A 72,089-nucleotide genomic window follows, 5' to 3' on the forward strand; every position below is an offset into this window, starting at 1 on the left:
TCCCAAAAGTGGTTGCATTGTTACCTTTAAAAAAATGTTCATTTGCAGCCCATACCCCTTTTAAGTCATGGCTTTCTAGACCTTTGATTTTCAAGTATTTCCAATTGGAGGCTACATAAATACTCTTGCTCCATTGGAGGTAAACTTGAGGTGTCCATCTTCATAAGTTCCTTATCTTCTCTCTGTTGATCCAAACCAAGCCTTTCTTTTGTAAGGCGGATAATCTCTTTCCTATCTTCTCCCTTCTCAGCATTTGCTCTCTTCTTCTCCTCTCTCATTTCAGTCACCAAATTAGCAAGATTAGAAGAAGTACTATCTTGCCTCTTTCACTTCTTTTCATCCTTCTTTCCAGTAGGTCACTCCAGATTCACATCTATAGATAGAGATATGGTGTCTTTCATCTAGGAATGTAAACTCTGGCACATGAGCATCGAGGGTTACTGATCTTCTCATAGTTTTCACATTGCTGCCCTCAGCCACAATTTATTTCATTTTGGATGGTGTCTTAGAATAGTCCAACAATGAAGGAAGTTGAATATTGTTGCGGACTAGTTACTTCGATAAAGCTCATTTGCTTGCTCAATCTGAAAAATCAGTAAATGAGATGTGAAATATATCTAATACAATATCCTATAAACGATGAAATAAAATGATATTATTTGTGCACCTTAGAGTTATAAATGAGCCAGTCTGTTCGATAGACCGCTCGATTAAACTCGAATCGAACTCGACTCGTGAAAAAAAAAGGCTCATTCGTGAAAGCAGATACCCGCTCGATTTGTAAATGACACATACCTAACTCAATTAGAATGGGTTAAGACTCGTTAAGACCCGCTCGTTTATGATTGAGTCGGCTTGTTAGCTTGACTCAATTAAAACTCATTCATATATTAATAAATATATACATACACCTATGTATATATACATATATATATATGTATTAACTAATAATATAAGCATATCACTTTTGTAATTAAATATATAATATGTAATCTAATTACGTATGTCTATATAGTGAATATATTTCATAAGTATATTTTATAATTTGTATAATAATTAGTCGATAAAATTTAATAATTTCATATACTAGTACGTGAGAATCATATATGAAATATATATATATATATATGCTGTCATATTAAGTGTATGTATTAATAATATATGTAGGCATATAATATATTGTTATTTTGGATAAATATCAACTAGTTAGATATTAATTATTTATAAATTTTCTAAAATTTTATAATTCAATAAAGGTTCTACTTGTTAGTTGTATAAACTCAATATTAAATATTTTATTTTTATTTATTTATTTATTTTATTAATTATTAAATCTTATTCAAAAAATAAAAAAAAATAAACAATTCGAGCTCGAGCTCGGCTCAACTCGAACTCGTTTGTGGGATAAACTCAAGCTTGAACTCGAGTTGAAAGTTTAGTTTATCAAGTCGAGCTCGAACAAAGAATAAAGAAAAATCTCGAACTCGGGTTCGAGCTCGAGTATTTTGAGTCGAGTTGAGCTCAGCAAGCCGAAGACCGGCTCGGCTCGGCTTGATTACAACCCTAGTGCACCTTATCTTGCTCAGTAACCCCACTTGGAGACCTTCCTTCAATTTGAGCTAAAGCCCACAAAACTTATTTGTAGCATATTGTTTGGTAGACCATCTATTTGTGAGAGAGCTGGAGCTACGTTTACAAGATGTGGATTTTTCTCATAATATTCATGAACTCTAGGCCAAAATGAATATTTAGATTGGTCAACCCCATTGATTGGGTCCAAACTAGTATTAAGCCAAGCTGACACTAGTAAATTGTCCTCTTCTGAACTAAAGTTTCTTTGTCTAGATTTAGTTTTTCTAGCAATCCATTGTTTTGGGTTGGGTGGAGTAACTTGGAATTCTAAGTCATTAAAAAATGTAAGGAGGTAGTCATTGTAGCTTTCTTTCCCCTCCTGTAAAAGGGTAGTGAATGAATAAACTCCATGGAGTTGTGAATCCATCCTTCATAGTCCAAAAAAATAAAAAATAAAAAAAATGGGATCATGGAACTCAATCAAACTCAATAAGTTTGTGAAAGATACAAAACAGCAACACATGCTTTGATATACCAGAGAATAATTGAGGACCAATACCAATTAATTTTAACAATGTAGTATACTCTGATCATCAATGACCAGAAGACATTTTCTATCGATAAAATAGCACAAAAGATAGGAGAGGAAGAGTTGAAGTATTTATCTACATATATATATATATATATATATATATATATACACACACACACACTCACACACATACACATATATATATATATACATACTGCATGAACTTGTTTCACATTTAACCTCCTTAAGGGTTTAGGAGGATGCAAGGAATTCAATATATGATGACTTTGGACAAAAAGGAACAACATGATGAAAAGGAAAAATTTCTGGAAATATGAATCTAATGGCATAATTAGTAATTAGTGCAAACAAGAAAGAAATATCAAATGAAGCAACATAGATATGTGTGCTTCTGAAATTCTTGAAATATCTTCCAGGTATTCCTCTTTTTTCCCCTAAAAGGATTGAATTTTATTTGGAGAAGTTGTTGTATTTCTTGCAAGATGTTCTACTGATTATATATTTTGTAGCTTGGTCTTTAAGATATTTTAATTACTGTTGTTATAGAGCTTTGGGTGCCTGCCTTGGCACTTGGCAATGGGAGGTGTTAACAGAGTGCTTGCATCTGATCCTCTTGAGCTAAACAAAATTAATTTGCTTGCGTCAACTCTAACTCAATGCAATACCAAGATACTAGCATACAACATGTGTATTCATTATTTCCATGCTTTTGTTTAATTTTAATTATTTTTTTGATGATGTGAAACTTCACCAAGACAAGACTCTTCCTGAATAAATTACTACACCCATCATAATAGTGTATTGGTAATACAAAAAACTCCTAGTGTGAAATCAAACTCAAGATTTGAGTCTACAGTTGATCGAGACCTGTCGTTTGACCAATATGATTGGTCATGCCTATGGCTATAACAAAAAACTTCTATGAAATCACTTTCAATATAAAATAAATTGAAAATAAGTAAAATATATCATGAGATATTTTTTAGTCCTATGATGTAGTATGATATAAATTTTCATCAATTTTTCTGATATGGTATGAGTCAGTAATTGTAGTCATAATTTGTTCATTTTGAATGGAAACCAACTCCATCGTCATAGACTCTTAGTCTTTACCACTAAGACCGAATAGAGAAAGAGTATAGAAGAAATACAAATGAGCCTTCAAGTTGAGCAGAGGGATTCTGAAGGGTCAGGAAACAGGAGCCATGATCCCTAAAGAGCACTTTTGGTTCCTTTTTTTTGATGATTTTGAAAGCATTCATATTTCTCACAATGCAAATGGTTTGCATTATATACAATTGTGCTTTTCTCCATGTAAAACAACATTTTCAAAACCACATCAACTGACATATTTACTTTTGATTTAATATTTTGCATCTTTTTAGATCATTTGATTTTGTCTATTCCAATCGTGTAAGTCAGTAGCTGTTTAGAACATTAGGGAGATGAAATCTTTTTTTATACATAACTTTTATGATTTTTCTTGCAAGGGAGTCAGAGCTAGTTGTTCTTTTTCATTTCTTGAGGTGGTAGTGGTTGTGAGATTGCAAAAAATAATCAATTGTTGAGGATACAATCAATGATATTAATAGCAAGGGAAAGAAACAATTTTTTTGCATCTGAAGAATTTTTTTTTTGTGGTGCTCGTTTTACATTTCAACATTTTTTGAACAATTTTGAAGCAACGCATAAAGAGGGAGAGATTGTTTGTGTAAGTGGAATGGTGAGTTTCTTACAGATTCTCTGTTGTTGAGTTACTGGTCTTGTTCTTCGATGTGGTTTGATGGGTCTTGAAGTCAATTCCATTTCAAAAATTCTATGGCCAATCGGCCTGCATCCCCGTTGCGGCATCATACTGCCACGTCGGCCAATATTATTAAAAAAAATTGAAATAGATAAAGGAGGGAAATTGAAATGGGTCTGTCTTTTCACTATGACCATCGTTGCTTGAATAAAAACCAGAGAGTTCCTTTGAAGCTGAAACATTCTGTCCTTGGTCGTCATCGTGGGTGAAGGATTCTGGTTTTTGCAGTTGCCATCGTCACATTGCTGAGTCGCGGTCGCGGTCTTCACATAGTTGAGTCGCGGTCGTCGTTGTGGGTCAATCTATTTATGCTAATTTCATCCCCAGCACTCGAGATGCAAATAGTTTGTCCTAGGAATTCTAGCAAGAATCTGAATAGATATCTCATCAGGGAGATTGGAAATCAGTCTAGAATTCTCCTCACAAAAGCTTGACGACAACCTTTGCCACTTACAAATTTCACTTTGTGAAATCTCATATGGCTTTCCCCAAGAGTTGTTTAGGCTCAATACAGTCCCCATCGAAGTCTTCAGAATTTAATCAAAAACTAAACTCAACCAGCTTCTTAAACGAATCAGTTTGGTAATGTTAACAATTCTAACTTCTAAGCATATATGAGCTCAACACGATAAAAGAAAGAATGAAATAATGGTATCAGAATCAATGTCAAAGGTCAATTATAAAATATACACTGGTAGTTCCTACATATATTGGTTAGACTGTATCATGTTCCTACATATATCTTCATATTTCTACAGAAAGTAGTTTGTAAAACTCAATTAAAAGGCAAACTAATCACAACGTGAACCTCCATTCTGTTATACCTTTTGTGCTTTCAGATTTGATAAATACTTCAATGAAAGGAAAAAAAATGTAGATTACTATCCCACCAAAATCATCGGTTAACATAACTCTTTCATTTCTAGTGAGGAAGACGAATGAAGGTGAAAGACGGAGCTTTCGGCTTTGAAGGGACTGCATCGATTTCGATGGTGAGAGATGGAATGAGTGAATCGAATTAGGTCTGGAAATGGGAGAAAAGGGGGAAATGAAGGGGGAATGGGGGGGAAAGAATCGAAGGAGGAAATGGAAATGGGAAAGGGGGAAAGGGGAAACGAAGGGGAATGGAAATTGAAGGAAACGGCGTCGTTTGCATTTTACCACGTGGGACGCAGTGCCGCGACGGGGACACAGGCCGGTTCTCTATAGAATTTTTGATTCCCTTTTATGGAGTTATATGGCAAGAGTCATACCTTGAGAAAAGGCAATGAAACCAAATCATTGAGAGAACAGAATGATCATAAAAAAGTCATCAATGTACAGAAACTCAATAAAACCAACAAATCATTAAGAGAACAGACTTGTATATAGAAACTCTCCATATACTATAAAATCCCACAATCATGTACCCACGCAAACTCATAGACCCATTTTGATAAGAAAAAATTTATGCTTTCCTGCATTTTGGAGAGAGAGAGAGAGAGAGAGAGAGAGAGAGAGATTCCAATAAAGCAAACATATTTCACCTATATGTTTTGTGAATCGGTATACGCATGTACGCACGCAAACTCCTACACCCATATTTTGAGAAGAAAAAATTTAACATTTCATGCATTTTGGAGAGAGTGAGAGAGAGAGAGAGAGAGAGAGAGAGAATCCAATGTTTACCTCAACAATGAGAGTAGAGCTTATAGCTGGATGATCAGTGATGGAAGCAGCGAGCGTAGTCAAGGAAGTAGGCTTTGCTTCTATCTTTGGCGCCTAGCAACGGAGAAAGATAGGAACGAGAGAAAGAGGGTTTGAAATGAGAATAAAAAAATTATGAAAAAATGAGGAAATGAGGATGAGGAGGAAAGAGAAATTAATTAAAAAAGTTTTACAACCATGAACAGGATCCTCTACATGTAGCGGAATCACTATATCAAAATGTAAAATATTTGTAAAATACAAGATCTGATGGAGTACTCTTTTAAGAGCATTTTTTTATATTTTGAAGAAAAATCTATTTTACAAGAGTCATTGGGAGTGCTCTTAAAGATGATTCTTATTTTGGTTTGAGCCTAATTTTTGACATAATACTTATTTATTAAGTATATTATTTTTACGCAATAATTGAGATTTTGCATTTTCGGATAAAATTATCAAAATCTCGAGTTTTCTTAGCTATTTAAGCTCGTCTTATGGGCTTCATAACCAAATTTTCACTTTTATGAATAAACTCTAATCTCATAGTTTTCTCTATATTTTGCATCATTTCTCAATTTCAATTTCTAGTTTTTGTTGAATAACTAGCGGTCAGAATAATTCTTATTCTACCCAATGTCACCCATTTAGTTTAATACTTATGACTTAACACAATACAAATACGAAGTTGTGAACATGAGTTGCCAACCCTAAATTGGAATGACCATTAAATTGACATGGCACTCGCATCAGGTCCGTCCCAAAATATGATATAGGATTTATTATAAATATTTTTTACAAGTTAAAACATAAAAAAATAAAACTTATAATGTCGGAATTAGCAGTTTTGTTTAGGAAAATTATCAACATATAACTCTTTTATTATTATTATTATTATTTTACAACTTTATATCAAGTGACTGATAGTTTTATAAAATTAAACTCTATTCTTAATGAAGTGAACTAGATTAATTGGTTGCTACCTAACTCGTAAAATAATTGGTTGATAGTTTCAATTTTTTTTAATATTGTGATGTCATCATATATGTTGTGCCTATATATTTTTAAATTATATATAAAAAAAAGTAATTGGGAAATAAAATTTTAAAAAGTCTAATTCTTCAATCCCATGTTAGCCGTCATTAGCAAATTTAGAAAATTTAATTTGAGAAGTAAAATTATATAAAAGAACATGAAAAGGAGAAGTTAGACTCACCCTCTACATACAATAAATTGTTACGTATCCCCATTGGTCGTAACCATCATTTGGATGTGGGTTTTTGGTCAGACGATCCATCCCCTAGCCGTTGGCATAGTTAGAGGTCGTAAATAAATATTTAAATTGTCTCAAAAGCTATTTATTGATAAAATTAGATTACTTATGTACTAAAATACTTTTTAATCCCACAAAAATTAAAACATAAATTTCAAAAAAATATTACTTTGATGATTTTTTTTAAATATATTTTTTCAAATAATACAGAATGTAATTCTAATTTTAAATAAGAATGATAATGAGCGAGAATTTTCAAGCGGAGTGTTGTCTTGATGCTTTAGTATCTAATAATACTTCAATTTGTTATTTAAAAACAAAAGTTGATCCGGTAGTTACCTGTTATATATTAAAAGAGGAGAGGACTGCCGGTTGTTGTAGTCAATGTTGATGAAAATACAACAATGGAGGAGATGTCTGATTGGAAGTTGGGACAGTGCGAGCTCTTGAGGTTGGTGTTGTATTGATGTCTTATTTAATTTTTTAGATTGAAATATATGAAATGAGTTGAATATTTTATAAATAATTAAAAAAAATTAATAAATTTGATTGATTTAAGATAAGTTGAATTTAATTTAATAAAAAAAAATAGTCGTAGGCAAAAAGATAGATGTGTTCGTTTGTTTCATGCCATATGATGCCAACCTCGCAGCTGTCCTTGTCATTGCCATTTGACATACTCCAATTAACGATGATTTTTTTAAGGAGTCTTATAATGTGATATTAAATGATCAGAAATTATTTATTATATTTTATTTATAAACTTCTCATTTAATGTCATACTATAAGATAATAAAAAATAATGAATAGATTAATTTTTTTTTTTTTTTACGAAGCATTTTTCGATGATTAAAAGGATGACTTTCATTTTTCTTATTGCTACAATCCACTAATAAATCCTAAAATTGTATCTGTGTAGTTATCATGTCTAGGGGTGTAATGGGTCCGGTTTGGTCCATTTTAGATAAAATTTGGGACCAAATTGATATACACCGACTTTGCATTTTCAAGAATTAATTCCACACCAGTTACCTCCTAAATCGAAACTTCAAGTTTTATCCGTTCCGGTCAAGTTTTCTGATTTTATTATACTATATACTATAATGATAATATATTGTAGTATATTATAATATATATATATAATGATATAGCATTATTATAACTATTAATATACACTATATAATATTAGTATCACTATTAATACAATAAACTATAGTGATATAATATTTTAAAATTTAATATTATATTAATTAGTAATTTATTATATCATACAAAACTATTTTATATATAATTATATATTATATATAAAAATTATATACAATATAAAAAATTATAATATATATATATATAAATCGATCCGATCCGGTTTAAAAAAAAAAAGAAAAATCAAAATCAGACCAATTTTAACCGATTTAAAAAAAAATAAAACCAACATCAGACTAAGTCTGGCTCGATTTATCGATTTTTTTTTTACACCCTTAATCATGCCAACTTGATACAGAGAGATCCACTTTTGCATGTCCTGTATTAATTGATATTTTTTATGTTAATTGTTTTCAATATAAAAATCCATTTAATATTATAGTTTAATATTTAAGCAAAAGGAAATATAAGAAAATCACTTAAGAATGGTGTCCAATGAGAGTGTACGAAAGTATATTGTAAATATTAGATCTCGTTTATTTTTATAGATGATATAAGATGAGTTAAGATAAAAGTTAAAAATTAAATAAAATATTGTTAGAATATATTCTTTTAATATTATTTTTGTTTTATGATTTAAAAAATTGAATTGTTTATTTTATTTTGTGTGAGAATTTAAAAAAATTATAATGATGAGATAAGATGAGATGTAAAAGTGAACGAGGCCTTAATTATTAAACTAGAATGCTAAAATGTAAATAAAAATCATAGGAATTAATTTGTATTCTTGAATTTAATTTTTATTTTTTTTTTGGAATACTCTTAAATATATTTTTATGTTTAATTTTAAAATTCATAAAAGAGGTGGTCACAATACAGTCAAATGAGAGCAAAGCCCATTAAAAAAAAAGATACAAATCCATTGACAATATCTAGATTTTAATGGCTGAGATTTAAATTGGCGGACTTTCAAAGATTATGGATATTGGGTGGAGCAAGAGGGTGGATGGAGGATTAGATAGAAAGTTTTTAAAAAGTAAAAAAGAAGGACAATGCTACATATAGAAAAAAAAATTTTTATTTATTAAATATTTTTTAATATTTAATAATATTATAATATTTATTTATTTTTTAAATATTTAAAATTATTAAAAAAGTTTAAGAAAAAAATTTTAAAAAAATATAAAAATACACTTAGTAGACGTCAACGAGAGCTCCCAACGGGCATCACAGCGGAAGATGTAGCATTTTCCAAAAAAGAATAACCCTCACTTTTGGAATGACGTGATTAAACAATCGGTTGGTAGGTTGGTGGATGAATTAGGACCCTTCAATTTCAAACTGTACCTTGCTTTTTTAACCAATGGATTGGACTCTTCAAAAGACTCTCAACATGGGAAGAGACTCTTGAACGGGTAGCACTATTTTTCAAATATAATAATTTTTTTGTAGGGCATAGATGGACGGCATAGTGAAGGGAAAAATATCATTTTACGGTTTTAGTTCTCTGAGAATTAAATCTTGAGTAAAATCTAGAGTAGAAATTAATTAATGAAAATATTTTAACTTTATTTCAATTTATAGATTAAGTTTTATTGTTTAAAATTTTAGGATTGAATTCTTTATTTATTTTGAATTTTTATAAGTTTGACACAATTATATTAAATCTTGCTATAGTTTGATTTCGTTAAGCTACAAGATTATGAATATATGATTGCGACTTAAAACAACTTTTTTCATGTCATTGATATGATCTTTTTCTACGCTATTGTTTGTAAATATAATATCGCCTTTAGATCTGACATTCATTTTTATATTTAAAAATTATGGTTTGTAAAAGGAGAATATATTGTAGAATTAAATTTGAGAAGGTAAATGAATATAATATCATATCTTCCAATTAAAAATTTGGTGCTATAATTCTTAATTGTGTATATAGTTTGGATTGAAAAGATCAGAGTATTAGATCTAGTTGATGGAAGCCCGAAGATTTACTTATCTTTTTGTTCGTGCCCTAATCTCATTTTAATTACGTGTTTTAAGTAGAATTCAAAATACTTTTCAGATTCTTGTCATCATGTCATTTAATCTTTTCCTTTAAACTTGCGTCTTGTAGTGTTTCTTTCGTCTCCTTGTGGATGGACACCCTAAACTATACTATAACACTACGTAATAGTTTGGGCGTAATCATGCAACAACTATGCACAATTTTTATATATAATATTAGAGTATTGATATACACACAACACATTTTCATAATATATTTTACAATAATGTTGTAAGATAAGGTGGTATTTTTCTAAAATAATGTTACTTTTATAAAGTGTTTTACAAAATTATCTCTCATTTAATACATTGTTGTAAAATATATTGTAGGAAATATTGTATATAAATCATTTTCAATAATATTATACTACGTTTTGAGTATTCATTCTGTTTTATTAATATTTTTTTAATTTAAATTTAAATTTTAAATTTTAAAAATGTTACTATTTTTCAACAACTAAATACATAAGCCTATATGATTAGATAAAGAAAATTATAGGTATAGATATCATTTTCGAATAAATAAAAGCACTGTTACAACTTACACAATCAGCCTGCCTGACTTATAACTGCCAATCCATACATGCCTGTGGCAATCGAATCTCACGGATTTTAAGTCAATTTTCCAACCTAAGACGACGTCGTTCCAACATTCAAACAAAATGAATCCATAATATAGAATCATAGACGACCGTTTAGGTGGCCCTCCTATCGGGTATCTCCGTTCCCTCCGTTCTCATCATAAGCTCCCTGCAATTCCTGCAGTTACTTGTTATTACCCAATCCTAACTCAGAAGGATCAATCGGTGGGGACTCACACGAAGAGCTCTCCATCTCGATCTCGATCACTTCTGGGATCCATCTTCGTTCTGGTTTGTTTCGCTCGATCTCGGTGTGGTTTTATATAGCTTGTATGTTTCTACGTATTGTACGTGGACGGATTTGAATTTTGGGTCGGGCGGGTTTTCGTAGGTCGGAGAGATCTGGGAGGAGGAGAAAAGGGGATATGGCGCATAGGGTGGACCACGAGTACGACTACCTCTTCAAGATCGTGTTGATCGGTGACTCTGGGGTCGGCAAGTCCAATATTCTTTCCAGGTTCACGCGCAACGAGTTCTGCTTGGAGTCTAAGTCCACCATCGGCGTCGAGTTCGCCACCAGAACTCTTCAGGCATGCTTCTTTCATCGCCTATGTTCGTTTCTCACTGAAAATTGTCGCACTTTTCGGCTCCATCCGTGCTTATTACCGCCCATTCAGTTGCTAACGCAGCTGTGCAATTATTTGATTCTCACTGCTATTATGAATAAGTTATTGTTTTAGCTGTAATTTTTCGTGAAGCTTCAAAAAAGCTTGATTTTCTTGAAAGATTAGTATTTGAGCAATTCCAGGTGTGTGTATGTGTTTGTTTAATTTTATTATCGCTTATTCAGTTGCTACAGCAGTATGCAATTCTTTGATTCTCATTGCGATGATGAATAAATGGTTAGTCGTACTGTAATCTAAGAACGTGTAATAGGTGTGATTGTTTTTTACAAGATTGAGAATTCGATTAGCAATTACAGGTGTGTATTTGTCCGAAGCCCCGAAAAATATGTGAGGGGATAGGATGCCTATTAACCTCGTTTATTGCGTCAGTTTTGGTGGCTGTTTTTGCGGATGAGATCTCGTAACTGAATGATGGCTTGTATAATTCAAGAAATAGAAGTTTCGTATATGGCTACGTTTGTATATTGAATTGAATTGTGATGATAAAAATATTATTAGAATATTATTTTTTAATATTATTATTATTTTAAAATTTAGAAAAGTTGAATTGTTTATTATATTTTGTGTTAGAATTTGAAAAATTGTAATGATGAATTGAAATGAGTTTGGGATCCAAACTCCTCTCTTTGACAGAGAAAAAGACCATTTTTAATGGTGTTGGAAGTGTGTTTTTTGAAATTCATGAAATCATGATGCTGATAAGAACTAAGCTGTATCATTAGATAAAGCTGCTTCTGTATAGAATCGCATTTTTTTTTCTACCCTTGCTTCTGAAGTTGTTGTAGAACCCCAAAATGAATCTTGTATACTTGTGTTGGAGAAATTCCATGGGCAATGGCATGGAGAAGTTTTATGTTGGTTTTTGACTTGACATTTAAATGATCTATATTATGAGATATAGGTGGAGGGAAAAACAGTAAAGGCGCAGATCTGGGATACGGCAGGTCAGGAGAGATACCGTGCTATCACCAGTGCATACTATAGAGGAGCTGTTGGGACGCTGCTTGTGTATGACATAACCAAGAGGCAAACTTTTGACAATGTCCAAAGGTGGCTCCGGGAATTAAGGGACCATGCAGATTCAAACATTGTCATCATGATGGTAGGAAATAAGTCTGACTTGAGCCATCTTAGAGCTACTACAGAGGAAGATGGTCAAGCCTTGGCTGAAAGGGAAGGCCTCTCATTTCTTGAGACATCAGCTCTAGAAGCGACTAATATTGAGAAGGCATTCCAGACCATTTTGATAGAGATCTACCAAATCATAAGCAAAAAAGCATTGGCAGCTCAGGAAGCTGCCGCCAGTACGGTTGTTCCTGGTCAAGGAACCACGATCAATGTTTCTGATGCATCAGGGAATGTGAACAAGAAAAGTTGCTGCTCTACTTAAGGTGGCATTTGAGGGAGGAAAAAGATTTGGAAGCAGACAAACCATTTTTTTCCTTGTTATAAATTTCCCCTTTTATTTTTTCCTTTCTTTTCTTTCCCTTCCTTCTTTTTGTATCTTTGGATGAGAGAGAGAGACATGTAGAGAGTAAATTTTTACTTAATCTAGTTGTGATAAAAGAGATTGTGAAAATTATAAACAGCACCATCGTTAGTACTTTTGGAGGGCCTTACTGAATCTGGTCTCTCCTTTAGGAGTTTGCTTGTTTAGTTTCTTCCTAACTTGCAATAAAAGCGCGTTACCTTCATGACATATCCTTACAACACTTTGCAAGCCATCTCTCTTGCATTTCCTTTCAAAGAGGTTGCCGGATTCTGAAATCTGCTGGTGGTAGCAGAAACACTTGCTTCCAAATATTTTCACCAGCAGTTACTCAGAAGTTTAATATTATAAGGCAGGAGTTTGACACACTAACTACATCAAAACAGATCCAGTCGAAACTACATTCTCCACATTATTGGGCAATTGCTGTAAAAATAAGACCCTAAAACAATTTATATTCAATTCTATTCAATTTGTACAGTTACATGATAAATATTGTCTGTTTTTTCACAGAAATCTCGGACCTTGCATATAATTCATTTGAGCAAATTCACTGCAAGAAATTTGGGTTTTTCCAGTGCTACAAATTCACAGCTAAAAGGCTAAAAAAGGCTGAAAAAAATTATTTGTAGCGTTTTTATAATCACTGCACATTGGATGCCAAAAAATGGATGCAATATCTTTTTAGCAGCGATTTCAAAAATCGCTACAAATAAACATATTTCTGGCAAAATAAAAGCATCGTAAATAGTGCATAAAATCGCCACAAAAAAGCCTTTCAATTGCTGATATCATCGTTGCAAAACATTATTTCCGGCGATTAATGTTCGCGGAAAAAAACTCATAATTCGCCGCAAAAGTCTATTAAACCATAGTTAAGGGTCGCCGCAAGTATTTTTTGTGACGGTATGTTTTGCGGGAAATAATTTTTTGTGGCGATATACATTGCTCATAAAAAGTATTTGCAGCGATCTATATAGATCGCTGCAAATAACTATTGTCGGCGAGTTAACTCGCGAAACATACCATCATAAAAAATACTTGTGCCGACCTTAAACTCGCCGGAAATAGTTTTTCGGTTATTTAAAAAAAACATTTTTGGCGGCTGAAAAATGCCGAAAATGGCCCTTAACAAAATTCAAAAACATAAAAATGCATTAAACATGATACATTATACATTCATATTGCAGCCTTCAAATCTGCCTCCAAAAGCAAGCCACCTAGGTGGTCCATATGCATGCATTTGCACTACAAGATATACTCTTCTGCAAAATTAAAAAATAAAAAACTTTGTATTTGAACAAAATAAATGCTATAAAATGGTGTGGGTAAACTGTAAAGGGTATAACCCATTCATGCAAAATAGCCCTCAAACACATGGTTCATCTCTTCTAATTTGCATATTGGTGATCTATTTCCTATCAATCTTCTTGCACTAAAACCTAAACTATGCAGATAACAATACTGAACTCGTACACAAAGAGAAAGAGATAACAATACCTCAACACTAAGCATAGTAGATGACAATTTACTAGCAAGATTAAGTTACCACATTGGTGGAGCCACAAAACAAATTTAAGGGCTTTGTATATATTTTCGATAAATATAAAGACCAAGAAATTAACACAATAGGACGAGACGCTTGCAATTACTTCATCAAGCAACTCATACACAAGCACAAAATTTTTTTAGAACCAATGAATCTTCATTAAGAATTCCAAGGAAATCTTTAATGACACGAGCAATCCTTTGCAAATAGCTAACATAATATAATTGAAATAACCTGCAGATCATACAGATAACATACAAGCAAATTTACAAAATGATAACTTTGTAAACAACGTTTCATATTTAAGGAACTATTGCCAACACAATCATGATGAATATATATGCTATATGTTCTCTCCTGTAATTTGTTAAGTTCTGTCCAAAATAAGTTAGAAGTTAATCTTAATATTCTAACTCAATAATAGAACACAGATGACAAAAAACAACAAAAAAGAGGAAAAAATAAATAGCTAAAGACGCTTATGAGCCTTAAATCTTAATTAATGATTTTGCATTCTCATTTTTTAATCGGTGAATGATTACATCCCTCTAAAATACTCCAGAACACATCATGCCATCCTCTCTAGACTCAAAACAAAAATGAGGTGGAAAGAAAGAGAGTAATATGGGTACTTACACACTACTGTTTGCGCAGGTTGTTTGATTTATCGTCAATTTTTTGGAAAGGAAAAATGAACCACGAAAAATAAAACCATTTTGTTTGATAATTTTTTGAGCTCAGTAAGTGGGTGAAGGGGAGCGGGGTTTGGATTACCTTTCCAAATGGGGAAACTAGCTGGTGCAGGGCTGTTATTCTATCTCATATATTAAAAATCCTACAACCATATGAAAGCCAATAAAGAGATGTAAACTTGACAAAAGGCAGAGCTAGTACCATGGCTTGGACTGTTTTTCTAGTTTTGATGTTACCATTATAGTACCCATCACCCCATTCCATCACCCTGAAAATATTAATCACAACACATCGCCTTACATAAGCAACAAAAAATATGAAGGAAAACACATGTACCTTTAGTATTTTATGTCAAAAGGTATTGTTTAAAGTGAACCACACGTACCCAGGGGCATAATTGCACATGGTTATAAATTGTTTGAATTCCTAGCCAAACAATAACATTTGCCTCTACAAACAGTTTCAAATTTCATTTCCAAATTTTCATTTTACAAATTTTCAACTTTCCTTTTCAAGATATATTCTTTCCACCAAGAGAAATAACTTTTGAGATGGATTTAAGCTCAAGCGGGTGCCTTGTTATCTCACTTTCCTTTCCTATATACCACTTTCAATTTTGTTTCATATGGCTGTCACTTATAAGCAAGTGTGATTTATGCCTATTTTCATAGAACTAATTCCTTTTATTTATCATAAAACTTTTCAAAGATTGACACAATATAAAAGCACATTTAACAAAAACAAATAAAGTTAAAAAGCAGGTTAAGAATTAAAAAACAAATGAAATACCAAAAGAATAAAGCCTGCAATGATAATCATAATCACAATAATTAGTCAAATGTGCTCCACATAAAATAAATTTAACATCCAACATAAATCAAATATACTTACAAGGCAACTGGAGAAATCTAGAAATCTAATATTAATGATATTATGCGTCAATGGCATGTAAAAGAACTACTACTAAAAAAATTTCAGTGGATTCCTACATTCTTATCCAGCACCATATCCACCTTTGGTCAATGGTGTCATAGCCAAATCAAGAACTCTAATTGATGACTAATGCAAATATGGAAAAAGATAATGGACTGATTTCAACTCCACACTCATTGTCAGGAGAGCCAAGACTACTGAGGTTAGGTTTGACCTTCAAAATGAGTTTCTACCTCTTGCAGCTCAGGCCAAAGGCCAGTCAAAGATTGATGCCTAAACTCAAAATCTTAGCTCAATGCTCACATTATTCAACCAAAGTCTTTGGCCTTTCTACTTCTTTGAAAACACCTTAAAAAATACCATATGGTGCAATTGTATTATTGCTACTTATTTGTTTCATTATCCTTTTTTAACTCGATCTGTCTAAAGACATTCATCAAATTTGAACTGAATTGAAATCATAATTTAAAATAAGTGATAAGTTCATAGAATATTGTTAGCACAAGCAACTTAATAGTGACAACTCAATGATATAAAGCATGGTCAATAAGACGATTTTAGCATATGAACTACTTGAAAAAGTGTGATGACATTTGCACACGGGAAATTGTAAGAAGAAAGTGCTGCTTTATTGAACATTATCAAGAGAACTGCAGGATGGAGGACAACATTATCATTATCATTTTCACAGAATATGGCTACCAATAGAAAACCTATTAACAGCACATGGTAAACTCGGTAGCCAAAATCAGGCACAATTATTCATACCAAAGTCTTCCTTCTCTCACTGTGAGATTGAAGTTACTTAAAAAGCAATAGTGGAAACACCATAGGTGATAGCCAAGTTTAAACAGATAAAATGAGCTTCACTATAATTGGATTAAAAAATCTTTTAAAAGTAATCAAGAATTTTTTTGAAGAAAGCAATTGGTATAGCCTATGTACACAGGACATATACAAGAGAGACACCTATGCATGATTAACAACCGAATATAAAAATCCCTTCTTTTCTATCCTTATAGCATCCCCACTACTCACAGATAGAATAATCTACAGTTCATATGCTTACTTATACACATCTAGATCAAGACACACTCACATATGGTCAAGTAGAAATCAAATGTGAATCCATAAAGAAAAGCAATTGGTATAGGCGTAAACATGTACAATTATTGTGAACACCTTCTACAAATTAAAAAATGAAAATCTCATTAAAACAAAATTATAAAGTCACTACAGACACTATATAACACTGTGTAGCACGAAATTATAAAGAAAACTATAGAAATCAGGTTGAAATTAGGCAAGAAATTAGGGACACATAGGGGCTCGATTCCTTAGGGCTCTGTGGATGGAAAACATTTCTCATGACCTAATGCAACCAAATCAAAGTAATGAAAAACGAAAATGGTTGTTCTATGTAGAGAGAAGGGGGTCACCAATAAGTGGTTAGAGAGAGAGAGAGATAGATCGATTGAGCCTAAAATAGTAAAAGAGAAACCCACCGGTGTTGGCGAGAAGCCAGTGGCACTGACAATCGGAAACCACTTTGCGAAGACGAGAGAGAGAGAGAGAGAGAGAGAGAGAGAGATGGATGGAGACCAAAAATATGAAATACAAACTCACCGGCGTCAGCAAGGCGGCGATATGGCAGCTACAATCGCACCGGAGTCGACAATCGCAGTCGAGAACAAAAGAGAGGGAGAAAGAGAACAGAGAGAGAGAGAGAGAGAGAGAGAGGGGGAGTATCGGGAAGGGTGGGAAAAATAAAGCACCCGCGGGGGATATTGAAAACACATTATTTCTGACGCTTCTCTCTCGCTGGAAATAACCAGTAATTGGACGTAAACAAGTCGGCATCTCTTTTGTCGCGACAATACACTTTTTACGACGATAATGTTCGCCGTAAAAAATATGTATTGCGTCGATTATTCTATTCGACGGAAAGCAAATGCCGCTACAGTTTAAAATTACCTATTGCGATGATAAAAATCGTCGTAATAGATTAACAGTCGCCGCAAAAAATTGAACAGTGAATTTTCCCTCTTCAAGTATCAACTTCGCACTAGAATTGAGCGGCAACATGGAAATCACCGCAAATAAGGAGTATTTGCGGCGATTTTATTTGAGGTGATCTTAAAAACGCTGGAAATGATCGATTTTCTTGTAGTGAAATTAAGGCTGTATTTGGTTCCCAAACTCAGTTGAGTTCCCTCCACTTTAAACTCCTTAAACTATCCAAACAACCAAGTGAACTGCTTTTATACATGAATTCAGTGAGTTTTGTTCCTGTAGATAGACTGACAAAAGCTGATCTCGCAGCTTTATTTTATTTTTTTCCAAAACTCTCTCTCTGCTGTCAACTCTATCTCTCTCTCTGTGACAAGCCATCAACTCTCTCTCTCATTTCTTTCTTCAGGCCAGCACAAGTCTTTTTTTTTTTTTTCAAAATATCATTGTAGGTTGGCGCGATGGGGAACAAGCACTGCCAGTGAATAGTCATGGGTCCCACCAATTTTACAAATTCTCATAAATATATTTAAACTCATCTTAATATCCAAATACACTTTAAACTCATTTTAGATGGCCCCACATGACTTTTTTTACTACTCAACTCACTATTATTTATAAAGAACTGAACTCAACTCAACATCTAAACGCAGTCTAAATTTTCGGCAATACAATTTTACCCGCCGTTCTGGCCCAAGCATGTTGGTCATGACTATCCTGAGCTCCTTTATTACAGTTGAGGCCATTTTCATGCTCATAAATATCAATCTCAATTCAGAATGCTTTCCATCAATATATCATATATGTTTCTGAGCATGAACACAATAATACTTAAAGCAAGAACTGCAAATATTAGAGTACAAATCAGATCAACTACTAACCAATCTGGTTTTGCCCATATGATACCTCCTCCACAAACTGAATCAGATCAGTCATAACATGGAGGTAAGCTCCTTGGATATTTATGTTTAATATCTTGGTTTTCTTTTTTTTTTTTTTTTTTTCTTTTTTTTTTCTTTTTTTTTTTTTCTGGAGAATCTGACACCAAGTTAGTCTTCTCTTCGGCGTCGAATATTCTCTCTCTTTCTCATGATCATCATGATCCAAATGTCCACAGGCATGATAATTGTGGTTGTGGTAGTGATTGTAACCAAGCCCTGCAAACATCAGACAGAGGATAATAAATCCAAATGCTGCAGTTGCAAACATGAGTGTTCTATTCGTCTTTGAATCTTTGTGAAGTATTCTGTCAATGGCTTCATAAATTAAAAATCCCAGAGATCAGCCATATGAGCTGCGCTAGCTGATAGTAGGGCACCCAAAACCTCGAGACGATTGCAGTGTGATGTTGCCGCCAAACCTGAAGCCCATACAGTAAAAAGAGAACCCTCCAACATCAGAGAGCAAGTGGGCTGCATCTGTGATAACTGCAAGGCTGTTGGGATTTCACACCACCAAAAACCTCTACTACCATGTTTTATGAATCCACCCTGTTTTATAACTGATTTTGATCCTTGTTCTGAATGAAAGATGTCGAGGGTTCCTGCAGATCAGCTCCTCTCAAATTCTAAGAATGCTGGGGAATTCTTGTTCAAACAATCATGTTTTTGTCATTATGGTAGTTAGGGATGGTGCATGTCTTTGTTTGAGACAACTGTGCAGTGTTGTAATGAAGAAGAGAATAGGAAAAGAAAAACAATGTCTGAGCCCGGGTTCGAACCGGGGACCTCTAGTGTGTGAGACTAGCGTGATAACCAACTACACCACCCAGACAGCAATTCACTTTGTATGGTGACGTACTCGTAATTTTAATAATATATTTAAACCTTGCTATGGCCTCAATTTTAATAATTTTTTTTTTCTCTCTCATAGCTCAAAAATCTTCGCTGTATCTATTTTGGTTGGGAAGAATTAGGGGTGGGCAGCAGGTGGCACCCGCTACCCGCTGCATCGTCTTGTTCACTCTACCCCTGCCTGGGTGGGGTGGGAGATTTGCTCTGTACAGATGGGAGGCAAGGCCCCCGCCCATATGAAAGGAGAGTTGCGGAGACGGGGGACGGAGGGGGCTCAGCCCCGCTCCCTCATGTCTAATAAGGCCCCCATTCCTTTCTCTTTCTCGAACTCTCTCGTCCCAAATCCAGACTCTCGAACTCTCTCAATCTCTCTCGAACTCTCTCAATCTCTCTGGATCTAACTGTATCGATATCGTTTGCCATGGAAGTAGCAAATGCTGGCAGAGGACTCGATTGAGTTTGTTGTAATAGACGTCGCTGAGTTTGGGGGAGCTGAGGAGGGGAGGGGGGGCTAAAGGATGGAGGTCCACCCCTGCACCTTGTGCAACGGACGGGGTACCCTACCCCTGCATGGACCAAGGGGGATTACGGAGAAAAAATTCCCATCTCTGCCCATACAAGAGTAGGGGACGGGGAGGGTTCGTAACGGGTGGTGAGTAGCACCCCTAGAAAGAATTGCAGTGAATATTTTTTTTAGTGCATTTCTTCATCTTCCCTAAAAAATATATGTTGTCAAAGAATTAAACAGATATAAATTTTGAAGAAATTTTTTTTTTAATAATCACTATTTATAACTTTACATCTTATAAAAATATCTTACACAATAAAAAAATTAAAAAAAAAAACTATATATATAAAATATAAAAATAAATAATAATTGATGAATGGAATCATTTCGAATATTTACAAAAGAAGGTGAAGGAAAAAAAAATATTTTAATGTCAGACAATGACACGTTGAATATGCCAGCAGCCTGTCTATCAGTGTTGAAAACATGAGCTGATGTGCATGTGCAGCTGCATCAAATCCATGGTGTTTTCAGGAATAGGTGGCATCCATTTCTTTAATAGAGTCTGTTGATAGATAACACATCATATATTTTTTTTTTTCAAATAATTAAATTTTTTATTCATCATTCATATATTATATATTTAATAAAAAAAAAAAATAATGTATAATATATGAGGTTAATAAATAAAATTTTTCTTCTCCAATAAGATGTTCATTCCAAGCGCTGTTTTTGTAAGATTAAACCCACCCAAAACCTTTTTTTTTTTTCAAGGAATCTCAAACTTTATTAGCATTAGTAATAAGTTTTAGTACGGTTTGAATAACGAAATGAGATGGTATAATTTTAGATAAAAGTTAAAAATTAAATAAAATATTATTTTTTAATATTAATATTATTTTAAAATTTAAAAAAATTAAATTATTTATTATAATTTGTATAAAAATTTAAAAAATTTATAATAATAAGATATGATAAAACTATTTCTATATCAAACTGAGTGTTAAGCCTTTGTTGCATAGCGTTTTGGCTACCTTGGTTAATTACTATAGTCCAATCATCTTAGGTTTGTGTAAAATCTTAAAAATGAAGTTTTCTTGCATAGCTGGCTGCCAGTTGGCGAAAAAGAAAGGCATAAAAAGTTATCCAAATCATTATTTTTAGATGAAGATACTTTTACCTTCTCAACTTACAAAAAAGTTTTGCATTTAATATCTTATCTATCAAAATTGATATATTACATTCCAAAATTAGGATTTGTAAACTTTGTTAGGACCCAACTTATAAGATTAACCTTTTTTCGTCTGTATTAACAGTAAAAAAACAATAGGAAAAGCACTTTACACAGAAATATTTTATTTAATAAAAATTAATTCACAAATTGACGTAATTTAATATAATATATCTATTTTTAAAATAAAATGATTATAACATGAGTTTTATTACAAATCAGTAACTGTTTACATTACATATCTCATACATGTTATGAATATTTTTTTTTATAAGTGAGATATTTTTTATAGAGTATGAAGTATGAGATGGTAAATAATAACTGATAAATTGTTTTTTTTTAATATATCATCTCCCTTTTTATAATTAAACAATGCAATGTACTATTTTTTTCTTATTTTTTAATAAAAAGATCCCGTGTTTTATGCCAACAATACTTATTAACCAAGCAATCATGTAATAATTAATGTTTTTGAAACCTTTTAAAGTGTTTGTTTCAGAACATTAACAAACCCATGAGAAAGAAGTGATCATCTATCTGGATTTTAGTTTTTGCTGACAATTAATCCAGTAATGAAGTGCAAAAGCATTTGCTTCTGCATCCCAGCCCGCAAGCAGAAGGAAAGCAACGATGGAGACTCCGATAGTACTAGCTCTTCCCGGCAGAAACCTTCCCACGACAAGCCCCGGAAAGGCCGCAAAACCCGAGGACATGCTTCTACGGCACCTGGCGACAACTCTACCGACCACGATGGAGGTGCCAATACTACTGCTGCCGGTCCAGATGCTGGCACGGCTGTTGCAATGATGAGTGCAGCCCATGTATCCACCGCCGCCAGAAACGATGCTTCTGGCGAAGGTAGTGCTCACGGCGGTGGCGGCGGCGATGGTTGAGGTTGATGCCACTGAAAGTTTGTGGCTTTTGTCATGTTTTGCATCAGTATGAAATATTGTCAATTATATGAATCTGTTGGTTTTGATCAAAAGGATCGTGAGGGGATGGCATGTTGGTTTTCTTTCACTTTTCCTCTTTTGCTTTTGTTTTTTTGTTTTTTTTTTGAGTGGAAAGAATAAGGTAGGCATGGATTTGGTTTGATGTGTTGCAGATTTTTGTAATAAGGGAGGGAAGGATGTTCATGAATCTCGATTTTATAACATTATATGTTTTTTGAGATGTAATTCTTTAGTTTTATTTCTGTAAAAGGTGAAGAATCAACTCATTTGATAACATTAACCGGAAAAATCCATTCCATCTATGAAATTCCAACAAATCAAATTTAAGAACAGATTTAGATTTGAATTGAGAGATGAGTTGAGATTACTGTTATTTACAAATTTTAATTTACAAATTTTACTATTATTTATAAATCATCTCAATTCATCTCATCTCATCTCTCAATTCAAACGGGTCTAAATCTCATTTTTTAACGATTTTTAAAAAAAAAATTACCTACCTTTATCCTTCCATGATTTTTCTAATTTTTCAATTCCATAACTTTAACCTCAATTATTTGTGTGAAACGAATAATTTTCCTTTAAAGGGCTCTTGACGTGGCACCACATTAAGAAAAGACTGAAATTTTAAGTTTTTTCTATTCTTTTGTATTTGTATTTTTTTGATACATTTTAATAAATTATGTGGTGAAATCAAGTCAAGAGGGGCATGTGGATAAGCTTTATATGACCCAATAACATTATTGTAAAAATATAACTTTTTAATTTGAATGTAACAATTAGAATTTAACTGTTATAAAAAAAAAATTAGAATATAACAAATTAAAAACAAATTATATATTCCATAATGCCTGAGGTAATCATTTGATTACTCTAGAAGGGAAAAAAAAAACACACACACAAAAATAAAAAATAAAAAAAAAAAAAGGCAGGCGGTTATCCAAGTGTTTTGGGCCTCATTTAAGCAAGATAAATCTTTAGCCCAATAATGATATTATGCCCATAATTAATGAACCGAGTTTGAAAAACCTCTTAGGGCCCAATGCTTGGGAACTAAATTTAAAAAAAAAAAAAAAAAAAAAAAAAAAATTTGAATAGATGTTATCTAGTGCGACGGTCACCACGTGTTTGAGCAACAACCACCACTAAAAGTTCACCACGTCTAGTCTCTCCTTTCCAGTCCCATCCATCACACTTGAGAAAACCCTACCTCCTTCAACTCCCAAATCTCAAAGCCACCTCTCTCTCTCTCTCTCTCTCTGTTTGGGAAAATTGGAGGCATGGCTACGGCGCAGCAAACGAAGCTCCGATGGGGGGAGCTGGAGGAGGACGACGGGGAGGACCTGGACTTTCTGCTGCCTCCGAGGCAGGTGATCGGGCCCGACGAGAACGGTATCAAGAAGGTCATAGAGTACAGGTTCAACGACGATGGCAACAAGGTCAAGATAACCACCACCTCTCGGACTCGCAAGCTCGCCAACGCTCGCCTCAGCAAGCGCGCCATCGAACGCCGCTCCTGGCCCAAGTTCGGCGATGCGGTCCACGAGGACGTCGGTAGCCGCCTCACTATGGTTTCGACCGAGGAGATCCTCCTTGAACGCCCTAGGGCACCAGGTTCAATCTCTCTTCCTCCCTCCCTCCCCCCCCCCCCCTCTCTCCCCGCCTCGCTCTCTCATACGCACTGTCACACACGCACACAACACGTGCGCACTTTTGTTTGCAATTGTCTGTCTGTCTCGATTATTTGCTCTAGGATGGTTGTGATGGAACTGCTTAGATTTAGACCTGATGGAATACCCGTTGTATTGGTCTGTGTGGGAAGACAATTGTCTAATTAGAGAATATTTTTGTGGGAACTAATAGGCTTGCTATTTCGAGTTCTAACCTACTATACGCTAAGTAAGGAATTTCCATTTGAGCGAATCCCTAAAAAAACTCTGCTAAATACTAATAATTTAGGGAATTGCTTCGATAAAAGTTTTCATGATTTCCTCAATATGATTTTAATTAAAGATTTAGTTTTTTTTGCTGGAAAGAAAATAAGCGGCATGCTAGCAAAAGTTCCCAATAACCGTTTTGATTGTTCACTCACGTATTGTGAAAATTCACATATTATGGGCGGAATAAAACTGGGAAATCTATTCTATTTATTAAAAACTGATATCCATAAGGGCCATAAATGAAATAAGAAACTGTAGTTTTTATCTCATAGATTTTAAGATATTATTTCACTTGACCAATGGTTACCTCTTTTGAACATCCAATATGTTTTGATCCCTTTTTTTGCTTAAGGGAAGTTTTCCATTATCATTGTGCGTGTGTTTTTGTTTGATTATTTTATTTTATTTTTTGTGGTCAAGATATAGTAGGGTGGTCGCGTGCCTTGTAGTCAATGAAATACAACTATTAGCTTGTTGGTATTTTATTTTCACAAACTTGTAAGACACAATTACTGATATTTGGTAGAGAGAAGTGATATTTTTTGTGTTAGCGTTTGATAGAACAAGAGCTTGGGACTAGAATTAGAGATACAGAATTAGGATGTATGGGGCTGTTTTGATGATTATGAGAGCTGTTGTTTAGAGGCAAAATAGTTAGTGACGACAAAGAAATTATAGTAGATTTTGTTAGAGAAGAAGGAAGAGAGATGACACTGGAAAGTTCAATTAATTCAACTTTGATTCATTCTAGTACCTGGCTGGTAAGGATCCTTCTGGAGAAAGCATGTCTGGGTGTTTTTGGGAACTGAGCAAAGAAAGGGTGGTGTTTGGGTACATGGTTCCCTTCCACCCCGGCTTTTATGTTCTGTTCAAAAGTGGACTTAATGTAGAATCCCCCCCCCCCCCCCCCCCCCCCCAAATTAATTGCTCAGATTTTTTGTTTGTACCTTTTTTTTAGAAAAGGCACTAATAAAGAATTGTAAAAAGCAAAAAAAAAAAGAGAAGGAAATAAATATTTTATTCCTATGTTTCTTTCGTCTCCATCTAAATTTCAAAAGTTTCTACTTTCTGGAAGATTTCCTCAACCTTTGTTCTTGATTAGATATGGCTCACCCCCAATCACTTTTCGTTTCTTCTGCTCAACAACCTTGCCATTTTGCTTAGAATTAAAAGGTTAGTGATTCTTATAGTTATGGCGCTATTTGTGCAGGAAGTGTACATTCAAAATATAATATGATTTTACTAGTATACGGATTTCACCAGCTAGTTTGTTGTATGCCAAATTTACGCTTCAAAATGTGTAAACTACCTGTTTTGGACACAATGTGAAGTGTGTATGAATTGACTTTCTTATGTGTTGCGGCATTCCTCCACGAGCAAGTATTTTTTAACCTATGAATTTATTTCCATTTGTCATATTAGTAATTAGCTTTTACTTCGTTACTTTGTAAGCTTCTTATATCCCTTTTTATTCTATCCCTTTTTATTCTATCCCTTCTATTTGTATACTGGCTTTGTCAAGTCAGCTGACCACTTTGAAACTGCTAACAGGTAGCAAACCAGAAGAACCGAAAGCTGGAGGAGACTCATTGGCTCAACTTAGTAAAGGAGGTGCCGTCCTCATGGTTTGCAGGACTTGTGGTAAGAAGGGTGACCACTGGACTTCACGGTGCCCTTACAAGGATCTCGCTCAACCAGCAGAGGGATTCGTTGATAAGCCTGCTGTATCAGAAGCCACAACTGCTGCTGCTGGGGCAACCAAGGGAACATACGTTCCTCCAAGCCAGAGAGCAGGGGCAGAGAGAACCGGATCTGATATGAGACGCAGAAATGATGAAAACTCTGTTCGGGTCACTAACCTCTCAGAGGACACAAGGGAGCCAGACTTACTTGAGCTTTTCCGACCTTTTGGTGCTGTAAGCCGTGTTTATGTTGCTGTTGATCAGAAAACTGGTATGAGCAGAGGATTTGGTTTTGTTAACTTTGTGAACAGAGAAGATGCTCAGAGAGCCATCAACAAACTCAATGGATATGGTTATGATAATTTAATCCTTAGAGTCGAATGGGCCACCCCAAGAGCAAATTAAAGGACTGCGGTGACTCTCTCTCTCTCTCTCTCTCAACTACTATTGAGGATTTGCCTAGCTTTTCATAAGACATTTGACATGTTTTTGGTGCTTGGCAATTTCTGCTAAGATGTTTTACGTTTAATTAATGTTTGTCAAGATTTGTTGTGCCTTTTTGTATTTCAAACTCGAGTACGATAATCGATATGTTATCTATCTACATGGTCCGTGGGTGCTTTTTCACTCGAGACTTGCTTACTGGATGATATGACACTAGTAGTATCAAGTGGGAACAAGGCCCTGAAGGTGATCTTCTAAATACTTTCGACATTTGACCAAAAGAGGAATGCTATTCCATACCATATCCAAATTCTAGCAGTACAACATGCAGGGGAAACAATTTTTTTCATTTTCTTTTTGCTGAATCCAAGGGAAACACAGCTGATAGTATGCCTTTACCCTCTGGAAATACATTTGATTTGGTTGGAAAACTCACCTGTTTTGAAAACTAGGGAATAAAGAAAATAACAAATAAAATTAGAGAGAATCTAGTATTGATGCATGTTGTATTAAATGCTTTATTTAGAGTTTAATTTCTTTGCCTCCCAAGTTTCAATATGTATTAGAATTTAATTTATAAGTGCATTGGCAATGTCAACTCTAAGTCCAGATTTTAGCTTTTTTTGAGTTAAAACTCCTGCATTGACTTGGGCTTTGCCTATTTTTTATTAATAACATTATCATTTACTTATCACCAAAAAAAAAAAAAAAAAAAAGAACTCTTTATATTAGACTAGTCAAATGAATATTTGTGAAACTTTGAGTTACAGTAATTTAAGGTCTCTAGTCATATTTAGAGTCATTGTAGAATGATCAAATTAATATTTTATGAATTTTCTATCCAACTATCTCTTTTTTAATATTAAATTTTAATATTAATACTAATGTATATACAAAATATTAATTATTAAAAAAAATCCAATAGTAGATTTTGTGGTGTTTTACTCGAAGAAATGCAAATGCATGGATGATCGTGTATGGGTTGTGCTGTCTTTTCTTTGAGGCTCAATCGCGTCCCTTTTTAAACGTCTTTTTTTAGCTGCTTTTCGCATGGAATGATTGCAGTCTATGCTGATTCTATGATTGCAAACCTTGCCATGGCTGTCATTGCACATTGCAAACCTGTAAAAGTAATATATTCCACCAGACTGCACCGTGCCACTGCTACTTACTACCTACTCTATGTGTGCTCAACTTATAACGTGTCCTCAACCATACACACTGACTGTCATCATGAACTTTGACCATGCACACAGAAAATTTCTATAATCTTCAAGTTTTACAAAAAAAACATATATATATTCATCTTTTGTATTTTCATAGAAAAATAATTTTGTTACAATAATTAGGTGAAGGTTAAATTAGGGGTGTACATAAGTCTGGGGTGATGGATTAAAATTTTTAGTTCATCATTTTTTTTTCGGATCGGACTAGACCCAACATTCATAGAGATCAGACTGGACCGACTTAATTAGTCTAATTATTTTTTATTTTTTTCTTCTATTTTTTTTTCAAATAAATTAATAAAAAAATTATTTAAATTATTAAATTAAAATTAAATGAATTATTAATGTGTATTATGTAACTAACTTATTAAAAAAAATTTATATAGTCAATGATAATAAATTAGATAAAAATTATATCATTAACTTATATAATTATTATATAAAAATAATATATTAAATCATTAAAAATATTTTTAAAATATATACATAGGAGTTTTTTTTCGGTCCATAATTTATAGACCGGATCGAATTTTCTCAATCTATAATTTATAGACTTCGGGACCGGATAGAATTTTCTCGGTCCATAATTTATGGAATCAAGACTAATCGGTCTAAAATTCGGTGCGATGGATTTTTTCAATCCGGACCAAACTCCTTATACCCCTAGTTAGGGCCGTACAATCGTTTAGAAATTTTCATTTCTAGCTATTGAAAAATTAAACTATCTATGTTTGGATAGTGAGAATACCTGAGAAGTGTTGAGAATGTTTATGAATAGTAGTGAAAAAGTAATGAAAAAATAATGATAGAATAATGAATAGTAGGCAGAAAGTAATGAATAGTAAAAAAATAAGTGAAAAGTAATAATAAAATAAATAATAGTAATGAAAATACTTGAGGTACTCTTGGTACCCAAACGTAGCCACTGCGGGCCAAGTCTTCAGTAGTTAATGCAATTTAAAAGCTACTTTAGTAGCAAATGTTATTGCCCCACCTACACTCTTAAAAGCTACTTTCATATATCTTGCTGCAAATAGTTAATACCATTTCCCTTAGTACTGTTTATAAAATTTTTTAAAAACCGAAAAAAGAAATATTTGATCTATAAATAAATCTGTCACAAGAAAATTTACGTAATTAATTACGTGATTTAATGTAATTATTTAGATTGTAAAATACTTTTTATTAAAAATATATATAACATATTGTATTAAACCAAGTGGGCATGTAAACTTCTCTCTATAAAATGTGTGTTCAAACTTCAAACTTCTAAAACAAAAGACGTACTAGAAGAAGTTTGAAAATCCGGTGTCACATTCCAGGTTCCAATTGGTCATTAAGGTTAAGTTGAAATGAGTTGAGTTCTTTATGAATAGTAGTGAATTGAGATAGTAGAGTGAGTTTTATAAGATCCACCTAAGAGAGTTTTATAAGGTCCACCTAAAATGAGTTTAGATGTATTTGAATGTTAATATAAGTTTAGATATATTTATGAGAAGTTGAAAAAAGTTGTAGATCTCATGTGTAAAGAAATTTGAGTTTAAAAAGGTTATGAGTCCCGCATGTAAAGATGTCTTGAGTTGAAAAAAATTGTGAGTCCTGCATGTAAAGAGATATTGAATTGAAAAGGTTGTGAGTCCTACGTGTAAAGACATATTGAGTTGAAAAAAATTGTAAATCTTCCATATAAAGAGGTCTTGAATTGAAAAAGATTGTAAGTCTCACGTTTAAAGAAATCTTGAGTAAAATGATATTTAATGAGTTGAGAGCTGTGTTTAGATGTTAAGTTAGAATTAAATTTAAACTCCACGTAAATAAGCTCAGCTGCTTCCATGTTTCAAACTTAACCTAACTCTCGTCAAAATGTTGGCCCCATTTTTTTATGTTTGTATAAAAGAGAAGAGCACCATTTACGGTTCCAAAATACTTGGTAAAGGTAAAAATTTGGTTTTTGAAACAAACGCAAGCATAAGATACGCATCATGAGCTTGCATGGCATCTTCTTCCTACGCCAATTCTAAAGAAAAATGATTTATATATAATATTTTTTATAATACATTTCATAACAATGTGTTAAAAAGAAATAATTTTATAAAATTCTTTATAAAAATAATATTACTTTATAAAAATATCTTTATCTTATAATATTATTATGAAATATGTTGTAAAAATTTATCGTATGTATCTATACTCAACTCTAAAAGCCTCCAATTATAATGATTTTGGTGGCTGGGATCGTGTGACGTGTCTGGTCCTCCTCCTGATCTCCTCTGGTTTCCCCAACTATTCACTGCGGGCCAAGGATGTTGTTAGTACGTTGACGTTCCTGTATAAAGTTATATGGGATATTCTTTCACAATAGAGTATTTTTCTAGTATCAAATATCTATTTTCATGGTTTGTTGGGATTTCTATGTTAAAGAATATCTATTTTTGAAAAATGAGAGCAATGCTTATGAATTTAATTAAAACTTCAAATTAAAAGCTTTTAAAATTAAGAAAATAAATTCCTAAATATACTGAGGGTTGTGAGCATCCGTCGCTAAATGTAAGGAGTGGTGATGCATCCACCATGAAATCCACTCTCATAGAATTCTGGGGTGGTTCGAACATCCTGATAGCCGCTATCGATAGTGGCTACGATGACTCTCAAGGTGTTAAGTAGTCACCTCCAAAGTATTTTGAGGTTGGCCTGAGCTATCCATATTTTTTTAAAATATTTTGTGTTTGAGTAATAATTAAATGAGAAGTTTAAAATTTAAAATAAATTTTTTTTTGAGTTTGAATAATATTTAAAATTTTTTTTACATAAAATATAATAAATAATTTAAAATTTTTAAATCTCAAAATAAAATTAATATTTTAAAAATATTTTATTTAATTTTAAATTTTTATTTTACCTCAATTCATTATTTAAATCTCATTTCAATTTATCTTATTTTATCTTATCTACGTGGCAATCAAGAAGATGATGATCTGATCAACTCAGTGGTTGAGGTGCAGTGCACTCTCCCCCGCATTAGATAGCAAACGACGTGCGGATAATTCATTCTTTTTTTTTTATTTCATACCATCTCTTTTTCACCACTGGCCTTCTGTTCTTTCTATTAATTAAAGAAATAAATAAATAAAATCCCAAAGGAAGGGCTCTGATTCCCTTACTGACAGTCTGTCTCTTCTCGTGGGTTGCCCCTGCCACCCTTTCTCATATCCTTCCACGTGCTCTCTCTCTCTCTCTCTCGTGTTGTTGTTTCGCATTGCTCTGAGCAAAAGATTCAGCCTTTAGTCCCCAAGCTTGCAATGGCTTCGATCATCGAATCTGGGTGGCTGGTACTGCCTTTTCTACCCTTTCTGTGGCAATTTTGGGGTTGACTTTTTCTATTCATCTTAGTGGTTTTTTGCAGTAGTTCTCTCCTTAGATTTAGTTTCTTGATGGGTATTGTCTAGTTTTCGAACTGTATGAGCGTTTGGTGTATAATAATTATAATGCAGTTCAAATAATGAATTTGTCTTGATTTCTTGTTTTGTGAATGTCTTGGAAATTTTAGTTACAGCCTCGCAAGATTTAGGTTCCAGGTTTTTTTTTTTTGGTTACCTTTTCATTTTTTTCTTGCTATCCTGGTTAAGGATAGAGACATTTGGAGCACAGTTTATTTGACAGTGATAATACCTATGACTCTAACCGCTGTTAATAATAGAATGCCTAGATGTTCTTTGAAGTTACGTTTTCTTAGATTTTTGTCTATTCTGATAGGAACCGTACATGAAAGTATTGGGCAGAGAAATGGAGAATCTAGAACCCTGTATCTCGTGGCCTCACGGTTGAGATGCTTTGATTGAGTTGTGAAATTCGTTTGAAGATCTCTACGAACCTATTATTTGAAATTGAAATTGAAATTGAAATTGTCTGGTTCTTTTTGTTACTGGGATTGAGTTTTTTGGAGGTTGGACTCTGATGATGGACCTTATGCAGTTTTGAATATGCCAAATTTGCTCATTTCAGTCCTCTGGCCTTTGATCTGAAGCTTAGACGCACAAGCCTGTTAGTTGTGTCGGTTCTGTTTTACTTTCTCTAGTCTTTTTAAGGAGGAGGAATTACTATTTGTGCTTCCCTCTTTCTTTAAAAATGAGCTCGTATTTTTTTTAAAAAAATAGTAAGTAGTTTCAGTTGAACCAAATTTTCATCAATATGAATGGTCAGAATTTTTCTGGAAGTTCAATGGATAAAGGAATTCGAGTCTGATTTCACCAATTTGATTTGTGCAGTACTGATTTTTCTAGCTATGGACATAATTATCTATGCACTTGTAGTCTTTAGTTGTTATGAACTATTGCTTTAACTTTGTAGAATTTCCTTTTGGTGATGCAGTATCTGACCACACATTTCAATGACTTTCAACTGGCATGTCTGGGAAGTTTCTTCCTCCATGAAAGTGTTTTTTTCTTATCGGGACTTCCTTTTATATTTCTTGAGAGGGCAGGTTGGCTGAACAGATACAAAATTCAGGTTCAGCTCTTTCTCTTTGCCATTACTTTGAAGTAGTTTAGCAGTTTCTTATTTTTTTCAAGCTCTTTCTCTATGCCATTACTAATCTTCACTCTTTCCAGAGATTTTGAGATGAAAAATTCTACTTATCATCCCCCACCCCACACACCAGCATATGATTTGTCATTTTTTCCATTCTATTTAAACACACATATTGATGTGTAAATATGTATGTTTAAGTAGAAGGATAAAAATGACAAATCACATGTTGATGTGTGGTGTGGGGATGATAAGTAGCATTTCTTTTTTGAGATATATGGCAGCAAAATGTTGTAAAACATTCTAGCACAAAATTAATGCATATATAAGATAGGTTGCTGCCATGTCGTGCAATGTTTATTTTCTACAATAGAATGGTGTCGGCATTTCTGTGGAGATACTACCAAAGTTCAATGTTTGTTTCTTTCCTTTTAATAACACTTTTCTCTGAAAGCTGACCAGGCAAAATTGTTTTGAAGTTCCAATTGAAAGTTGTTCTGTCTTAGAAACAGTTCAACTGCGTCTTCAAGATGCCACAGATTCCTGTTTGCAGGCTCTATCAAAGGGAATAACCCCTCCTATTGAAAATCTTGTGTCAATTTCTTGTTACTTGCATATGGTGCATATTGATGTATATCAATGGTATGGGAACCAATATAGATATATTCATAGTTTGAGTATATAATTCTTATTTGGTTCGCAGTAATACTTGTTAGTGATAGCATTACGGGCATGATTAATGTATAAAGAGCAGCTTTAAGGAAGAAATATCATGCTGTCCCCTGCTATTGCATACCCAAACTTTTTCCATTTGCAATTTTTATAGCTGCCACTAATTGGTAAATAGTACAGCTATGCTGATCCTTCTCGGTGCAATCAACTTAAATTTCTCTCTCTGTCTCCTTGTTGAATTTATATCGTTTAGAATCATTGTTTGTTTATTTTTGTAAACAGACGAAAAATAATAGTCCAGCAGCTCAGGAGAAATGTATTACTCGCCTAGTACTCTATCATTTTGGTGTCAATCTTCCGGTTATGCTTGTCTCATATCCCGTCTTCAAATACATGGGCATGCAAAGTAGCCTACCATTGCCGTCCTGGTATTTTCAGGTTCTTTATATACTATAGCTTTGTTTCAGATATATATTGCTATTGCTATTATTGTATGTAGCCCCATGAATTTTTCCTTGGACATGTAAAAATTTCCATCTTTCTTAAAAAGCGTTGTCAGCAAGATATCTGCTTTTGGTTCTGCAGGAAGGTAGTTTTAACACAGATATTATTCTACTTCATCCTTGAGGATTTTGTATTCTATTGGGGACACCGGGTTCTGCATACAAAATGGTTGTACAAGCATGTCCACAGTGTCCACCACGAGTATGTGCAAGTTGCTTTATCAAGTGTTTAGTTTTTTAACTTATCAAATACAAATGTTTAGTTTTATAATAATCTTTTTGTTAGGTGCTTATTTTGTTGCTCTTATGGTATTATTAACATGTACAGATATGCCACACCTTTTGGACTGACTTCAGAATATGCTCACCCTGCTGAGATACTCTTTCTTGGTTTTGCTACCATTGTTGGTCCTGCTATCACTGGACCCCATTTGATAACTCTGTGGCTATGGATGGTACTGAGAGTCTTGGAGACTGTTGAGGCACATTGTGGTTACCATTTTCCATGGAGCCTCTCAAACTTCTTGCCTTTGTACGGGGGGTGAGTGTAGGTTTTCCACTTTTTGGTTCACTTGGCATCATGAATGTGGTCAAATGCCCATAATTGACCTTTCTTTTCATCTGAAGTGCTTGTTCCATTATTTTTCAGATCTGATTTTCATGACTATCACCACCGTTTGCTTTTTACTAAGTCTGGAAACTACTCGTCAACTTTTACTTACATGGACTGGTAAGATCTTTTTTAGTGTCTCTGAGTTTTGTCTTTGCCGATTTGAAATCAATCTTTCTACTACTGTAGTTGATTCTCTCAAATGTAATTGGTAGGAAAGAAAAGAAGTGAGGAAAAGGGAGGGGAAAAGGAAAACAATGTTACATGGAGGATGTAATAATAATTTAGATGAGTACCAATGCTTGACCATATTGCTTGCTAAACCGTGATCTTTCTAGATATTTGCAATTATAAGTTGTATGTAGAATATGGTCCGTGGCATCAGAGTACTAGTTCTGCAAGGTGATCTTACTTGCCAAAAAAGTTCTGTGAGTTGATCTTGCTCGTTATAGAATGCCCCACTCGTCTTTGTTTTCCTGGATGCAATAAAATACACGTACACATAGTTGTACAAGGCCTGTTGTCAGAAGGTTGTGCAAAGGCAAAGAAGGCCGCCTAAATTCTGTTCGGCCTTCTTTGTTGACATGGATGCACAGAAATACACATGCAAATTGTCGTTCAAGACCTGTTGTCTGATAATTTTATTATAAATACTAGGATTATGTCACTGAGAAGTGAATTTCATAAGGTTTACCTACTGACCATATCTGGGATTAACCGTGTTAGTGGTCTATTGAGTCCCTCACTATTTTAATGGTACATATCTGGAACTTAGGAATAAGGTAGTAAATTTATTTTCTCCATGCTTTCACTAAGTGATCCCCAGTCTCTTTGGTAAAGATTTTATTTTGTGGCGCATTGCTTCCCAGAATCTGATGCTCATGGTTATCATCATTTCTCTTTAACGTTAACAAAGACTATGATGGAAAAGGTGTCTGCCATAACATAGAGAGAACTCAGTACGGTGAAACAGTGACATGCTTTGTGAACATCTGACATCATTCCTTTCTTCTGGTTTGGTGTCACTTCCCCTTGTAATCAAACTTGGTTTCAAAGAAGTAATTAAGGAGATTGAAACATGAATTTTCTGTTGGTTCTTTTCATTCCAGTCATAAACACCTGGAGCATAGCAAGTAACTGTATACCCAACCACATATGATGCCTCTTCTTTATGACTTTTCAGGGTATTTGGAACTGATAAGGGTTACAGAAGGTTGAAAGCTCTGAAGAATGGTGGAGTCGAAGATGACAGCAAGCAAAAGTAAACAGCGGAAAGTCTTTTCTAAATACCCGGGCATCAAGATGGTGCTTCCTCATTTAAAACCATTTTAGATGTCTTGTTCTATCCTTGGTCTCTCTCTCGTCTTGTGTGAAACCACTTTTTTGTTTGTTAGATTGCTGTTTTGTGGAATCAGCGGAAAGCTTTATTCGGACATTTTTTGTCCTGCTAGATCACATAAAATGAAATAGATGCCCCCCCCCCCCCCGCTTTTTTTTGGTTGCTGGAAGGTAATTCCATATTTATTGCGCCCAAGTGACCCAGTTAATAATTTAATGTGAAACCTTGGAATTTTAATTCCCCCATACGGTGGACCTCCTAAATTGTTAATGCTCATTAGTCATTTTTTTCAAATTTTGTTCTACGTGGGGCTATTTCAAAGTTGGTAATATGGAATTGAGAAAGAGTAATGTTACATACAGTCGTGGAGTGCATAAGTGTCACGCAATCGTTTTGAAAAAGAGTGAAATCTACTATTAAAAAAATTAATTTTTTTTATGTGGGTTTTATATTTATTCAATTTTTTCAAAGAAAGTGCGCGACACTTGTGCATTTCACGACTGTAAATATTATTTCTCGAAAGAAAAAAATGTGTTCCAAAAAAGTGTTAAATCAAAGTAAACACAGTGATAGATTTGTTCTAAAAAAAGGGAACAAATCTATCACTATGTTTTCACTGACTAGGTTTTACTATGTATCAACGATTATTCATCTCTACTTTTCACACCTGATAACTTTTATTTTTTATTTTTTTATAGAATGTGAAACATGAGGTGTATGTAATAAATAATAATTGATGAAAATAATTATTCTTCGTCAAAGGCGGAGATCTTATCTTATCCACAAGATGAATAATCCAAGATTTTTATTGTTCTCTCCTTTATTCGTCCACCTTCTTTCTTTTTTCAGCAAGTCCTGTTTTTCTTTTGAAAAAAGATAAAATTCTGCTTATATATTTTTTTAAGAGTAATGCTATGTATCATGCAAGATTTTGGAAAAAGAAAAAGAAAAAGAACTCATCATAAAAAATTAAAATTTTCATGCGAGCTTAGATATTATTTTTTCAAAGAGCTCTCTGGACTGTACAAATTATTTTTTAATTTTTAATAGTTTCTTCCTGTACCTTACCCTCCTGGTCAGTTGGGACAAAGTGCGAATAATTCCATTTTTTGTTAGGGACTATCTCCCTTTGAAGTTCAACTCAATTTTCAATGATAGATAGAGACAACTGTTAACAAATTTTTTTTTTTTTTCTACAGTTTTATTTTATAATATTGGTTTTGTAAAATAATGATACCCTTGCAACTATGCTTTCTCATAATATCCTAAACTTAAAAACAAATTTACAAGTAAATTGTAAAAGAGTGATGGGTTTTAATCTTTTTCCAAAGTTTTCCCCAGCTTCTAATTATTAGACTTTGATTTACTAGCTTTGCAACTCATCACTTTTACACATCACAAGCTATATTTATTTTTTTATTAATTTTATTCTTCATAAATTAATTAAATTTTTTTACTTATTATCTATATATTATATATATAATAAGAGAAAAAAATAAAAAAATTATATGTTATGTATTGAATGAAGATGATGAATAAGATTTTTATTATCTACTAGAATGAATACGAGAATTTCAAGTACAAGAAAGATAAACATGGGCTTATCTATTTTTGTTAATCAAGTCAAGGTTTCGTGATTTTCTTGAAAGTAAGTACACTGATTTTGAAACTTGGAGGTTACGATGATATATCATTAAAAATTATTTAATTTTGTGAATATTTTATTGATATTAACTAAATTAAAATAACAGCTTATCTCTACATTTTTAAAATCCAAACATAATATAATCAACTTTAAAAAGCTTTAAAAATTTGAAATACCTCGTTCGAATTGAACAAAAATAATAGAGTAATTTCTCAGTAGCTAATATAATAAGAATAATACTACTCATCATCTCAATTTTTAAAATCTTTTCATTATCCTATAATATATCATTAGATGATTAAAAATTATTTATTATATTTTATTTATAAATCTATTAATTATCTAATGTCTCATCCCAATCATCTAATAATGGTATTTATTCTCAGAGCCCAACAAACCATTCCCTTCTCTTGGAATTTTCTTTTTTTTTTCTTTTTTTGAAAAGAAAAATCCGATCCAATCACAAAATCCCCAGCCCAAGACTAGCATGCCATGAATAACCAACCCTATGGTATATCGCTACGTGTCCCTTCTGAGGTCCACCACCACCACGCTAACGTTGTCGGTACTGTGCCTAGCCAAGGCCAGCTTCGTCAGCAACATCGACGCGTCCGAGCACGTCTCGTCGGAGGTCTCGAGCAGGCCCACTGCAGGCCCACGGGGCGAACACGGAGGCACCTGGCCCTTCCCTCGCAAGCACTTACTGGCCACCCCACATGCCGTGTCGGTGGACACCACGTCCCACAGCCCGTCGCTTGCCAGGATCAGACACTCGTCTTCCGCTGTCCGATCCGTGATCGTCACCTCCGGCTCGCAGCTCACGTAGGGTTTCAAATAGTTATCACCTGCAGTAACAAAAACGTTTCGACGCATTTGAGAAATAATGCCATACATACATGGCGTAGTGCAAGAGCGCCAAGATTTCATTAGGCCGTCGGGACTTACCAATAGCTCTTGACATGGCGAGAACTCCAAGAACCCGTGGGCCGTTCCAGTATATGACTCGACCACCCGCGGCCTCGATCCGACGCAGCTCGTCTGGACGGTCCGGCTGTTAGCACGCATCACGAGGAAAATCACGCTTAGCTTGCTCTTCAATATCACTTAAAAGAATAATCTTATTATTTGTTATTTTTAGAAATAGATACGTCTAATGAGCTGCAACGATCAGAACCTGAGAGTGCATTACTACACGGTGAACACGCGTGAAGTACCTATCTGTCATCTTAATGGAGCCTCAATGCTTTTAAGTTCCGTTCGGTTACTGAGAAACTGATATAAGAATACCGGAAAGGAATGTTTTTCATCGTTTCCACCCCTCTACTAGGGACGTGCCGGATTTCATTAAATGGAAACTGACCAATATCATTCATTGGATTCCGTTTCCAGGTTTCCCTCAGAGACCGCACAGACCACACAATTCCAATTCCATTTTATCAACGAGTATTCAAAGTATCTGCTGCTGTTTATTTATTTCTATCAGTTGGCTCTAGGTGTGTTTCGGAGAGAGAAAGCAATAATGCTAAAAGCAGGAGTGAAGAAGAGGGGACGCTGAAGTTACCTTGTGATCAGACGAGAGAGGAACAGGCTTGCCGTTACGGCAAAGCACGGCTCTGGAGTCGCCGCAGTTGGCGACAATGATCTTATCGGGAGTTACGATCGCAACAACCGCCGTAGATCCAACCGCATCGCACTCGGGGGACTGAAGCTCGCACCGGCACTTGGTGGCTCCAAAAATGCTCTCGTTACACGCAATCACCTCCTTGTCCATCCTTCTGAACCCTCGCTCCATCACGCTCTTCCACTCCGTTGGTGAAGGATCCTCGCTTTCCAACCCTTCCCTCACCAGTTCATGCAACCTCTCTCTACAGTTCGTCGCTACCTAAAGAAAAGAAAGTGCCAACATTTTTGAGTGAAAAATCAAAGACTAAATTTTTGCAGATTTGTTTCAATTGAATCACAAAGCGAGGCTCGTACATGAGAGCAACCGTGGCCGTCGTAAACTCCGAAATAATGCATTTCGGTGATTTCGCGGTCCCGTAGACAAAAGGAAGGGTAGATTGCCACTGCGTCTTCCATGTCTCTACGCCTTCCGCAAACAGATGCAAAGCCGAACTTCGGGTACTCATCGCAAACTTCTGGAACCACACGGTCTGACGGAGAGGAGCACCCCGTCGCAAACGAAAGATTTAAAGCCTGATTCGAAATTGAGATCTCTTTTGCCTCCGCTCTCCCGCTTTCCACAACAACCAGTTGTTTTTCCTCATCCGAAGCGGAGTTCTCCACAGCGTTTCCGCAGACCCGAGAAAACGACGGCCTACAGACGTTTAGCTTTTGACGCTTCTGGCCTTCCTCCATCTCCGGTGAGGGCACAAACTTGAACCTTCTGATCTCCATTCTCCTCCGCCGCGCCGCTCGAGAGCCCCGGTCGCACGGAGTAGAAGCTTCATTCTCACTCACCAGTCCGCTGCAGATCTTCGCCATTCTCAAAAAATTTAAGCGCCTACCACCGAATGGAAAAACCTCTAATAGAAGCAAGAGTCAGAAGTCTCCAAATTACATCACAAATCCCAGATTTCACCTTGCTGCAAAAGAAAGCTTGAAAACTAACGACTGGATTGATTTGTGAGCTACAATGAAAATTAAAGATGAGAGAGAAACGCCCGCGCGCTAATGAGGTAGCTTTAAAACGACTCCCGGCAGGGTCTTTTTCTCTTTGCTCTGGTGACCAAGGACATCTGCCGGTCATTATCACGGGCTGCCCGAACACGTACTGTTGTACGTGACGTAGTGCCCGTCCGCCAAAACTAACTGGTATCCACCGTTGATCTTCTCTCCCACTGCCCCTCTCTGCTGTCCACGTCAAACACGTGTTCTACGGCTGTACGTGGTCCAATAGAAGTAGAACACCTGGGTTAGGTGAATTTCCTTTCCTGCCACGCATGTGGGTACTAAGGCAGGCTTCGGAGGTTGGCTTTTAAAAACCCCCTTTTTTCGATTTTGATTTCTACCACGTGTCAACATCGTAGAATACAATATTTTAAAATTCCAACTTTATTCGTGGTCCAATGAAATCGTTCGACGTATCAGCTTTGGTTTTCACCTGTGGGGTCGAACGTCCACATCGTTCACGACTAATTATAATAGAATATTAAAAATCTGTGGAACCGTTCCCATGTCTTGACACGTGTCGAACTCGCAGACTCTGCATTGACACGACTGGTTCGGCGACGTTACGTCTGAAATGATATTTAGAATAAGTTTAATCCTAAACTCATTTTATTATTATAATTTTTTAAAATTTTAATATAAAATATAATAAATAATTTAATTTTTTTAAATTTTTAAATAATATTATTATTAAAAAATAATATTTTATTATTTCAATTTAATTCAATTCAACTGAATTTAATATTTAAACGTAATTTTAATAATCTATCAAAAAAAATAAATTTTAATAATCTATCAAAAAAATAAATAAATACAAAATTTATATAAAAAAAAAAATAATTTTTAACAATACATTTCATTCTTAACCTCAGCAAGCGAAATTCTGGGTTTCATACGGAGTAATTAGATACAGCCTGTGCAAGGGTCCCTAATTTTTTTGTTTAAAAAGAAAATTTTGGAATATATCTTTAAGAAATCAATCTTTTCGTCCTAAATTTATATTTAATTATTTTCTTTAAAAAGATATACAATATTTATGCATTGTAAATATCATTATTAAAAAATGTAACTATAAATATTATTTTTAAAATATTAATATATACTCATCAAATACAACTAATTTTATTTTAAAAGAAAAAACCAATAAATGGTTGCCGGCTATCGGATTTCGATGGTCGGCCACCGAATTCCTTCGCATTATAGTTTATCTGATTTCGAGCAACCTTTTTAAAATGGCGATCATACCATACCATTATTAAAATAAATAAGATTATAATTTTTAAAACTTTAATACTCATATTTTAAGATTCAAAATTCTTCTTTTTTAAAAAGAAATTACTTTAATATAATATAATTTATTATATTATTAGTAGATACATGAAGGGGTATCTTATGATTGAGGGACCACATTTTAGTAAAAGTTGTTATAGTTATATATGCAAAGAGTACTGTAGCCAACAATACACCGAAAATGTAAAATTAGTTTTTTTTTTTTTATTTTTAATTTATTTATTTTTTAATATATTTTTTTAATCATCATAAATATTTTTAAAAAAATAAAAAATTCACAATATTATATACTTCATTAATTATTAAATAAAAAAAATCTCATTCAAAACACAAATTCAGATTCCAAATTCGGATGCCAAAACATTTTTATATATGCAAAACTTAAAATATAAATATCCTCCAATGCTTCATCATTATTATGGGGTCCATGTTAATAATATCTCTCAAAAAGTATTATTTCACGTGGACTTTTTCTTTAATCTTATGTCATCATGCAAGTATGCTGCTTCCATAATTATATTTTAACGTGATTATAATAGAATAAAAAATCTACTAAACAATCAATTAAAATCTCGTTTAAACTCTAGAGATTTATTATTCGTCCAGTTTGCTGAATGGGCAAAAAAAAATAGGAATAGGCACTTCTGTTTTTTTTTTTTTTTTTTTTTTTTTTTTTTTTTTTTTTATGAATTTTATAAGAAAAATGAGAATTACAATCGTAAAGTGTTCAAATTTCGTATATTCTTTTGAAAAAATAATAAATGTAAGATTCACATGAAAAATTAAATTTTTAATAATGAATTCTAGTTAATTTCAAAATAAGTGCGAGATACTTGTACAATTTATAATTATATCTAACATTATACATTTGGTAATAGTATACATACAAATATCAAAGGTATGTGTTGGCGAAATTTGTTTAGATCATTAACTTATCTCAACACATCATTACAATTTTTTTAAATTTCAATACAAAATATAATAAATACTTCAACTTTTTCAAATTTTAAAATAATACTAATATTAAAAAATAATATTCTAATAATATTTTATCATCTCAACTCAATTTAATTCAACTTATTTTAACATCCAATCACAACTTTAATTATATAACTAGGCCCTAACTTCTCGTTGTTCATTATGGCGAAAGTCCTTAGATTTGTACTTTTTCACACATTTCATCATTGAATTACAATTTTCAAGAGATTTGTAGTTTAGTCCATCGGTAAATTCTTAATGAGCAAATTTTGCTGGAATGAATATTTGAGATTTATAAGTTTAGCTAAGAGATAAAGTTAAGAAGGGACTCAGACTTCTTAGAGGAATATGACTCGGACTCTTAATGATGACTCAGCCTCCTAATAGGAGATATATTCAAACTCCTAAAAGGAAAATATTTCAAAGTAAATTTGACTCTATCACTCCAAATAAATAACTTCTATAAATAACCTGCAATAGGTAACTAAAACTCAACTTGATTCACTTCTTCTTTACATACATTTATTCTCATACTGTGTCACTGACTTGATCGGAGTGTCCCCAGGGCAACCAGTGCCGCCCCTTCATTCTTTGCAGGTCATCCGTGTAGTTGGTGGTATGAAACACGTAATTAACAATGACGCCGTCTGTGGAATCTTTACAGACTTCAAACGTGATTTTCACATCTCAACTACCACGTGATTGCATGCAAACTGTGATTTCTTAATGCCGGGAAGGAGAATAGGGGAATTCCGCAATTCACAAGATCATCTCCAAGAACCATATAAGATCTCTTCAACTTTCACACCACGGGAAGATAGCTCCATTGTAGTCTGTTCGTGAAGATCCAGCAATTGACAACCACTTGGCTCATCGGCATTGTCTATTGCCGGCGTGGTGGTTCCTGACCTTTCTAGAGCTCTTCACCACTGCTAGCCCACGGGAACTCCACCTGCTTAAAACCTCCTCGCCACAGATCAATACACAAAAGTTGGGAAAAGGATATTCTCTTACTCACGACTGTCAAGATCATCTACAAAAGTTCAAATTCCTTGGCTCACGAGATTGTCTCCAAATGCTAGATAAGTTTTTCCCATCAAATCAATTATTTTTATTATTTGTTTATTTCATTGATACATTTCTACACAAAAAGAAAAAAGAATGATGAATGAAATCAGTGAAGTGCATGGCATGTACTATGCACGTGACGTGCATGCCATACACAATGTGGATAATCTTTTGCACCGGAATCGGGAGAAGGATGAATCCTTGGCCATTGAGCTCGTCTCCAAAAGCCAGATGTGCTTGCAGGCCAGACATGATGGTAATATATATATATATATATATATATATATAAATATATATATATATATACTAGCAATATAGTGACGTCCAAGGGACGTTTGCCTAATTCAGTAAAACTTTATCTTTTATTTAATGATGAAAAATTAGTATTTTATAAATTAAAGTTAATTTTAAGTGTATGATATAACATTTATATTTTAATTATCTATTTTATGTTAGTTTAAATCAATATTTAAACTTCTACCGTTAGATTAAATTGAAGATTCAAGATGAAGGGTTGAGATTTAAAATCCAAAAACCAACATTTTTCCTCACTTTTCCTTTCTCCCTCTCTCTCATTCCCCACGCACGTTTGCCTAATTTAGTTAATTAAGAATATTATCATATTTAAATTATGTTAAAATTCTAATTATTTATATGGTTTTAATTTTTTAAAAATATTTAGTAAAATTTCATCATTTATTTAATGATGGAAGATTAGTATTTTCTAAATTAAATTTGATAGTTTATGTATCATATGCTATTTATTTAGTTAATTAAGGATATTATCATACTTAAATTATGTTAAAACTCTAATTATTTATATGGTTTTAATTTCTGAAAAATATTTAATAAGGACTTAAAATATTTATCTAAGGACTTAAAATGAAGGGTAGAGATTAATTTCTTAAAAATATTTAATAAAATTTCATCATTTACTTAATGATGAAAGATTAGTATTTTATAAATTAAATTTGATAGTTTATGTATGATATGTTATTTATATTTTAGTTATTTTAATTTTAAATTAGTTTAAATCAGTGTTTTAATAAGAGAAATTATTTATATATAAATTTTAACAAGAGAAATTATTTATTATAGTGATAAATATTACAATCTTATAATTGTATCTCTAAATTTTAATAGAAATTATTTATATAATTTTAATGTGTGTAAAATTTGCACAATATCTTTAAACAAATTTTAGATCTCAGACGTTGGATTTTACAATAAAACCCCAACCCCTCTCTCTTTCTCCCTCACTTTTCTCCCCCTGGTTCTCTCTCTCTCCTCCCTCTCCTTCAGCGTACGTCGTACGCAGCTCTCCCTATGCCCAATTCCTCCACTGCCCAGCCTGGCGCTGCCGTGCGCCGGTGAGCCTCATCGCCCCTTCCACTGGCACCACCTCACTCCGGCGAGTCCCCCCACACCAGTCTCCCTCTCTCACGCTCTCTCTTCCTCTCTCTCGGCAATGCACAGCCCGAATGGGCTTGATGTTGTTGCGCCGCCGTGCTCCATCCTCCGAGGCCACCACCTCCATGGTAGCCTCCCCTCCCACCGGCCATCCTCCTCCAGTGAGCTCGGCCTCCATCTCCCTGCCGTTTGCCCCCACGAAGTTCACCTCTCTCTTGCACGGGTTCTCCACACCCACAGCGGAGCTCCACCTCCTCTGGCCACCACACCACCACCGGGACATCCTTTGGCCACCGACCACCTTTCGTAGCTATCCCCACGTCCAGCCGAGCCACCATGCATGCTCACCTTCCCTCACGGACGCCCACTTCCCCTTAGGCCACCTCCACCACCGTATGCCGCCACCCACGGCGTGTGACCACCCTCTCCGGCATCCTCAGGCCACCACCGACCCATCCCAACCACCCATGGCCCCGATCTGCCACTTATGCTCCCTCACTCTCTCACGACATCTCTCCCTATCACATACGGCCAGTTTCCCCTCCACCACTGTGATTTGTGTAGTGATTTTTTTATTTTGTGGTATTTTTGTGATGATTTTTTTTATTTTGTGGTATTTTTGTGATTATTTTGTTGTGATTTTGTGGTGATTTTGCCGTGGTTTTGCTTTGAGGATGCAGATAGAGATGCAGAGATATAATGGTTTTGCTGTGTTCACCACTGTTCACTACTATGCATGACTACTGTTCATTACTGTTCACGTTATAGCCTCTTTTAAGAATAATGAGAGATATATATATATATATATAAATAAAATATAAAAGAAAAATCGTCGTGCATGGCACACAGTCAGCGAATGAAATCATGGAAGGTTGTGCACCCAGTCATTTTATGTGCAAGGCCCAGGCCAATGCCTGCCACCATCGTGCTTGGTGTAGCCTAGAGACGACCACCTAGATGAATGACCAGGTAGAGTTGGTTGACGTCTTACCAACAGATCATCACCGCCAAGAGTCTAGAAGCTAGAGGGAGAGTAACGGCCAAGGCAACATCACTTGCAACGCATAGCCCATAGAGGCCACGACCTGGAGCCGTCGGCAAGATTGTTCCAAACCACGACACTTTCTACCGTCACCACTTTCTGCCCACCCCCATCGCCGAAGCTTGCTGCAGGAGCTCTCTGACGCCACCACCACAACGTGTACACCAGCCCAACCCATCCGTGATCTCGTGGAGCCGCCCATGGCCACACCGTGAACCTCCAACGCCCTCTGTTGCCAGCAAAATTGTTCTAGACCATGACACTTTCTACCGTCTCCATTTTCTGCTCCGCCATCGCCGAAGCTTGCTGCAGGAGTTCTCCGACGCGAACACCACAATGTGTTCGCCAACCCAGCCCATCCGTACTAGCCTAGCCCATTCGTGAGCTCGTGGAGCGCCCATGGCCACACCACAAACCTCCGGCATCCTTTGTGGCCACAATGGTGGCTTTTGCAACCATCAACACAGCACGGGGTGCATGACGATGCCATGCATGAGCTCGCAATGTGCATGGCCGAGCGCACCTGCATGGCCCCCTGTGTGGATCACCATGCATGGCAGCATGCTACCCACCACCTAGCTAACCAGCCAGATGAAGCCGCCAGTAGAAGTTTCTTGTCGTTTCCTTGTTGCCTTAGAAAGCCGAGAAATGAAAGAGTGGAGCCGTCGCGACCTCCACTTGACCAATCAGAGTTTTCTGTCGCCAGCTAGGAGGTCACCACCCACATGGTGCTCCTTGCTGAAGTCCCTCTACATTCTCATCGATGCGCACCACGGAAACTAGCAACTGTAGCTCACCGTGAAGGTCCAGTTTTCAACCACCGTATAACTTGTTGTGTGCTTCTGTCACTGTGAACGTTTGCTCGCCACGAAGTTGCTGTCAACAATATGTTCCTCGCCACGCACGTGAGTCTTGCTCGGCCATACAGTCCAAAGAAACAAAAAAATTTGAGTTACTTGACTCGGAGTTGAACTCGCCCAGCCTCTAAGAAAGTGAACAAAAGAAAATCATCAATAGTTTTTATTGCAACAAAAATGCCCAAGATCGACACACAATTTTCTCATACAAAAATAATTCAGCAGCGAACGGCTTCAGTCAGGGAAGAATGGAAAGTAGCAACTAAATTGCTCGGAATCCAAGTGACTACACGTACTGAGAATATACTTCATTGGAAATCACCCGCAAGGCATGGAACACCGGCTACAAAGCCTCTCTAAGGCGTCGCGCATGCTTCTTAACCTGTTTATAATTTGTATTGCACTTACCTATTTTGTTTTAGTAAAATCCTCTCAGGATGTGAAGCAATTAAGAAGGGCGTGAAGGTCAAAGAACCCCGCGACCCACTCAGCAATCAAAAAGGGCGTGGAGGTCAAAGAACCCCGCGACCCACTTAGCAATCAAGAAGGACGTGGAGGTCAAAGAATCCCATGGCCCACTCAGCAACTAAAAGGGTGTGGAGGTCAAAGAACCCCATGACCCACTCAACAGACCCACGCCCCTCGGCAAGTAACAAAACCGACATCTCCACCATACAACTAGACCAAGGTCTCCGTGGAAAGCATATGTGGTGTTGTCACTGCTCAGCTGCCCGCGGGCATCGCCCATGTATCACCAGTCTTCACCACACTTTAGCGGGGTGGCTCAGGTTCACAAATCTCAAACTTGTAAATTGTATTACCTTTACCTATTTTGTTTTTCATGAGAATTTTTTAGGACGCGGTGCAAATGAATGGGCGTGGAGGTTAGAAAGACCACACAACCCTCTCCAAAGTTCGCCAACGAACGGGCATGGAGGTTATAAAGACCACACAAACTTCTCCAAAATTCGCTAAACCAAACGCGCGTGGAGGTCAAAAGACCACACGACCCTCTCCAAAGTTTGCCACTGAACAGGCGTAGAGGTCAGAAGACCACACGACCTTCTCCAAAATTTGCCAAAATGAATGGGCATGGAGGTCAGAAGACCACATGGCTCTCTCCAAAGATCGCCATCGAATGGGCGTGGAGGTTAGAAAACCACACGACCCTCTCCAAAGTTAGCTACCAAAAGCCGAGTGACACACTCGCGGTGCAAGTCAACAGGCGGGAAAGGTCCGGAAACGCCTAACCTCCCAAGTGCCTAACAGGCCGGCAACTCTCTAGACTGCTCGACCTCAATCTTGGACAGCAGTACAACATATTCGCCAGCAAACGCCGAGTGTTTATACCCGCGCTACAACCGCCTCGAGCGGGTGACCTTCGAGAACGAGCCACCAGGCTCTACAACCCTCGAGCAGGTTACTTTCGGGAATGGACCGATGGGCTCAGCAACTGCCTAAGATGGCTCCAATGGGTCAACGGACACTCTGACCACTTAAGCGCGAGTTACTACAAACAAACAACAAAACGAGAACATTAACATAAATTTACACCAAGTGTAGAAAATCCACCATTACCAACAAACAACAAAACAAGAATACTAATAGCAATTTACACCAAGGAGGTAGAAAATCTATTCCTGCCAATCAAAGTAAAAACGATCACAAAAATACACAAAAAACCAATCATAGAAATATGCACTTTTTGCCGACAATAAACAATCTCTCAAGCAAATATTCACACAAATAAACAAACTCAAAATCGAGCTCTGTGCTCACACCTAATGTGGTCGAATACATCTCCTGTCTATCTCTCTAAGCTGAGCCCCTCACCACTTAGCACAAAACAAACAGAAAACCAAGGACCAAACAACAAACCGGACCAAACAACAAACCATGGACCGAACGGGAAACCAGTGACCAATTTTCTAAATTTATTTTACAGAATATTGACTTGAAAATTCTCAAGGCCTTTTAAGGCTTCACAAGGGCGTAGAGACACCCATACACTAACTAGTATGGATCCTTGGGGTAGGGGAAAACAAAAGCAAGGAGACGCCCACGAGCCAGCAGGGTAAAATGCAGGTACAAAGAATGCAAAATATTTAATTTCCCTTGTGCCTGCACAAAGAAAATTAGCGGGGTAACTGAAAGGGATATTTGAGCTCCTACAATTTTAGCTAAGAGATAAAGTCAAGAAGGGACTCAGACTCCTAAGAGGGAGATACTCTATCACTTATTCTTTACATACATTTATTCTCATATTGTGTTACTGACTTAAGTATCAGAGTATCCCCAGGGCAACTAGTGCCGCCCCTTCATTCCTCACAGGTTATCCGTGTGGTTGGTGGTGTGAAATACGTTATTAACAGTTGCATTTGTTAAATAATACGTACGCTTATGATGTGGCTATTATTGATGTTAATATGGATGGTCAAGACCTCGCAATCCAAACCACCCTGCAAATGAGGTTGCCCTACCACCTCCCAACCATGCTAATGTCCCTCCAATCCCACCTTTCCACCTGCCGATTTTTAGCTAGCCTGGACGAGAAGGGGGAGTTTGGGCTCTCTCGACCTCTTGCATTCTAATTCCTTTTACTCTCTTTATAGTGTTTTTTCCAATTCCTTAGTTGTAGTTGTTGTCTATTTTCCATCAATCTGCAACTTTCTGGCAAACCCTGAGATGAACACACTTACTAAGAAGATTTCTAGGTTGCGGATCTTTCAAGTAAAGTCGATAGTGCACCAAAACAATGGGCGGGTGTTCTCATGCTATGCCCAAAGTGGGGCGTGGGGTGTTCTGCCTCTCTTCCTTAGAGCTATTCACACTACACGCGTTGGTCGAATTGATTCTCTGCCCTCAAATTAATTAGATTTGGCCAACATGACCTCGACGTGGACGTGGTTGGCGCATGAGTCTTACGTGACAGTAGGGGTGCACGTCCGGGCTAGATTTTTTTTTTTGGTCCAGTCCATAACCTTGATCTATAACTGGGTGCTTTTTATTTAAATATAAATTTTGTTTCAAAACGTCGTCGCCGTTTAAAAGACTAGAGTTAAAAAAAATTAGAATTAAAAAAAATGGAGCTAAAACCAGATACCGGTTACAATCTGGAAATCGTATACCCACCTAGGTTGTAACAGGCTTTACCCAGGTACGAATCCGGATATTATTGGATATCCGGATCTGTATCCAGATGCATAGCCCTACGTGCCAGTGTCGATGCTAATGCTTGCCAAAGTTTGCCCAAACTGTTACCAATATATTTTCACCTTTGTCTTAACGATTCTTCTAAAATCAGGTGCTAACATATTAGGGGAATGATATTCCTATCTAGGAATATCATTGACAAAAGTCACCGATTGAGTTTTTTTTAGCTAATAAGTAAGAAAATATGTTTTAATGAGTTTATGATTTATTTTTTTAAAATTGATTAAGAGGTTTTACAAAAATATTAAAAAAGAACAACAACAAAACAAAATGGACGTTCAGTCGCTCTCCTGGTGGGTGTAGAATCACCCTAACATACTATTATATCCAAAATAAATAAATCCAAATCGTTGCGACTCGGACCCGATAATATAAAGACCACTACTCTCGTTATCTGAGGGCAGTCTCTACTCGCGACAACCCAATCCATTCATTTTTTTTATTTCAGCTCCTGGAGAGGTGATAGTTTTAGTTGTGAGTGTCTAAGTGTTGTGTAATTATTTTAAAAAAAATAAATAAATACAGTACTTATATGAAAAAATTAATTTTTTAATAATAGACTCACTCTTTTTAAAATGACTGTATAATTTTTACGCATTCTATGACTATATATAGTATTAGTCCCCAGAATGAGAGTCGCACGTATATACGAATATGTTGAGTTTGCAAGAATGTACAACACGATGTTGTCCAGATTTTTTATGTATAGGATATCCTTAAGGCTTCTACAATGCAGAATTGTGAGAACGAGGAAGTGGATCATTCCAATGACCACTCGTGAACAACAACTGCAGCCACGCCAGCCACGATGGTCTCACTCAGGGCTTGGAATTACAATCTGACGATTTTACTAAAAATGCCATTTGTGCAACTTCCTCTGAACAAGGGGTAGAAATATTTATTTATTTTTGTTTTATGTTTTATTATTATATTGATATTAGATACAGTTATGAATTATATATATAAGTATATATTTGGCATTTTTTTGAAAATCGTGAGGTCTAATATTAATTTTTTTTAAGTCTTATATTTATTTATCTTTTTAAAAATGAATGTGTGGCGTTTGCGTACTTTATAATTGTAAATATTATTTCTCTAAATATTGTTACAGGATATTTACAGTTATAAAATGTGCAAGAGTGCACACCTCTTTTAAAAAAGTAAGTAAATATTAAATTCACATAAAAAAATAATTTTTTTAATAATAAGTTTTACTGTTTTCTAAAATAAGTGCGCATAACAACTGAATCAAGCATTCTATTTTTTAAAAAAAAAAAAAAAAACCTTAGAGCACTTGTATTAGACTAGCCAAATGCCAATGCATCTTCCTATTTTGGCTAGCCATGAGTACAATCATTTATATTGGACTAGCCAATTAAACCACTAAAGCTCAACATATGAGCTACAGTAAATTAAGCTCCCTAGTAATTTTGACTAGATACTATTCACTCATCAAAGTAATATTTTAATCATTTCCAACAACCATTATATTATCTAATTATTTTAAAGTCTATATTATCAATTTCAATTTTGATAAATAGTCTATTATTTTCTACTTTACTCTATTTCATTAATAATAATTAAATTATGAAATTATAATTAAATTATTAATTAATAAATAATTCTATTGTCTATCTTAAAGTAAAAATTAAATTATTAATTAATATATAAAATGTATTTGCAAAATATTACAATTTTTTTATAAAATATTATTAAAATATATAATATTATATTATTATTTTGACTTTAAGATAACTAGTCCAATATGGATTGGCCTAGACAAAAATTAATGCTATAACCAAAACTTAAAATTCTAACCAAAATTTAGACTTGAGGCTAATATTGCCAATGTTAGAGTACTCTCAATGGATTAGTTAAAGTTAAAGTATATTTTTTATGAATGTAAAATGAATTTAGCTTTTTGCTATTCCATTCACATAAATCTCTACATTAGAATAGCTATTTTTTCATTATATGACAATAAAATAATATAAGATGAATTTGACTTTGGTTATTCACATCAAATCTTTATATTGGATTATCCATTTATTCATTATATAGTAATGAGTAATTAATAATTTCAAAAATATTTTAATTTTTTAATTATGAATTTATTTTATTTTATCATATTTTACTATTCATAATATTATATATTAATTAGTAATCATATTCTAATTATATTTTTTCAATTGTCATTTAAAAGGGAGAGATAAATAATTGATATAAAAAGGAGAGATAAATAATTGATATAAAATGTATTTGATGTATGAATAGTTACTTTCAAATTTAGAAATTATTTTGGAAGTGACTGTAGCTAAATTCTAATTTTGAAATTTAGCTAATTCATTGTGATGCCGTTTTATATTCTGATAGCTAAATTTTTAATAGATTTAGCTCTTAGTTAATCCATTAAGGATGCTCTGAGCATCCTCACTGGATTATCTAAATTTCAAAAGATTACTCCAAATACCTATTAGGACATAAAAAATGATGGTATTGGATTAGGCAAATTTCAAAAAGATAGACTTCAGCTACACTAAATCCAAACTTTTTGTCATATTTGGATGTGCATTGTAGCATTACCAAATCAATTGTTTACTATTATTTCATCTCTCTCCTCTAACTTTTTATCCTTCTACTAAAATCTATGAAGGAAAAAAAGAGTCTAAATAAAATTAAATAAATTAAATAAATTATGTAATTAAAATTAAATAAATAGGTAGAATGGTAAAATATGATAAAATTAAATAAATTAATTATTAAAATAAAAAAAATTATTTTATTACTATATAATGAATAAATGTATAATCTAATGTGAATATTTGATGTGAATGGAATAATTAAAGTCAAATTTATCTTATATTATTTTATTATTATATAATGAATAAATAAATAATCTAATATGAGAATTTAATGTGGATGAAATAATCAAAGTCATATTCATCTCATATTAACTAAAAGTTGGGTTTAACTTTTGCTATTTTAACAAGAGTGCTATTAGAGCACTCCGAATGGATTATGTAAAATTTATCCATTTGTAAAATTTAAAGGATTTAGCTTAAAATGTACATTCAACTGATTCTCTGCTTCATTTCTATTTTACAATTTGGTATTGTGTTATCGCTACATATAGCGTGACACTATTCACAATTGTAAACATCTTTTAATTAATTTCTCTGTCTTCTTGTACTATTTCATCTGCATTAAAGTTCATCTTATTTCACAAAAGCCCTTATGTGTGTGTGGCGCCATCTTTCCTTCTTCAGTTCTCGTCAATTCTAGTAATCACATATTCAGTTTGCTTCAAATTTCAGTTCAAGAATCTTATCGTCTAGTTCAAATTTTCAAGTTCGGTTGCTCTTCCTTGTCTGAGTGGATTCTGGCTTCTAGGTAATGTTTCCTCCACATCCAAAGTTCACCTATGAGGCGCAAAATGAAAAGTTTGTGAAATTGGGAGATTGTTGGAAATGGGTTTGCGATGAAACTTGTTTTGTTGGGTTTTGGAGTGTGAGATGAGGGTGGGGTTTGCTTTGGTTGGAATCAGAGTGGGTGATGCTGTTGAATGAGTTGGATTGGGTACGGATTTGCAGGTGATTTTGGTAGATTAGAGGAACATGAAATGGTGGGGTTGGGTTCAAATCAAAAGCTAGTTGATGTTGAGTTTCAGATTTTTTCAGCTTCTGTTTTTGGGTTTGTGGAGGTAGTAATTTTTGGTTTTCGGAGAGGGAGAAGTCAGGAGAAAGATAAATAAATACGAGGAGATATTGTAAATATTAAAAAATAAGAGAATATTATTGATAGTTAGAGAAATATTAGAAATGAATAAAAAATATTATAAAATATAATATTTAAATTATATAAAGAAAAAATAGATAAATTGATGTATAATATATTGTAAAAATTAATTTGTAAAATAAAAAAAATAAATTTTAATAATGTATTCTTTGTGTATTTCAAAGAATAAGATGAAAAAATTAGAGTGCTCTTGCACGAATTAAGAAGAGAATTAGGTCGCGTGGAGAATGAGACCGGTAAGCAATTGTCTGTGCATGAAACCGACAGGACAGGGGAAGTTAGTGCCACGTGACGAACAAGAGCTGGCGCCACCCTAACCCTTGTCTATGAATTTAGTCTTACCGGGGTTACTTTATGGTATGGTACGGTTTAATGCTTTTTTTTTTTTTAAAAAAAATTTAAAGAAAATGCTAGATCTGGTGCTCTGCTGGGGTCGAGCAAGTATATATTTATGTATTTTTTTAAAGTTTTTTTTTTATATAAATTTTTTTAACACTTTTAAGTATTTTATAAAAATAAAAAAATCATAATATTATTAAAAAATATTTTCTTAATCGTAAAGTAAAATAAAAAATTATAAAAAATATTTTTTTATGATTTTTTATTTTATTTCGTGATTAAGAAAATATTTTTTAATGATTTTTTTTTTTTTACTTTCTAATTAAGGAAATGTTTTTTTTTTAATGATGTTTTTAATTTACTTTATTTTTTTAAAATATTTTAAAATATTAAAAAATTTATATAAAAAATAACTTAAAAAATACATGTAAATAATACTACACCTCAGCAGAACCCCAACGGGGCTGTAGCATTGTCCAAAATTTAAATGGCTCCTCTAGTTTGGTTACGATGAAATTTTATGTAATTTTAAGATGCGTGCAACTACTTTTTTGTAGCTTGAGACTCATCCAACTTATTTTATAAATTATTATATTTTAATCTTAAAATGAATTTAAAGCCGAGAGGTTTCTTTTGGTTTAATTTATGATTAAAAAGTAATAAAAATATTCTTATATCTTCAACTCTTTATCTAGGTGATTATTTTATTTAGTTGTTTTTTAAAAAATTAGTTTGGAAGATGAAAAAGGTAATCATTTTATTTAGTTTTGCACGATATTTTATTTAGTTTTGGATGATATTTTATTTTTTAAAAAAACTTGGATGATGAAATAGTATATTAAATTATTATAAGTTCTTTCGGGGCAACAAATATCATGCAAAATCCGTATTATAAGACACGTCCTGGTGGTGACGTGAACTAATAATAATGGATTGAGACCCATATCATGTACTAACCCAATCAGAAAGGGAAAGTGAAAAGGAAATTAATATTGTCTATCGATGTGTGACACGTGTGGTAAGGTTTGTGATGAGCGGGTGAGCAGAGAGTGCTTAGCGGCATGGAAACGAAGAGAAGGGAGACCGACCGGAGAACTAGGGAGGAAAGAAAAGGGGATACGAATACGTGTTGGGAAGAGGTAGACACGTATATAGAGATCAACGTAGAGATAAGAAGTGAGTGCAGTGACTCGTGCTTTGCTGCTGTATGCAGGCATGTTGATGTCAGTTGTCACAGAGCCAATGGTTATGCATTTCCAGATAGCTCTGAAAACTACGAGCGCGCGCAAGCAACCTGCTTACCAGTTACCGCGCATGCATGCAAGCACCGACGCCCAAAACCACTCTTTCTCAACTTATATTGTTCTGACACACACATATATACGATTTTTGTATATTTAATATTATAGACAGCCTGCTTCAAAATCTGTATCTCGGAGCCGAAATCCTGGATTCTCGGTTTGGATTCAGATTGATATTTTAGTATTCTATTATTATTATTTATAATGATAACCTTACTATCTTTTACTATGATTTTTCCATGGGAAGATAGAATAATGAGAGTGGAAGATGACGGGGCTCTAATATTTTCATGCAGGTTCTAATTTATTGTTCCCTGTATCATGAGTAGCTAAAAGTGGTTCAGGTTCTTCATGATTCTGATCGGCTTAATTACAGTCTGAATACAGTATACATACGCATTAATAGATGACTGCATGCAGCATGTGTTTCGGCGGGGCCACATCGAGGAGAAGAATCGAAATTGCGTTTTATCTGTAGACCTGCTCAGCTGTTCTTATCAACACCTATTTATTGGCAGATTTGTACTGTTCACAATGTATTTTACAAGACATATTAAAAAATAAGAGCATTTTTATAAAAGAGAATGATAGGAATTCAACTGGTAGATCTGTTCATTTATCTGCTCTAATCTTTTATTTTATTTTTAATTTATTTTACATAGCGATAAAGAAAATATTATTTAATAATAATATTATTATTTTTTTCAAAATATTTAAAAGTGTTGAAAAATAATGTGAAAAAATTTTTTCACATCATTTTTCAATACTTTTTAAATATTTTTAAAAAAGAAAAAAAGTGGATTTAGAGGAAAAGTATAATATATATTTATAATTGTATTGTAATACTGTTCATCTGGATTCGGCCATGAAATTCTGGTATATCCGAATCGAAATCTGAATTTCAAAACCGGACCGGAAGTCGAATCAGTTCAAACCCGTGTTGGAACCTGAATTGAAACAGATTTTTAAAAATCTGGAACCCGGAATCCGGGTTGCATCGGTTTTTTTTTTAATCAAAGCCTACATGTTATGAATATTTTTTCATGAAAAAAAATTGCAACATTCAAACTCTATTTGTTTAATTTTTTAAATGAAAGCTTACATATTCTTTGACCACTAATAAAAAGCCACATGGAGAAGAGAGTAAAAAAAAAAAAAACCATAAAATGAATGATTCATTGGACATAATATGTATTTTTCTTTCGAGTTTATGTTAATTTAGTTACTAGAAAGGAACAAAAAAAAAAAAAAATCAAAACATTCAAACCGAAAAAAAAATTGGGTATCGGATATACCTGGGTTTTTCTATGCGGGTACCAGCTTGGATTTGATTTGGGCCGGAACCCGTAACCGAAACCCAGTTATCCGGGTTTCAGACCAGGCCAAGAAAAAACCTGGCCCGGATGAACAGACAATACTATTTTGAAGCGTATAAAAATAAATCTTATATTTTGTAACTATGTTGACATGGAGGACGATTTCTCTCCTCTGCTAGGGCTTTTTTGTTTCGAGTGGGGTTGTTGCGGCGCCTCATGGTCATGCCGTGTGGTCCTCTAGTGGCTGTCGGAGGGGTGGGTGCTGCTGGGGGTTAGGGAGAGGGGTTAGGCGACAGATCTGGCGATGATGGGGGTGGAAAAGGAGCGGGTTATGCAGTGGGAGGATGCACGTTTGCTCAAGCACTTCAACGGCCCCTGCCGACTGCAAAATTTAGGTTGCCTTTTAGAAAGCCTGAATTGATTAATGTGGCTCAGGGATTTGTTTTCTTGGATGTGGAGATGGATAAGGCGGCAGAGGAACTGAAGTTTGCTTTGGTGCTAAAGTTTGTGTCGAAGAGGCCTTCCATTGATGTGTTGCGGTTACAGATTATCATAACTTGGGGTTTATGGAAGTCCCCATGATTAGTTTTATAGATGAAGTTCATGTTCTATTCATTTGGCAAATGAGAAGGATTACTTGCATGCTTGGGCGAGGTAAGGAAGGATGGTTGTAGGCTGTCAATTCCGTTTGTTTAATTGGTCGGTGGAGTTTGATGTTAATAAGGAGCCCTCTATTGTGCTGTAGTGGATATTTTTGCCTGGTTTGCCTTTACATTTGTACCACATGGATTGCCTACAAATTTTGGCATCTTGGTTTGGTAGTTACTTGGTCCTGACAATGCGACATTATATCGAACATGGGCTACAGGGGCGAGAATCTGTGGAAATGGACCTACAAGATGAACCTGTGGATGGCTTTCCATTGGTAGTTGGTCATAAATAGCTTTGGCAGAACGTCATGTATGAGAAGAGGGGTTTTTACTGTAAGAAATGCTTTCGACAAGGGCATATGACAGTAGTGTGTCGATCTGGTGAGAAAACACGGGCCAAATTCAGTAGAAATGAGGGGATGAGAGGACTTGGAAAGGGCCTTGAGGATCTAGTTTGGAAGGAAGTGGGGTGGAAGGAGGAAGTTGCGGTTTCTTCTAATGCTAAGAAGCAGAGTATGGAGGATTTTTAGGAACCTCAGGCAGCGTAGTTGAGTATTGTGGAGGAGGGGTAGTTAGATGATGTGGTGAGGAATGAGGGGGAAGTGAATGCTAGGGGTGAGAGGGAAAAAGGGTGTCATTCAGGTAGAGGAAGGGAGAGATAGTGCAGATAGAGAATGTGGTGGTGACGATGATCATGTCAAGGAGGAGGTGGAGAATGTGCAGATGCGAAAGATGGGCCATGCTTTATGCCCTGGGGTCCCATCAATTACAATTGATCACGATAAGGGGAATACTGCAATGAAAACTCCTGAGGTACAGAAGAAGAGTTTGGAACAAATGGTAATGCCATGGCATTTGAAAGTGATGAAGAGGAATGTGAGGAAGTGTGGTATGATGCAGATATTAGAAGTACACGTGATGAGTCTTTTTTGGAAGCGAAAGAGAATGGGGCAGACTATCTAAATCAATCGAAAGAGGGGCAGTAAGGTTCTAGTCAGGGGAAGGTGTCTTTGGGTTATTCATCTGAGCGGGAGGTAGGTGAAGTGTCATTGCTAAGGGGAAAAGAAAAAATGTATGAGTCGGACACAGAGCACTGGTTGATACCCAAAAAGAATATAGAGGAAAAAGCATTGACGAAGTCGCAGAGGGTTCATACCCGTTCTCATAAATTGGATTTATGATTGATACAATATTTTTCTGGAACATTAGAGGGTTGGGCAGGTCTAAAGGAAGGTTGAAAAAAATAGTTAAGAAGTTTCACGTGGATTTGTTTGCTATTTCAGAGTCGTTCGCGGTTGAGGAGCGTATGGCAATATTGGGAAATTTTTTGAGCTACCACCATTTTATATCTAATGAAATTCAAGTTGGTAAATTGTGGATTCTTTGGAAGGATATAAATGCCATTGAGGTGATTTCGATTACGGCGCAGATGGTGTCATGTTGGTTTAGCAAGGATGGCCAAAGGATCTTGGTGACGTTTGTTTATGCGAAGTGTTCTTATGTGGAACGAAGAGAGATATGGAGGAGCGTGGAAGCGAGCCAAGTTCTAGATGTTCCTTGGTTGGTTCTAGGTGATTTTAATGTAATTCGAATGGATGCGGAAAGGATTAGTGGAAATCCAAGGCTGCTAGTATTTATGTCGGATTTTAATGACTGTATATTGTGGGTTAGTTGATTTATCAAGCACAGGACAACATATGTCGTGGTGTAATGGTCACGAAGGGGCGTTGCGTAGCTGGGCTAAGTTGGAGTTACAGGTGTGGGAAAATAGCCTGGGACAAATTGCAAAAAAAAAAAAAAAGGTTAATTGAGGGAGATCAGAACACTAAATTCTTCCATTCGATTATTAATCAGAGGTGTAAGAAGAGCCGCCTAGATAGAATGGTTCTGACCGATGGTAGGATTTTGGAGGCTGTGGAGGCAGTGCACAACAAGGCTACTATTTTTTTTTCCAAAATTTTCTTGAGGAGCCGTCCATTATTGAGCCTTGTGACCTCTCGGCGTTAATTAATAGGCAAATTTTAGAGGTTGAAAATGATCTCTTGTGCTTGGAACTGACGGAGGTGGAAGTCAAAAGAGCGGTGTTCTCTATTCCGAATGAGAGTAGTCCGGGGCCTGATAGATTTGGATCAAAATTTTATATGTCTTGCTGGGACATTGTAAATGATGATCTCTTGGAAGCGGCAAAAGATTTTTTTCCAGGGTACTCCTTTCTAGGTTCTATTTTTCCTCATTTATTGTTTTAATTCCGAAGGTAGATAATACTTTGAGCTTTGATAAATTTCGCCCTATTAGTTTATGCTCGGTGGCTTACAAAATTTTCTCGAAGATTATTGTTTTCAAATTTACTGAGATTGTTGAGAAGTTGGTCTTGCATGAGCAATGTGCTTTTATTTCGGGACGTAGTATCTTTGAAAATATTACGCTGGCACAGGAAATGGTCCACTCTTTACATAAGAAATGGATGGGTGACAATGTGATGGTTAAATTGGATATGGCCAAGGCCTATGACAGAGTTAATTGGAGATTTCTTTTGGAGGTATTGCAGTCTTTTGGGTTCTCTGATCATTTTTGCAAGCTCATAAAAAATTGTGTGGAGTTCTCGTAGTTTTCGGTGATGATGAACGGAACCTCTAAGGATTTTTTTCAATCAGCTAGGGGCTTACGCCTAGGGAATCCCCTTTCTCCTTTGTTATTTATCATTATGGAGGAGGTCTTGACAAGGTTACTTCGGAAGAATTTTGAGGATGGTTGTATTGGCAAATTTTATTTTCCACTTGGGGTGCCTCTAGTATCTCACCTATTATATGCGGACGACATCATTATATTTGCCAATGACGATAAGAGGTCGATAAAAAATTTGGTGAATGTGCTTGAGACGTATGAGAAGTGGTCGGGTTAGAAAATCAGCATGACTAAATCATCAATTTTTTTGTCCAAACACATTACCCCAGCTTGCAAATGGGGTTTATTGAGAAGCACAAGCTTCACGGAAGGCAAGTTGCCTGTTACATATTTGGGTGCGCCTTTGGTTTCAGGCAAGTTGACTTCCTAGATTATGAAGTCTCTAGTGGATAAGATTTGAAAGAAAATCGCCAGGTGGAAATTTAAATTGCTCTCGCAAGGTGGAAGATTGATATTGCTTAGACATGTTATGTATAGCACGCCTATACACTTGATGTCTGTCATTAATGTTCCGTTGGGCACTATCTCTCGTATTAATTCTCTTTTGGCTAATTTTTGGTTGGGAGAGGTGGAAGGTAAAAAGAAAGTTCATTGGCACTCTTGGGGGAAGGTTTGTAAACCAACTTCGAAAGGGGGTTTAGGTGTGTGAGATCTTAAGGAAGTTCAGAAATCTCTCCATATGAAACTTGCTTTCACATTGCTTACATCTAACAATTTATGGGTATATTTTTTCAGGGCCAAATATTGCAGGAATGACCATGTTCTAGCCCTGAAGGAGAGACCAAATGACTCACGGTTTTGGAGATCTATGGTGGCCATCATTTCGGAAGTCATGGATAATGTGAAGATCTTGGTGCGAGGTGGAAACTCTTCATTTTGGTTTGACAGGTGGCTTGCTTCTGGCCTGCTATCTGTGAGTACAGAGGTGATCACCAACAAGAAGCTATGTATTCGGGACTGCTGGCATCACAACAACTGGAATTCTAATTTATTACTAGAGTTGGTGGGATTTGATAGAACTATGGAAATTTTGCGCAATGTACCGTCTTGTAAAAGAGGTGAGGATGTTTGTATTTTGGAAGCCTGCCAATGATGGCAATTTCTCCACAAGAACAACATGGGAGGCAATGAGAAGTTGTGGAGAAAATCTGGTGTGAGACGATTGGCTTTGACACCCTTTACCCCCAAAAGAATATCTATTTGTTTATAGAAAGTCTGGTTTACATGTTTGGCTGTAGATGATAGAGTTTAGGCCAAAGGCATTTCGATGACTTCGGCATGTGATTGCTATGCGTAGAGGTGTCAGGAAGATATTGATCACATTCTCTCCTTAGGCGAGGTTGCTGTAGATATTTGGCGTCGGGCTAGTGTGATGTTGGGGACTACTTTTCACCGGCTTATTCCTTGGAAAAACAGAGTGACAAGCTGGTTTTCTTATGCCAAAAAATCATCTATCAAAGGTATTCTAATTGGAGTGATGCCGTGTGTGATTACATGGTGCTTATGGAATAGAAGATGCAAAGCAAGAATGGAGGGTGTGCAACAAAATGCGAAACAGGTTTAGAGACAAGTTAGGTACTGAGTTAGTGCTATTGCAGAGAATTCAAGTGCCTTATGGAAGCTTACGCTGTCAGATATGGAGATTGTGCTGGAACTCCAACTTCCGCATTGTCCTTTTTGCGCAAGACCAAGTGAATTCATTTCGTGGGTTAAGCCACCTTCCAGTTGGGTGAAATTCAATTGTGATGGTAGCTGTAGGGGCAATCCGAGTAATTCAAGAGGTGGAGGAATTATTCGAGATTGTCGTGCCATGGAGATAGTGGCTTTTTCTAGTCATTTTGGACAAGGCACGAATAATAGTGCAGAATTAAAAGCAATTTTGGAAGGAATTCTTTTGTGCAAACGGGTTTGCTACGTGAATGTGATAATTGAAAGTGACTCACGCATTGTCAGGGATTGGTTTTGGAAAGGTACATGCACCTTATCGTATCTTTGTGATTTTTGGGAGGATTTAGTGGCGTCGTTAGAAAGGGTGAATTTCATGGTGCTTCATGAATATAGGGAAGGTAATAGTGCGGCTGATTTTCTTACTAGAGAGGAAGAACTGGGCAAGAACGTGATTTACGAAGAGCGGCATACTCCACCTAGTTATCTTAAGGGGATTCTTTGTTTGGATAGGTGTGGTCTTCCCTCCTTTCGAAAATAGGCTTGTTTAGTTGGTTTTTTGTTCTCTCTTTTGGTTTTGTAGGTTTGCGGCTCTCTTGAGCTTAGGCTTGTTTTAGAGTGTTTTGTTTTATTTTTTGGGTGGTCTTTGTTGGTTTAGTTTTTCAAATGTTTGATATGTAACCTCGGTATTCCTTCGCCATAAGTAATGGCTTTTTTAATAAACTTGGGTCAGGACCATGCTATGAGTGGTTACCGGCTATTTGGAAAAAATATATATATATATATATAAATATATTCCAAGCAATTTGTTTTGTGAAATTGCTTAGAATGGATTTTGGCGCGTCTCTATTATAGTACTGAACTTCTTATAGTGTGCATGACATCGATCTTTGCAACTTTGAAATGCATTCGACATAAATTCTTCAACCGTTAATCGATCATCTCATCGGCCAAAATTAAACTCAAACTCATCATTTCAAAAATTATAAACAATTAGTATAAATACAAATTAACTTGAAAGTAATATATTACTTTCAAGACTCATTTTATTAGTTTCATTTTGAAATTCAAATTTATGATTTTGAGCATATCAATAACTGACATGTGGAGAAGTAAGTTTTTTATAAATTTCTCTTAAGTACATTTAACTTTTTCCAATTTTTATATGCTACCTTTATAGAAAGTTTAAACAAATTCGACGTATTAAGACTTTTGTGCATTCCATAAAGAAGACTTTTCGACTTTTTAAGTGTCTTTTAATTTTTCAAAGTTGTCTTTTTATTTCCTAATAATGTGTCCTTTATTTTTTAAACTTTTATTTTTTAAAAGTAACTTTATGGTTATCAAATACGATGAATCTTATGTGCCTATATATATGCTAATGAATTGTAATATATTTTCAAGAGAGTAAGAAAAGTTTATATAAATTTATCCCTTCAAGCTTAATGTGTTGAGATTTTTTTTTTCATCGTAGTGTTGTAGTATTTATGTGTGTGTTGACGTGACTGTAGGGTTTTTTCTCAATGGAAGAGTGTGATTAGTGTTCTTGCATGGCTACCACCGATGTCCCCAGGCCATTTCGACGGTCGTTCCTCATTAGAGAACCTTTGTTGATATGGTTCTTGACTCCCTGCAGTCTCTTCCTGAGGTAGCGGTGCCTTTTCGTCCTCATAAAACTGTGGAGGGGGAAGTTTGTGTGGTGTTTTCTAAGGATGAAATTGATCGTTCTGTTTTGCCTTTCTGATTTTCTTTGGTATTGAAATTTCTACGTAAAAGGCCTTGACTAGATTGCATCCATCCATTCATACGATCATGATGGGGGTTGATAAAACAACCAGTTGTTTTTGCGATGAGTAGGCCGCGTAACATGTTTGTGCGATTGACGTCTGAAGAGGATTTTGTCAATGCATTTGCTAGGGATCATTGTGAGATTGATGGGATCCAGTATAGAAGTTTCCACTGGACAACAGAATTCCAAGAAGATCAAGAGCCAGTGCGTGTCCCAGTTTGGATCAATTTGCCGAGTCTGCCTCCGAACTTTTATCATCAGTCTTTTTGCATAATATCACTGCACCAATTGGTTGATTCCTTAAGAGGAACAATGCTACACGTTGTGCGACACGTATCGATGGTGCGAGAGTCTATATGGAGATGGATGTTACAAAGGAACCATTGAAAGCATTCTGGATCGTACACCCAGAAATCCTCAGAGTTTCTTTCAAACTATTGAATTTGAAACTTTCCCGACATATTGTATGAGATGCCATGTACAAGGGCATAATCTTAAGACGTGTAAATGGGAAGGTAAAAAACAGCAGGGGAACCAAAAATAAAGGAAAGATAAGGGCAAAGCAAAGCAGATATGGGTTCGGAAAGAGAAAGAAAATGATTGCCCTGTTATTCAAGAGAAAAATATTGAGGGTCATCCTGTTATTGAGGACCACGAAGGGATGAGTAGTAGACTTGGTGAGATGGGCTCAAAGGAAGTTTCAAATTTTCCAAAGAAAGAGATAAGGAATCAGGAACGAGTTAATATCTATCATTAATAGTGAAGAGAAAAGCCTTATTTTGAGTTCTTCAGTAGAGAAAGATGGATGAGGAGAGAAGGTGACCGGGGGTATGGAGTCTGATATGCAGGATGGGAGGGAGATGGTCACTATGGGGATGGAAAATTATGGTATTTCAGATCAACGGTTAAAGGGTTGTTCTGTTGAAATTTTTAGTTTAGAAAATGACGATAACACTAATCATGAAGCTGGTTTACATGAGGAGATGGAAGGAAATTCTGACGTTGTGTTGGCCAATCAGGAGCAGGTTAGAATGGCTGTATTACTGGCTAAGGAGGGTGTGGAATTTGATAGAAGAGAGGTTTTGGATACTCTAGTATATTCCGATTCTGAAATGGAAGAAACGCTGGTTCATTTAGCTAAAGGGAAACATGTGGTGTCTGATTCTTAGGTCTCTCAAGACAACAATGTGAAGGGAAGATGAGCAAAGTTAAGGGGATTATCTTGGGTTATAAGCAGACCTGTTAAGCTTAATCTATGAAGATCTCATTTCTGTTCTGGAACATCTGGGGACTTGGTACCTCACGTAAGCGTCTAAAAATGTTGATTGATAAATTGAGTCTGAAAGTGCTTGCTATTGCTGAACAGATGGTAAGTCAGTCAAGAATTTTGCCGTGGAAAGATAGATTGAGATTTGAGAATTGTTGTTCTAATGGAAATTTAGGTGGCAAGTTATGGATGTTTTGGTCCCAGGATACCGATGTTACAATTGAAGCTATGTGTGATCAGTTTGTGACTGTTCGAATAAAGGAAAATTTGAAGGAATTTCAAGTTACATTTGTATATGCTAAATGTTATTATATTGAGCATCGACGGCTTTGGAATTCTTTGCTGGATGGTAACACTTAGAACTTCCATGGATGGTTACTGTTGATTTCAATATAATTCGGTCTAACCAGGAGAGATGAGGGCGTAGGTCGAGATCAGATGTTGCTATAGAAGATTTTAACAGTTGGGTGGATGCTTATGGTTTGTTTGACATGCAGTCTAGTGGACAGAGTTTATCATGGCCTAATGGGCATGCTGGTCGTGCTAGAAGTTGGGCATGTTTAGACCGATGTTTTCTTAATGTTGTAGCTGTCTTTTCCATGCTACTAATTTACACCGACGAATTAAATGAGTCACAGTAGGAACTTGCAAACATTGTTCATATCAAAATTGGATAGTCTTTGAAATCTTGTGAATGTCATGACATAATAGGCCAATCTAATGTTTAATAGAATGCAATATATTAGAAATTGATTCAATATATCCCTTCATACGCGCCAAACATCGCCTCCTCCAAAGTCTCCAAGTGATAATCACTGGTAAAAGCCCCAAGATTAAACCCACTTGAGTCGACGAAGTCGCACAGTGAAACCAAGATGACGCCTTCACCTTCCAGTTTCGACCAATAGGAATACCAAACAAAGATCCAAAATAATGCCACACCTTACTAGGAAACTCTCCTTCAAAAAGTTCATGATTTTGTTATTCATAATGTCCTAAATCACATCAATCACAATGAGAAACAAGCGGAATACTAATACGACAAAGACGATCATCCACACTTGAAGCCATATGCCAAGCCTTCCACATAACAATAGATATTTTTAAAGGAAGCATTCTATGCTACATCCAAGAATGCCCTTCAAAAATAGAGCCCTTGATACGAATACAGTCCTAGACGACTTAGTTGAAAAACAACCATTTTCATTTTTTGTCCAGGTCAATACATCCGGACCATTCTTGCAAGCTGCTAAGGTCTCCAAGATATCATCCACTTTATCATGACCAACTAGCCCCACAAGCAAATCCACATCCCAACTATTAGACAATCTACAATCTCTTACTCTAAGCAAAGGTTGACCCACTAATTATCTTTCATCAATTAATGGACTACAATCTTGCCATTTATCATACCAGAAAAATACATTCCCCTCCTTAATCCTCCACTTCGAGTCATTCATGACAAGAGGTATACTTCTAATAATCATCTTCCAAAACCTTGAATCCTTATTTGAATCATTGAGACTAAGGTTTAGAACCCACATACTTCTCTTTAAAAAAATTCGCCCATAAGGATTTATCTTGAATTAAATTCCAGACAAAACTCATGTGCAAGGCCTGTTGCATATCATCAAGGTGTCGTAAGCCAAGTCCTCATTCCTCAATAGGTTTACAAATGCTTTGCCATGAAACCCATTTTTTCTTCCCTTTTCCATTCATCTCTCCCTAGAAAAATGTACTCATCATTCGATGTAATTCTTTAATAATGGATTGAGGGACCTTCAAAACAACAAATAAATGTAGAGCCATACTTGATAGAACATGCTGTAATAAAATAAGTCTGCCACCTGTAGAAAGAAGCTTCATATTCCATCCACTGATTTTATTTTGGACTTTAGTCACCATCTCCTCCAGGTGCGCATGCTTTAGTCTTCCCAAAATAATAGGGACCCCCATATATTTGAAGGGGAACGATACCTCCGAAAAGCCTGTTCTCCGTATGATCTCTCTCTTACATGCCAAAGTAATTTTGTGAGAAAAATACATGGCTGTTTTTTCTTTATTTATACATTGACCAGCCCAACTCTCATATTGATTCAACATAACTAAAATTTCTTGAATTGATCTCGTGCTACCATTCGTGAAAATCACCACATCATCAGCATACATAAGTTGAGAGATAATAGTTGTACCTCTAGCCTGCGAGAATTGACCAAATCTATTTTCCTCCACACTATACTTGATTAATCTAGAAAGTACCTCTTGTAAAATGATAAACAGATAAGGTGAGAGAGGATCTCTCTATCGCAAACCATGACCACCTTGAAAAAATCCTTTTGTCGTCCCATTCATCATAATTGAATATCAAGGAGTTGAGATACAAACCTAGGTTAAGGCACAAAATTGTGGAGAGAATCCGAAACAATGATGGAAGTCAAATAAAAAATTCCAATCAACCTAATCGTATGCTTTAGCCATGTCCACTTTAAACATAATGTTCCCACCATGGGACTTCTTATTTAAAGAATGCAACATTTCCTGAGTGAGACTGATGTTCTAAAAAATGCTCCTATCTGGAATAAAATCACATTATTCCAACGAGATTGTTCTTGGAAGAAAACCTGTCAAACGATTAACAATAATTTTGGAACAAATTTTATAGAATACCGAACACAGGCTTATAGGTTTAAATTGGTCAAAACCCGTAGGCGGATCAACCTTCGGGATTAAGACTAGAAATGATGCCAAAAAAAATCTCGGTAGGTGTGTAGAGACAAAAAACTCTGAGATAGCTTCCAAAATAGGAAGCTTTACAACCTCCGACTAGTTCTTGAAGAAACCCGATCCAAAACCATCAAGTCTTGGAGTAGTATTAGACGGTATAGAAGATAATGCATCAAAAAATTCCTCCATAGAAGGAATAGAACAAAGGTGGCATCACTCTTCCTCCAATATAATCGGCGAAATCAGATGAGAGAGATTAGGCAACTCTCTAGCCAATTCCCTTTAAAGACACTACAACAAATCTCGTTTTTTCCCAGGAGGGACTGTGGTCGGAAAAAGTGTAGACTTCGTGGGAAACGATCTGTTTCCCACCAATTTGTGTCGTGAGAGACCCGTGGCATAAAACTGGTGGGGAAAAATTCTTTTTCCACCGAACCACAAGTTCATGGGAAAAGCTTTTTTTTTTTCCCATGAACTTCCGTGGTGGTTAAAACCTTTTTCTTCGTGGCAAATAAGGTTTCATCTGGTATGATGTGGTGGGAAATAACATCATCCTCTATGAGAAGAGGTTATGGCAAAAAATGTTTACCCATGACATATCTTTGTGGAAAAAGTTATCTTTGGTATTTCTGATAAAATACTTTCCTGAGAGATATATATCTCCACAAAATATTTCGTTGAAACTACTTATTTACGAATAAATCCTATTGTGGGAAATAATTACTTCCAGCAAAAAAAAAAGTATTTGCCACGAGTTGCATTCGCTGCAAATGCTAAGAGATTTAAAAAATAAAAATTATTATCATGCTTGCAAACTTGCGCACAAGAACCTGAAGTGAAATTATTAGGAAAGAAGAAGTGAAAAAGCTAATCACTTGATTACTCACAAACTAAATAATCTGAAAAGCATAAATCTTCAGAGGAGAAAGCAAGAACTAGAATTGCAAGTCTCAAGAATGAGAGCATCGATTTCAAGTTTCTGAAGCCTCAAATTTCAGAAGATGTCTCCTGGTACAACTTAGAGCATCAAAACAGCCACCTATGAGTATGCATGGAAATCATGTGCACTATTATCAAGCAATTGCAAAGCATAACGCGAAGATCATGAACATTATTCTATGAATACCATGAAGAGAAACAAAACTAGAATTGGAAGTTTCTAAGATATGAGCAACAAAAACAACCTATTTATCACTTTCAACATAGTTATACACTACTTATCACTTCTCCACATTGAAAAGTGATTCAGTTAGTTACTAAAGCATTAAAAAACCTAAGAAAATGGAGTTGTACCTCTGATTTGGCACCAGATTATCATTAAAAACATGCTTTCTAGATTGAGATTTCTCATTTGGAAACTTGATTAAGGTATGAGCAGGACAGAGTATGAGAAAGTTTTCCTGCAAGAAACAAAATAAATACCCATTAATAGTTAAAGCTTAACACATTACATTAATAGTTAAAGCTAAGCACATTTTTATAGAAAATAAAAACTTGATCTTTGAACCTCTTGTTAAAACTTGTGGGTCACAACCAATACATCCATAAGTGTTCATACAAAAATGCCTCTTTTATCTGATCTGTACATGGATAGTTATGTCATGGTTCACATTGAGATTCTCATGAACTGAATGAAACTTCATGCCAGTTGAGCATTGACCCTAACCATAGAGTGGAAAAACTGCCAATAAGAAACAGAGAAATAAGACTTTTATATATTATGCTAGCTAGCTTAATAATAGTGTTTATTGTTTATGTAAGCATCCATGGGCACAGGAGATCACCCACAAGTCATCAAATTGTGGCCACTAATCTATCATTATATGTAGGCCAGCCGTATAGCAAAGTAAGCACATTTCCCATCCACATTTTCAAAAGTCCGATCAATTGATAAGATATAACAATCCTATATGTTTTATTTTTTATATGAGTATAACAATCCTATATTTCCTTTACAATTATAAATATCTGAGAGTTAAGCAGCCAATACTTATGAAGACGGTATTGAAATTTGAAATCCCATCATCTTTCAAAAACCTCTGGCTCCATTAAGGCATTCAGGAGAAAGCTCATTGTCACCAAATACACCTAGCAGTTCACTAACCTAAGAACCAAAAGGCAAAGAAAATATGCACCAAGGCATAAAAAGAAATAAAAATCAATTCATGGTAATGTGCCGATACCAATTCTCTAATCTTCAAAGCACAAGACAAAGACAACAATAATTATTTATCACTCCAACAATACAAGTGAAGCCACTCCATTCCATGCACTCCATTGCAATCCAAATAGGCTATCACCCAACCAACAAACCAAGTGTTGCCATTAATCTATCATTATATCTTCAAGTGTTTCAAAGCAACCTTGCACACAGAATTCACTCTGTCAACACTGCAACAGAGGGATGTGCAGCCATTACACTGCAACAGCTAGACCAGCAGCCACCATGATAAAGCATGAGGGACCTGTAGCATGCCTTTAGTGCCAAGAAGATCGTGCAGCTGCTCTACCATTTATTTACATTTTGCAAAACTGATTCTATACTAGAAATAGAAACTTAGTTGTCTTTTTCCTTTTTTTAATCTTTGTATCCATATAAGTTGTATATATATCTTCGTGGAACAGTGTGTAATGCAAAAAACCATTTTTTAATGAAAAGCGTCAAATATTTTGGCTTCAGTTGCTCTCTTGATTTCCTCTCATTTTCTCTTCTCTCAAGGTGCAATTCTAACAAATTGAGTAGTTGAAAACATTTGAAATAGTAAATTTACATAGATACAAATCTGACTAGGCCCTCAACACCACACCATACACGTCTATATACACTAAAATAATGCACTTGAGACACAAAGGTAAGATTTTTACCATGCTTAAGGGCTGGACAGTTAAGGAGGCGTGCGGGAGGTGCTCCTGAGTCCATGGGTTGCACGTGGTGGTCCTGCGTCTTGGCTGGAGGAGGAGATGGTGGCTCACGGCCGCTGGGAAGGCCACTGTAATAAGAAAACTGTGGGGGGTATGCGGTGGAGACCCGCGAGAGAGACCGTGCGAGGGACAGAGATGCGGGAGCTGGGGTGGAGCTGGCGGAACCATAGGGTAGCTGAGGGTGGCAATGGCCATGCCTGGAGACGGCGGAGGTGCACGGATCTGTTGGGATCCGAGAGCGAGAGTGAGAGAGAGAGAGAGAGAGAATCAGCGAGAGGGAGGGCTGAGGGGGAACACCCAAGGTGGCTCGACGGTAATGGGAGCCGTCTGCGGTGGCGTAGTAGGGAGGAGAGGCTCGACACCCGCAAAGAGAGAGAGAGAGAGAGAGAGAGAGAGAGAGAGAGAGAGTATCGCAGAGGCTTTTTTGGGGGGGATGGGGGAGGGAAGAAACTAGCGGGGGATTTAATTTTATTTAGTATTTGAGGCGAAATTTTATCGCTGAAATAACTTATCACACCGCTTCAAATACAAATAACCATATTTAAAAATGTTGATCTATTGTGGAGAAAAAAGATAATAATCTCGTCGCAAAAAAATAATAACCCACGAGAGGGAAATTATTCTGATAAGACTATTTTCGGCGAGCAAATGTCACCGCAAAAAAAAAAAAAAAAAAAAACCTTGTGGCAAAAACTAGTAACCCACGAAAGTAACTTATTTTTGGTAAATTTATTTGCGGCGACTTTTAATCGCTGCAAAAGGTGTTTGTTTCGTGGCTAAAAATCTTTTTCCCACAAAATTTTACTTGCCAACATGATCTAGTGGCAAAAGGCTTGTATTTTTTCCCACAAACAATTTTCGTGTCATCTGCCTACTTTTTACGATGATCGTATATCATGAAAAAAGAATTCGTGGGAAAAGTCCATATTTGTTGTAGTGAGAAAACTAGGAAAAAAAAACAAAAAAAGCTACAACACCTTTATGAATATATTTCGGAGAATAAAAAACAGACCCATTCGAGGACCTCATTTCCAACACTCTTTGGCGTCTTTTATTTGCTAAGTAAGCATGGAAAAATTTGGAGTTGCAATCCCCATCCACCTGCCATTTCAACTTAGCCATCTAAGCCAGCCTTATATCCTCTTTACGCCTCCAAGATGCCAACTCTACCGAAGACCGCAAAAGCTCTCTATCCGCCTCCTCATCCTAGCCCATTTGTAATCTGTTTTCAAGCACCTCAATTTGATTTTCAAGCAAATCTATCTTCACATTAGTTTGGCCAAAGAACACCCTATTCCACTCACACAACACCCCCTTAGTTTTCTTGAGTTTAATAGCCATCTTTGTAAGACCCATGCCGGTCACAGGTTCAAACCAAACTTGCCGAACACAATCCAAAAATTCTGGGTCATCAACCCACATTTGTTGAAATCGAAAAGGTGAAGGGTCATAAGAGAAAGGATTAGTCCTGAATTCAATAAACAATGGAGAATGATTTCAGGTAGACCACAGAAGATACGAACACACAACATTAGGATATGAAGACATCAAGGAGGCATCCAAAAACGCCCGATCTAGTTTAGCCCAGGAACAAGCAAGACCAGACTGACCATTGCACCAGGTAAAGACACTACCATTCGTACTCATCTCAATCAAACCCCCTTGATCAATCCAGTTGTTGAAATCAGCCATTGCAGCTCTTGGTCTTGGCCTCCCACCCTTTTGTTTGAAATCGTACCGAATAATATTAAAGTCACCAACAAATAAGCAAGGTTCTGTACCCATACATTGGAGACTAAGATCCTCCCACAATGCCTGCCGATCATACATATTACACTTAACATAAATAAAAGCACACAAAAACTAGGATAGACCCTCACCTATATGGAGTGTAATAAATTGCATGCCCATGCAAACAATCTGAACAGCAATATCCTTATCCCAAAGAACCCAAATTTTACAACCAACAACATCATTAGAAATAACAGAATCCATATGCAAAGAATGCATCAATCCATGTGCT

The 72,089-nt window shown here is 35.3% G+C and overlaps 4 protein-coding genes, 1 non-coding gene and 1 pseudogene across 6 annotated transcripts; 3 read left to right on the forward strand and 3 right to left on the reverse strand.

The window, feature by feature from the left end:
- The first annotated feature begins 10,823 nt into the window (after nucleotides 1–10,823).
- On the forward strand, nucleotides 10,824–12,785 carry LOC121239117 (ras-related protein Rab11C-like). Its single transcript, XM_041136254.1, has 2 exons — nucleotides 10,824–11,245; nucleotides 12,243–12,785. The coding sequence occupies exons 1-2, from the start codon at nucleotides 11,081–11,083 to the stop codon at nucleotides 12,729–12,731; spliced, it is 654 nt and encodes a 217-aa protein (XP_040992188.1). The 5' UTR covers nucleotides 10,824–11,080; the 3' UTR covers nucleotides 12,732–12,785.
- Nucleotides 12,786–18,656: 5,871 nt separating this feature from the next.
- Nucleotides 18,657–19,489, reverse strand: LOC121239119 (annotated as a pseudogene).
- Nucleotides 19,490–19,714: 225 nt separating this feature from the next.
- Nucleotides 19,715–19,788, reverse strand: TRNAV-CAC. Its single transcript has one exon. It is a non-coding gene; the product is annotated as a tRNA-Val (tRNA).
- Nucleotides 19,789–23,780: 3,992 nt separating this feature from the next.
- Nucleotides 23,781–26,749, forward strand: LOC121239118 (eukaryotic translation initiation factor 3 subunit G-A). Its single transcript, XM_041136256.1, has 2 exons — nucleotides 23,781–24,114; nucleotides 25,992–26,749. Exons 1-2 carry the CDS (start codon nucleotides 23,781–23,783, stop codon nucleotides 26,525–26,527), a joined length of 870 nt encoding a protein of 289 aa, XP_040992190.1. The 3' UTR covers nucleotides 26,528–26,749.
- A 4,198-nt stretch (nucleotides 26,750–30,947) lies between these two features.
- Nucleotides 30,948–35,534, forward strand: LOC121239121 (methylsterol monooxygenase 2-2). Of its 2 annotated transcripts, none has more exons than XM_041136259.1 (7): nucleotides 30,948–31,121; nucleotides 32,161–32,298; nucleotides 33,271–33,416; nucleotides 33,574–33,693; nucleotides 33,820–34,032; nucleotides 34,141–34,221; nucleotides 35,285–35,534. In XM_041136259.1, the coding sequence occupies exons 1-7, from the start codon at nucleotides 31,092–31,094 to the stop codon at nucleotides 35,364–35,366; spliced, it is 810 nt and encodes a 269-aa protein (XP_040992193.1). In that variant the 5' UTR covers nucleotides 30,948–31,091; the 3' UTR covers nucleotides 35,367–35,534. The 2 variants fall into 2 exon arrangements, with proteins under 2 accessions (XP_040992193.1, XP_040992192.1); XM_041136258.1 differs by having other exon boundaries at nucleotides 30,954–31,121; nucleotides 32,140–32,298.
- A 1,959-nt stretch (nucleotides 35,535–37,493) lies between these two features.
- Nucleotides 37,494–39,782, reverse strand: LOC121239120 (probable protein phosphatase 2C 24). The gene is made up of 4 exons (XM_041136257.1): nucleotides 39,063–39,782; nucleotides 38,647–38,967; nucleotides 38,031–38,136; nucleotides 37,494–37,930 (listed from the first exon to the last, which is right to left on the reverse strand). Exons 1-4 carry the CDS (start codon nucleotides 39,567–39,569, stop codon nucleotides 37,605–37,607), a joined length of 1,260 nt encoding a protein of 419 aa, XP_040992191.1. The 5' UTR covers nucleotides 39,570–39,782; the 3' UTR covers nucleotides 37,494–37,604.
- Between the last annotated feature and the right edge of the window lie 32,307 nt (nucleotides 39,783–72,089).

Source organism: Juglans microcarpa x Juglans regia, chromosome 7D (assembly GCF_004785595.1).
Source record: "Juglans microcarpa x Juglans regia isolate MS1-56 chromosome 7D, Jm3101_v1.0, whole genome shotgun sequence".
NCBI classification, from domain to species: domain Eukaryota; kingdom Viridiplantae; phylum Streptophyta; class Magnoliopsida; order Fagales; family Juglandaceae; genus Juglans; species Juglans microcarpa x Juglans regia.

Bases quoted from the DNA above. Each gene is read 5' to 3' on its own strand.
- LOC121239117 (XM_041136254.1), top strand. From the start codon at position 11,081: ATGGCGCATAGGGTGGACCACGAGTACGACTACCTCTTCAAGATCGTG. The intron at 11,246-12,242 runs GCATGCTTCTTT...TATGAGATATAG, and splicing joins TCGCCACCAGAACTCTTCAG to GTGGAGGGAAAAACAGTAAA.
- LOC121239118 (XM_041136256.1), top strand. From the start codon at position 23,781: ATGGCTACGGCGCAGCAAACGAAGCTCCGATGGGGGGAGCTGGAGGAG. The intron at 24,115-25,991 runs GTTCAATCTCTC...AACTGCTAACAG, and splicing joins TGAACGCCCTAGGGCACCAG to GTAGCAAACCAGAAGAACCG.
- LOC121239121 (XM_041136258.1), top strand. From the start codon at position 31,092: ATGGCTTCGATCATCGAATCTGGGTGGCTG. The intron at 32,299-33,270 runs GTTCAGCTCTTT...TTTTGTAAACAG, and splicing joins TGAACAGATACAAAATTCAG to ACGAAAAATAATAGTCCAGC. The intron at 34,222-35,284 runs GTAAGATCTTTT...ATGACTTTTCAG, and splicing joins ACTTTTACTTACATGGACTG to GGTATTTGGAACTGATAAGG.
- LOC121239120 (XM_041136257.1), bottom strand. From the start codon at position 39,569: ATGGCGAAGATCTGCAGCGGACTGGTGAGTGAGAATGAAGCTTCTACT. The intron at 38,968-39,062 runs GTACGAGCCTCG...TCTTTTCTTTAG, and splicing joins ACGGCCACGGTTGCTCTCAT to GTAGCGACGAACTGTAGAGA. The intron at 38,137-38,646 runs GTAACTTCAGCG...GCGTGCTAACAG, and splicing joins CTCTCTCGTCTGATCACAAG to CCGGACCGTCCAGACGAGCT.